General features: G+C 37.0%; 4 protein-coding genes and 1 pseudogene across 4 annotated transcripts; 2 read left to right on the top strand and 3 right to left on the bottom strand.

The window, feature by feature from the left end:
- Nucleotides 1-11,414: 11,414 nt before the first annotated feature.
- MS1 (RING/FYVE/PHD zinc finger superfamily protein) lies at nt 11,415-14,630 on the bottom strand. Its single transcript, XM_059589169.2, has 3 exons — nt 14,324-14,630; nt 12,941-13,229; nt 11,415-12,816 (listed from the first exon to the last, which is right to left on the bottom strand). Exons 1-3 carry the CDS (start codon nt 14,628-14,630, stop codon nt 11,415-11,417), a joined length of 1,998 nt encoding a protein of 665 aa, XP_059445152.2.
- A 2,252-nt stretch (nt 14,631-16,882) lies between these two features.
- Nucleotides 16,883-19,128, top strand: LOC132179502 (protein BASIC PENTACYSTEINE2). Its single transcript, XM_059592238.2, has 2 exons — nt 16,883-17,078; nt 17,913-19,128. The coding sequence occupies exon 2, from the start codon at nt 17,918-17,920 to the stop codon at nt 18,785-18,787; it is 870 nt and encodes a 289-aa protein (XP_059448221.1). The 5' UTR covers nt 16,883-17,078; nt 17,913-17,917; the 3' UTR covers nt 18,788-19,128.
- Nucleotides 19,129-28,999: 9,871 nt separating this feature from the next.
- LOC132179691 (putative clathrin assembly protein At1g25240) lies at nt 29,000-30,295 on the bottom strand. The gene has a single exon (XM_059592447.2). The coding sequence runs from the start codon at nt 30,263-30,265 to the stop codon at nt 29,096-29,098; it is 1,170 nt and encodes a 389-aa protein (XP_059448430.2). The 5' UTR covers nt 30,266-30,295; the 3' UTR covers nt 29,000-29,095.
- Nucleotides 30,296-35,246: 4,951 nt separating this feature from the next.
- LOC148586370 (uncharacterized) lies at nt 35,247-38,349 on the bottom strand (annotated as a pseudogene).
- A 5,277-nt stretch (nt 38,350-43,626) lies between these two features.
- On the top strand, nt 43,627-52,240 carry LOC132179949 (uncharacterized). Its single transcript, XM_059592770.2, has 3 exons — nt 43,627-43,696; nt 43,852-44,040; nt 51,960-52,240. Exons 1-3 carry the CDS (start codon nt 43,658-43,660, stop codon nt 52,215-52,217), a joined length of 486 nt encoding a protein of 161 aa, XP_059448753.2. The 5' UTR covers nt 43,627-43,657; the 3' UTR covers nt 52,218-52,240.
- The last annotated feature ends 19,849 nt before the right edge of the window (nt 52,241-72,089 follow it).

Below are 72,089 nucleotides of genomic sequence, written 5' to 3' on the forward strand. Positions count from 1 at the left end.
CCAGGTAAAAAAATGTACAGAAATATTTTATATATATTTCCGACTTCCATGTCCTGTTTAATCCACAAAAGATAAGAAAGCTTAGGTGCACGAGTCCCTTAATAATTTGAGGATGGGCTGAGGCGATGAGTAATGCCCCTCTGTTATTGTCTGAGAGCCAAGACCCTTTGTCTGCTTTAGATTTGTTGGTATCCAAAGAAGTGAATTCAAGTTGGCATCTATTCTCTTGAGTCACACTAAAGCAAAAAGAAATAGATATATATTACAAATGAGAAAAGCTCCGAATCCAAAATCCTATGCGGCCATATATCCATCTTTATCTCACATATCCTTTCCCTCACTTTTAAGACAAAGCCAAGATTTGTTTGTTTGTTTTTCCTTACCTTCATGGAACTTTCATTTTTGTTCTGTTGCAAATTTTATGTAGTTCCATTTTTGTTCTGTTGCAAAATTTATGTTTTCATGTGTGTGTGTGTGAGAGAGAGAGAGAGAAAAGAGAGTGTGTTTGGTGGGTAACGTCAGAGTCTGAAAAGGCAACATAACTTGTGCAGTAAAAACATTTGATAGGGGTAATAAAAAGTTATCATAAGGGAAACAAGAAAATAAATAAAATAAAATATAAGATAGAGAAAAATGATACGGACTTAACTGAATTCCAAGAAGATTAGGAAAAAAAAAAAAATGTTCCCAGAAAGTCAATAAAGAAAGTCTTGGGAGTTTGGCCCAACACAGAGACAAATATTCCTTATTATATTTACTTTATTTAAACCAATAGAAAATGTATCAGTCATTCATAATCATCTGCATGAGTTAGGGTCAATGTACCCACGGCGGGACATTTTTACCCATAGGGTAAAAAACACATCCCCTCTCTCTCTCTCTCTCCGGGGCAAAAGATATCCTTCAGTTCTTACGCGACAAAAAAACATCAACTTGACAGTTTTCCCAGAATTATATGTACATAAAAAAAATAAAAATTAAAAAAATTTTCCCAGAAAAAACGAAAAAGAAGATCCGGTAAATGGTTGTATGGGTCGGGTCCTTGATTATGAATCTCCGGGCAGTGGAAGGGCAAGTCCAACTTCTTTATATTATGAAACAGCAACGTATATTTGCTGCATCCACTCCACCTCATAAATTGGGCTTTTTTCTTGAACTTATTTTTGAAACAAGGAGTGGCCCAACTACAACCTGGCCATTTGGGGTGGTTTGACACCCTTAGGTTGGTCTGTCTAAAAATGGGATTTTTAGTTTTTTTTTTTTTTTTTTTTTGACATGTCCACACAAGGGAAGGGAGAGGGAGGATTCGAACTAGTGACCTCCGCTTCATGAGCCGCGGTTCACAGCCAATTGAGCTACCCCTTGGGGACGGATTTTTAGTTTTTTAATTGTCTTCTTAAAAGAAAAAAAATTATGGTTATTTTTGTCTTTTTATTGTTTTTTAAAAGAATATTAAAATATATTGCAATATTATGGGAATATATTAGCATTGATTATAATTGATAAAATCAAATCAGTATAAAATATACTAATTTGATTTTATCAATCATACCATTTTGTATTATCTCTCATCCCTATAAATATGAGCAATTTATATTGTAAAATTATTCATCGAATAAATACATAATGTCACCCTTAGGTCTTTATCTGTAGATGTGGGTCATAGACCGAACCACGTAAAAATATTTTGTCTCTTGTCTATTTTATTATCGGTATTTTATTATTTCGCATTTTATATTCATAGCATTATGAATTTTTTGGTATCAGAGCCTATCACATGACGAATGGAGTCCACATTACCTACCCCATGACAAGGGCTAGGAAAAATACTGGCCTACACGTGAGGAAGAGTGTTGAGAAATAATCTCACATTGCCTGTGAACAAGACCTTGGATATGTTTATAAAGAATGGACAATTCTCTCTTGTAGAACCGGTTTTATGAGATGAGTTAGGTCCATAAATTTTTTCAAAGAATATTGACAATTTTTTATAGTACTTTAAAAGAACATTATAGCAATTAAAGTTTGAGGAGATAAAAACAGTGTATTAGATGATATTTTGAGGGGGTGAATGGACTTATTCCCATTTTAGATTTTTTTTTTTTTTTTATCCTTTCTTCGAATTTATAAAGGTTCTTTTATCTTCTTAAAAGAAAAAAATTATAATTATTTTTGTCTTTTTACTGGCCTTCAAAATAACACCGACAATTTTTTATAGTACTTTGAAAGAACATTGTGCTAAAAGTTTGATGAAATAGAAACAGTGTGCATTAGATGATATTTTGAGGGGTAAATGGACTTTTACCCCATTTTATTATTGGCGGAATCAAAATCAACAATATCCACCGGGCAGTAATGAGCCGACCACGCTAACACACGTACATACTTGTAACTACAAATGGGTGATGGGTTGGCATTCTTCTGAAAAGGATTGAGTTTGAAAATTCGCACGCCAATTGTTAACCCACCCACCCCCAGGAAAGATATGAAAATTGTTTTGGGTAATTACATAATATGTAAGTTATATTTTACTACTAAAAGGCTTTCAAAGTCAATCATGCAAGAAATATAATTCTAATTTATAATGTTAGGTACTCTTATTTCCTCATTCTAGGTGAGTATTATTTTATATTAAAAAAAAAAAAACTGACTAATATTTCTCTTACCTCATTTTAAAAAGAGAAATGGTAGAAGTATTAATTCTTTTACTAACATATGAGTATTAACATGATGTGGAGCTTATTTACTGGTATTTATAGCATTTTTCTTTATTAATTGTTTTGATCATTTCTAATTAATAAACTCCACATCATGTTAATACCTATATGTTAGTAAAAGAGTTAGCAACCCTATTATTTCTCTTTTAAAAAAATAATATCGGCCTAGAAGAACACCAAACCAAAAGAGTACCTAGCATTTCCGAGTTCTAATAGAGAAACATAAGTCATTGGTGTAAGAAATTCTAATTAAGATATGACTCGTATGTCACATATATTTACTGTAATTATAAAATAAATATAATTACGGTGTTCAATGATTTATTATAAATAAAGATTATTTTGTATATTTTGAATTGATTATTTATTTGATGTTTATTCCTTGGTGTGAGGAATAAATAAGGTAACAATTCTAATTGAAGGTCCTTGACCTACCTATAAGTAAAGCATGTCTATTTTATCTATTGACACTGGTTGGTATAGGTCAAAAGATCTCTCTTTTTTTGTTGCAGGGTTTAATTTTTACTTCGCTTAAGCAAACATGACTGGAGGTAAGTCTGAATCCTTATTTCCGCTAGGTATTTTATAGCATCTAATTTTATATGCTAACATGTGGTATCAGAGCCACCTCTATGCTATTTTGTTTAGCATTAATTTATGTTGTTTTCAATGGTTATTGTGAACTTTCAATATATATGTTCATTATTCACATACTATTGCAATACATCATGAAAATTTTTACAATTGTCCTGGCGCTTTATATCTGAATAGTTGGTTTTGGCGCTTTTTGGATACACCGTATATTTTGATTGAACGAACGCGCTTTTGCCTCACTGAATCACCATTTTAGGCCGAACCTCTAGAAACCCATCAAGGTGGTGTATGGCGGACGTAACTCCGTGCATGGCTGAGTTTCTAGCCACCGGTGAGCACTAGTTTTCCCCTCACTAGCAGGGATGTTGGCCACATGAAGTGAACAGCGGCCCTATAAGGGACGCTTGTGACCCAAAGCAGCGGTAGCCATGTACGGGCCGCCTATGGGTTGGACGGAGCCACGGCTTCCTGCATGTCGGCGTCATTTGGAGCTGTTGTGCTGTGGCCTTGTATGGTTGCCGCATTGAGTAAGCGGCGGCCCATCAAAGCCGCTTGTAATGGACAACAGCGGCAGCCCTATACGGGTTACCTGTGGGCTAGACGGAACAGTAGCCCTTGCCGATCACCGCGGTCATTTGGCCGTTGAGCGGCAGTCCATCATGGCCGCTTGTGATGGAAAACAGCGGCAGCCCTATATGGGCTGCTTGTGAGCTTGACAGAATGACGGCCCTTGCTGATCACCGCGGTCATTTGGCCCTTAGTGTAACACCCCCAAAATTAGCCTTAGCTAACCTGGTAGGGTTACTACAATTACCCCAATTAAACCAACTTGTGGCCAAATGGGAAATCGCACATCTAAGCATTCCTAGAGTTAATGCATTGGAAGGTGAAGAAAACCTAAGAAAACTATCAATCATTACAGGAGCAATTATATTCCTCAATGTTAAGACATGGAGTAACTAGTTATAAAAAAACAAACCTGATAACAATTTCAAGAATCTTAAGATAAAGCTGTGGTGGCAACCGTACCACGCCGGGGTCTTAGCGACAAGCTTCCTAAAAGGGTAATAACAAAGTAAGTCTAAAGACTTAGTAAGTAAACCTTACAATTAGGCATGACATGAGCTCATTATTAAGCAGAATTAAACATGCAATTTTGATAACGATTAAAAATGAGATGTTGTTTCTGTTAATACTCCATAAAAGTATTGTTTGGTTTATAAAATAGTGGTGTACTCCTAGCGATAATCGCCTAAGTATTTTACTACAGCAACTAATGATTTATAAGTCATAACTATCATGTATGATCTACCCGAGATATTACCCATTCTCAACAGGGTTGGCGCTATCCCGAGAGACTTGTAATATAATGCCAGTGCCTCGACCATTGTACGCTACTGCCTATAACACTAGTGGCACGACTGAGTCCGACCTCGAGTGGCCCACACCACTAATGATGTACGTCCTGTAGTGACCGCCCGTTAAGGCTGCGCCGGTCACAAAACAACAATTGGATAAGGTTCATATATCACACACACATTTGACCATAGAATCAAGTTTGTATAGTAAGCTCATGGTCATTATACCGCACGTACCAGTATACCATGTCATATGATGCATCTTATTAACCAATTATTAAAAGCAGTTACTAAGTTATTACAAAAAAGTAGACATGCTAATATCATACGCGTGGTCAGTCAACTGACATATCCCACGTTTTTAAGGAAAGTGCTCGTAAGTGGTTACTTACCTTGTATGCTCACTTAATCCTTTTGACATCATGAATTTCTGCTATAAAGAAACATGACTCTTCGTTATCGGCCATTCTAGAGATTTCTGGAGGGTCCACCTAATAAAAAGAATGCTAAGACTCTTAAGGGGCAAAGGAGCACAAGAGCCGGCCTCTGGTCGAGCGCTCGTTCCTAGGACGAGCATTCGTCCAGGGGCTATGGTTGAACCAAAAATGCTCATGATGCTTCTAGGTTCCTATATAAAAATATAAGTTGTTCCTTAAGCTCTTAACAAGGCAAGTAAAACACAAGAATTTGTTTGAAGCTTTTGAAAACACTTTTTGAAGCAAGTTTTTTTAAAGAAGGAAGTGATGTAAGGACTCGCCATAATACCGAAAGGTTTAAAGCATTAAAAAGGAGTAATCACGATTTTAAGGAAATGCTTATGCTATTGTAAAAAACCAGAACTTAACAACATAACAACAAGAAGGTCTAGGGATTACCTCAACAAGTAGGTTTCTCAAGAGTGCTCGTCCTTTCTTCCAGTTCGCTCACAAAGCTTACACACACTCTCAATTGACAAAGAAGCAGAGTTTTCCCAAGGTTTCAAAGAGCAATTTGAGGTTTGGGTCGAATGGGGTGTGGGGGTATTTACAGGTGAGGGGAGCCGAGGGCAAAATGGGAATTCTGCCAGAAAGGAATGAGCGCTCATGTGGTCCCTAGAGGCGAGCGCTAGTGTACTGTTACAACAAGCCAAAAATGAATTTCAGGCGTGCGCTTCAAGTATTAACCAAAGTTCTAAAAATGGTCAACAAGCGCTTGTGTGTACTATTCATACGAGCACTTGTGTACCGTTCACTAAAAGCCAAAAGTGCTCAGAGTACGACCTTCACTCAGATGGCATGGACTACAGACGAGCGTTTGGTGTGGTCCTCAAGCGAGCGCTCGCCTAGAGAAGCTAGACTTGGCCTTTTGCTTGCTAAAGGCCCTAAAGGCTTGGGTCCACTAAGGAAGGTCTTAGGGTTTCTGTGTTGGGCCTATTTTCTAGAAATCTTTGGTTCAAAGGATTTTAACTCTTTTATAAATAGGTGATAATTTATTGGGGTATTACACTTGGGTGGTAACCCTGCGTGGCCAGCGCATGACGAAGGTGAAGGGGCGGCGGCGCATGGGGAAGGTGAAGGGGCAGCTGCACAGAGAGTTAAGGTTTTCCAGTTTAGGGTCTTAAAAATTTTGGTAGGGTTTCAACTTGTTTGGTCCACTTTTTTTTTTTTTTTTTTTGTTCACAATATATATATATATATATATATATATATATATATATATATATATATATATATATAAAATAAAAAAAAATTGGGTATTTAAGTGGGTTGACCCAATTGGGCCAACCCAATATAGAGACCGTAGCCTAATAAGGTAGTCCGACCCGATAAAGTGTGAACTGACCCAATATAGTAGCCCATCTTGATTAAAAAAAAAAAAAAAAATTTTTAAAAAAGAAAAAAAAAAAAAAGAAAAAAAAAAAAAAAAAAGAAAAGGGTTCTGGGCACATAAGGCCTAACGCCACTCTCTAAGACCATTAGGCCATGCACTTCAATATGTTTCAATTCTATGAATTTTATTTTATTTTAATATTATTCTAAATCAATAATTATCTCATGCATATTTAAATCCCATGTGATTCATTATTTTTGTTGAGCATAAATATTGTATTGAAATGTTATGGTATGGGATAGTTTGTGATTGAAGTTTTATGATGCCAATTATAAAGTAGTGAATATTAAAATGACCTAAGAGTAGCTACAGCATCCCAAGTCATGATGATAATCACATAAAGAAAATTTCACATCCTTTTGATGGTGAATATTTGCGTACTATCCAAAAATACAATGTTTGGGAAAGTTCTGTCTAAAGAAAGTTTTGGGATTTAAGAGTGTCCAATGTGACCCCTCTCACTTTCCTGTGAACTTATCTGGTTGTACTTTGGAAATATTGTTTACTCTAATTTTATATTGGTTTGTTTATTTTATTCCTGTGAGTTTTATTTTGGCATCTATATAGTTATTAAATGTCAATGAAGTCGTAATTATCATAATAATTTTTGGGAGAGCCACAACATCCCGATTTTATGATGATAATTGCATCAAGATTCTATATGTGAACTTCATAAAGAAAATTAATATCGTGTTAAATTAATTCATAAATTTAATTACTAATCCCCACATGGAGTTTTTTATTTTTATGACTTAATTAGAATAATATAATATATTTAACATTAAAAATAAAGTTTCTCTTAGGCCCACAGGTACGGACAATTTTATTCGTTAATACTTAAATTTATTAGTCTTATTAATAAAGAGTAAATTTCATGTGTGATGTAACATTTGCCTACAAGTATGTTGAAATTTACTATTAAATTAGCATTGGTTAATTTAAATAAAGTTATTTCATAGTATTAAAGTATATTATTTTTTCTTGGTCATTGGATGCATTCCTACTATTTTAATTATTGATATTTTATGTTTCAATACTTCCTAGTGATTTTTTTGACTAAAAAGAAAATGTACTTTTCACTTTGGGGTGTTTAGAGTTTGAATCGGTGCTTCGTGTGGACGATTCACCTTCTCCTGTGGAATCAAGTATGCCACATGAGATTATTAAACATGAATGATTGGAGTAATTTAATCGCTTAAGTTTCAACGTTCATGAAATATCATATCGACTAAAACATTAGAGTTTTATTCCTTAATGTTTTAGGGCCAAAGAAAGGTCGTTGAGGAACATTTAATGAGTTCCAATAAGGCTTTAGCCAGCACCCTAATAGAAAAGCTTTAAAGCAAACCTTTTATAGTTTCAAAATGTGCCTAAGCACATTATGAAAGTGAAGGACATAACAACTCATATTAAGTCCCTAAAGATTGAGTTTTTTGAGCCATTCTTGGTCTATTTTATTTTTAATTATCTCTTCTAAAAATGTGGTATTTTTTCAAATATCTTGTGGCACACATAAGGATAACTGATCAATAAAGGAACTTCTAATCATGTGTGTTCAAAGGATGAGAGACTAAGACATGAGAATCTAGAAGTTACGTATGTTAAGGGAAAGACCTTGATAGGCAATCATGCCCAATAGTTAAAGAATGAGAACAAGGTGTGAACAAAGTGTTATCACAATTAAGATACTTGTTTCTCATGCAATAAAAAAAATCACGGGCATATAAAGAATGATTACATAAAGTATCATAAATGACTTGAAATAAAGGTAATCTCACACATTTATTGTATCCTGAATCTCTTTTATTGACTCTCCTAAAATACGGTGTGGATTGAATTTGGTTTAGCGATCCACGTTGTCAACATAATGCATGGTTTTCCAAAATGAATAATACACGTTTACAATTGGAGGTTGTTGGGACCTATAGATTAATTTTAAAATTTATTTAAGTTTTTTGACCGTAATAATGTTTTATATATTCCACAATTTTTAGAAATTTAATTTCTATTTTAGTTTGTTAAAATCAAGTTTGAACATTATTGAAATTTTTTATTGAGATATGATAGGGCTCAACTGAGCCCCATTTAAGACCCAACTTTTACTTACGTGGCACAAAGCTACATAAGTAGGTGTGGGTATCAGTTCGGTTCGGTTTGGTTCGGAAAAGTCATTATCGGTCGATTAACTAAAATTGTCGGTTACATCAGTTAATTCACCGATAGCATTTCGATAAGAAAGCATTTCAGAAATTTCATTTAATTTCGGTAATCAGTTAATTTCGGTCGGTTAATTCGTTAACCGTAGGCCTTTTTAATTGGGCCAATGATATTTTTAAATGGGCCAAAAATTGGTTGTTTTGGGAACCAAAAATATATATATTGGCTAACAAGCCTAAAATAAACATGTTTTTTTGGGCTAATCTTTGGGACCCAAATAACTAATTTTCTATACGTGCTGGGAACATGGCTTTTTTCATTCCATTATTACCTGAAGACTATGTATCATCAAGAATGGGACCATCATCCCAGGGACACACTAAAATGAATTGATATTATCACTTCATTCCAAATGAAATTTGATCTGAACAAGACACAAAAATAAAAAGAAATTTTCTTATGTACAAATCGATGAAACCAAATCAAATTCCAATATTGGCTTGTTAAAAAAAGATTTCAGGTTTCATGATGCTGAGAAATAAGACAAACAGAGTTCTCATTTTAAGTGTTATAGATTAGCTAATCCGTACAATTTTTGCTATATCTTTGTACATGGTCACCACTAAGTGGGCCTCCCCTTCTAAAGACAACTAATCACAAAAAGAGTAAAGAGTAGAAAGGAAACATAAACATAGTGATCAATATGGATAAATATAAATACGGTTACATAATAATTTCAATCTAAACTAAGTAAAGTCACTTAGTAAAAGGGAAATAACCCACATAAAGTTACACATAAACATAGTGATCAATGGTTCAATATGGATAAACATAAACACAGTTAGTTAGTTACACAATAATTTCCATGAGCCACCTCCTGCTCGAACATGGATTACCTTCAATTCCATAAATTTGCTTCCTTCAATAATCAAACAAATCAAAACATAAACATAGTGATCAATATAAAAGAGTAAAAGCCACCAAATAAGTAATATCAAGTACGAAAACAATAAAAATATAAGACACAAAAAACTTACCAAATACTTCCACCAAAACATCAATCAGCAAAGTCCATCCATCAAGCCTTAATCCGTGTCAAATGTGACGGTATTAGAGTCAATTTCTACCACAATCAAAATTTTAAAGAATTAGTAAAAATAATTTAATCAAATAATTAGAACAATGAACAAATTTCAAATTAGCAACTATTACATGTCTCAAGCCTGTAGCTTTCTACATCTTCAAAAGTAAGCAAGTGTGACACATCCATATCATGCTTAGAAATGAGAAAAGATCTCAACTAATTTTGACAATATATAAGAGCTTTCGCTGTTTTCGAAGCCAAAGAACTTAATTTGTTGCAAGGTTTAATTTCTAATTCGCTTGATCAAACATGGCTGGAGGTAATTCTGAATCCATATTTCTACTACGTATTTTATAGCATCTAATTTTATATGCTGACAAATGAAGGTGCCATTACTTTATGGATTTTTTCAGAAAAATAATTTAATCAAATAATAAGAACAATAAACAAATTTGAAATTAACAACTATTACATGTCTTAAGCCTGTAGCTTTCTACATCTTCAAAAGTAAGCATGTGTGACACGTTCATATCATGCTCAGAAATGGGAAAAGATCTCAATCAATTCTGACAACATATAAGAGCTTCCACTGTTTTCAGAGCCAAAGAACTTAATTTGTTGCAGGGTTTAATTTCTAATTTGCTTGATCAAACATGGTTGGAGGTAATTCTGAATCATTATTTCCCTTATTTCCGCTGCGTAATTTTTAGTATCTAATTTTATATGCTAACAAATGAAGGTGCCATTACTTTATGGGTGTTTCGGGATTAAGATACTACTTGACATTTTTTAGTACTCAAAGAGTATTCATGTTCGACTAATTAAAAGAGAGTCCCATTATTTTAGCTAACAAGGAGTTACAGAAGGTATAAATTGCATTATTTTAAAACTATATGTTGCAAATATATTTGCAATTTAAACAAGTTTTTATTTCTTAATCAGTTGACAAATAATTGCTGAGGGTCTTGATATTTGCAATGATCTAACAATTGAGATTATATTGTTGGGAAAAACTTCACTTATCACCCTTGATCTTTTATTATTTTTGTAATCCTAACCTTAAATTGTAAAAAGTGTCAATTTAGTGTATTAATTTTTCAATTTTTTTCAATTTCAACCTGTTAAATCCTAACGGGGTGTCAAAATTTCCAAAATATCCCTTATCTTTTTAGGAAAAAAAAAATGCTAGGATTTACTTGTTGATTAGAATTTAACGGAATTTACAAAAATACCCACACATGAATCTTTGAAAAAAAAAAATTAATATATATATATTAAAAAAAAAAGGGGGTATTTTGAAAAGTTTGACAGAATTTAACAAAAATTCTTAATAGGTGGTTGAAATTGAGAAGAAAAAAAAAAATTGAAGCATTGATAAACTAAATTGACACTTTTAAGAGGTTAAAGGTATGATTGCAAAAATGATAAAAGATGAAGGGCAATAAGTGAATTAAGTTTTCCCATAATATTATTGGGATTGAAACTTGAAGGCACTTAATTTATATATGTATCGAATTAACATCCGTTCACTACTTATTCAGTTGTTGATGATGGATGCATGACTTGTACTCACATTGATCATCACCATAACATTAACAGCATACATGAAAGTGTCATGGAAGGAATTGGCAATGACTATGGTAGAGAATTAGGTAAGAGTACAATTTCTTGCTCGCATCGGTTGCATAAAAATATATGTGGAATTTCTTCATTATCTGGAATCCCAACACACCGGGTATGCTGCAAAACTTCGCATATATCGCATGATACCATTCGCTCCCCATCATCCTCTTTGGCTCCACAAGCACAATGAATATTATTATTCGAATTTGGACCAAATTCATATATTTGCCTCTTCATAATTCCATGCTCTTTGCTGCTCCCCTCAAACACAAGCTTGCGACCCACTTCAACCAGCCCGAACACCAAATCTGTCCCCCTGGCATTCAAATTCAGCACAGATTCCACAACAAGGCTTCTCAATCCCCAATACATTTCCCTGAAGTTGGCTTGGACTTCTTTCTTCAGTTCATCAATGGTTGCATTGTTTTTCAACGTGACACACTCATATGGAGGCATGGCTTTGTTTGTTGCAGCACCTTCACCAGTACCCTCTTGATCGCTGCTTCTTAGAAGAACAGTAGAGTAAAGATTTAGCTTTCCCTGGAACCCCAATTCAACTTTCAAAGGCAGCTCTCCACAGTACTCTTTGATAAGGTATTTGGAGTCGAGGATTATCCTGGCAGCCACCGGTATAGATGATAAGATATTCCCTGGCTTTTGGTGGTCTTTGAGAATACACTTGTACAAATTGAACATGTCTTTCATCAATTGTGCCCTAGTGATCTTGTACCGTGCCTTAACTTTTGGATTGGTCACGACAAAACCCTCTTGATGATGACTAGGCAACACATTGGACACGTCTTCTAGACAATACTCAAGAACTTTTGTCACAGGATTTAAGCTCCGACGAACCAAGTAATTTCCCACAATGTGATTTCCCAATGATTTTAGCACAAAATCTAGTAAACCCGTGTCACCAATGTAGGCACGGGCAGCATCCCTTACTTCCTGCCTGGAAACCCACCGGAATTCAGCCCGCTTGAGAGCTTCAATGATCACCCGAGTGGCCATTTCAACCCTCTTGGGCGACCACCTACAAGTGGTTTCCACAAGGATTCCAGGGTTATAGGTGTCCAAGCAATTTTCCTTAGGCAGACGGGCCTTGAGCTCTAGCATAAAGTTGAAGAGATCGCCGAGGTTGATCAAGGAGTGGTCTGATAAGGCTTGATATCTGGAGAAGATGATGGGGATGTCGTGGTTGGAACTAATAGTGCCGAGGTGGTGGATTAGTAGGCACAAGGGGATGCCTTGAACTGCTTCTATTGCCTTTTGGTGCATTGGTTGAGTGACACAAAAGGTTCCACGCCCGAATCTGTAACCCCACCGGCTGAACCATGACTCACCGTATGCTACTCCGTGTAGTAGCCTTAATTCCATGCCTCTCTTGTGTGAAATGTCATTCAAGCTCACTTTCCTGCCAAAGCCGCCAAAATAATAAATAAATTAAGGAACAAAATTCACATCACATCCATGTTTGTTTTAATTGTAGAGGTGTTGGGCCAAGGTAATAGGCCCAAAGGAGGGTAAGATAAGCTAACCTGGCTCGCAATCCGGTGCACAAACGATCCCAGAAATCCATAATATGGTGGCCAGCCAAGTCAGAGCCCATTTCAACCCCATTAACACGGAGCAAATGGCCGAAGCCATTAGAATGAAAGACACCATGCATTAGATGGTCCTGCGATTCCACAAAATTATTTGACTTACCACCAATATTGGCTGGACCTGCCTCATTGCCTTTGCAGCTCAAATATGCAGCCCCGGCCGTGTCCTTGGAAGGCAACACAAAGTGGTACTTCTTATTGCAAATCATATGGTGCCCCCACCCTGATGGATGATCACCCATACAAAGATCCAATTAATTAATTGCACCAATATCAGATTCAAGTAGATACTTTCTTGGATACTCAAGAGCTAACAGTTTTAGTGCCTTAATTATTCTAACCTGTAAGGTAGAATAATGCACGACAAAATAAAGAACAAAAAGATAAATTCATGTTTAACATATTCTCTTTTTGTGATGTGACTTGTTCGGAATTGGGCGCGGCCGCTAAGGTCCAGCCTGCTACTATCACTATATATATAGTTGATTAAAGCCCACTACCAATTAAGTTCCACTACTAGTATCCTAAAGCCGATCGGGTTCACGCCTCACTCTAATCATGTAAATCTCGATTGCTTAGTAATTAATATAAAAGTGCAATATTTGGGATTGTGTTTCTTAGAAGTCAAAGTAATCTCCACTTCGTATCTAAAATGCTATGATTTGCAGAGTATGAAAACCACATCGGTCCGAGTCACACTCAAATCATACATCCTATCCCACGATTCAAAGGTACAGAGATCGCCTCTCTGTTGATACGTAGCATGAGGATCAGCTTTTGATGCCACATTCAATAACCGGCCTCTATATATACCATGCATGGTAAAAGTAGGAGGACTTTTGGCCAAACTCTCTCATTCTCGACGCTTGCACTCTTGTGATTATGTCATTACTATTCACTTGAGAGTGACAAACTAACTTAGGTGTTAGAGCTATATCCCGTCGATCCGCTCTAGCAAACTCTTTTGCCTAATCTCTTTCTTTTTTTAGGTGCTTTTGCGGCACCGATCAAAAAAACACTATCACAAAATGACTCATATTTTCTTTAGGTAGTCCTCTAAGACTCTGTTTAACGTCAATTTGTCCGATGTCACATACTTTCTTGGATTATCATACTTATGTTGTTTCAATGCCAAAGAATTGGCTAGTCTTAGGAGAAGGACTAATCAAGAAACACACACACACACACAGATATATATATATATATATATATATATATATATATATATATATATATATATATATACACACATACACATCAAGTGAATGTATAAGAATGCATGAAAACAAAAGAATAAAAACAAACATTAAGCTATACCTACGTATTGGCAGTGCTTGCAGTAAGGATTGAGGGAAGCTTCAACAGGTTCTTCAATAACAAAGAGAAGGATTTGGACAGGAGGGTGGCGATGGAGTTCAAGCAGAAAAGACCAGCTTGGCATTTCCCTGCATGAGCTACTACTACTACTACTCTCCAAATGCCCAAATTCAAGAAGGGCTTTCACATTTTCTCGAAAAGGCCCTACAAACTCAATAGGGTAACCAGGCTCACCAAAGCTCTTGAATCTGAAAACCCTCTCTCCTTTCTTCCTTTTCTTGCTGCCAATCAGGTCCAGATGCGACATCATCTTGAATCTGCAGATTGATGCTCTCAAAAGGCAAGCATGATATGTGAAGGAAAGAAATATAATCTAAGGAGTAATTATATGGGAGAGGGGCATGAAGTACAAGTGTTATGACAAAAAGTGATGTTCAAATATGTTAAGGAAATAAAACATCCTTTTTACATGTAGTGCAATGCTCACACACATGGTGCCTGGGAAATAATATTGGAGGAGACCCAAAAGAGCCCCCCTCAGCTTCTACGGCTTGCTGTGTGCATGATATGTTTCAAAAATACACTGTTGCAAATCTATCGCGGCAATGAATGCCATGACTGAGTAAATTACAAGTACCATGCATTTGATGATGCAACTATCCCACCATTAGAATCCCTTTTTCCTCCGGCAATTTCTATGGTCAGCTGGGAGATGTTGGTATTATCTTTACGAGACAGAAACACAATATTTCTTGGCCAACTACCTTTGTGAAAACATTATTTCTTTTTTCGATTGGAAGAGGTAGCTAGTCCTAATTAAAAAGTGATAATTGTTTCAAAATTTTCAATGAATGATTATCTATAATTAGTTTGTTTTGCTTGGTTTGCAAGGAGTTTTCTGCATCTCCTTTTGAGATTTTTTTTTTAAGCAAAATGAGGAAAGGGCTACAATGGGGATCTTCTCCATTCTTGATCTAAATAGAAAAAAGAATGGGAGACCAATTGGGAATGCTTCCGAACATTAGGTTGAAAGCGACTCATCTAGCTAACAAATTTGGTCGAACATTAGCACTTCTAGAAACTTTACTAACTTTCTAGCTATGAAAAGATAGTAAGAAAAAGTTAATATCCGAAATAATGGAAGCAAAGTTTCAATCCTTTTGAGACTTGGTTGAGTTGTTTTGAATAAAATAGTACCTTATTCATAAAATAAAATAAAAAAATTAAATGATTAATTTGTTAACGATACCAGCCGTACGTGGAAACATCACTTGCTTTCATTGGTCAAAACATTATAGATTAATATATGACAATGGGTTAATTAAGGATCATATCGGAAAATTAATTGTCCTATAAAGTATGTAACCGCTCTGATACCAACTAAAATGCTAAAAGTTGATAACAACTCTTAACATTAAGATCCGAAATGCAGCGGAGATAAAATGCCAACACAGATTTATTGATAAAGAAGAAAACCTTGCAATCAAGGAAAAATTTCTTTGGAATAGCCAAACTCAAGACATTACAAAAAAATTGAATGACACGTAGTGATTTGATTTTCATTCGATCTCGATCGAACGAGTTTGCGTTTGTCTAGTTCGTTGCAAGTTTCTTCTAATTGACACATGGAGATGTTTTGTTCATTTGATCAAACTTATTTTGAGTCAAACAAATTCTCGTTTCTTCCCGACACGTGAAAGATTTTGTTTTTGTTCGAGACTAGTCTTGGGCTTGACTGACGGGCCTCGTCTTTGCCCTTGTCTACTTGGATAGGCTATTGGGCTCTTTGGCATGCAGAAAAAGGATTTGACATAATTTAGGCCCGAAGGGCCTTCGGATAAATGGGCCTGATGGCCCAACAAGGTTGGTACACCAAGCACAATTTATGTTATTACTTAAAAGGTGAATAAAACAAAAAATAAAATAAAAGGATGTTTATTTTTATGGCAATAAAATATTTAATCCATATTTTACTATATGAAATATTGTTTACCAACATGTACGGACATGTAAAAAAAAACAAAAAAAAAAAAAAACAAAAATTGAATGTGGTTAAGATATAGCATCCATCAATGTAGAATTATGTGATGTGCATGATAATAAAAAAAGAAACTCAATAATTATGCTCATTTGCAAACAAATAAATAGTAAAAGTTATAATAGGAAGTAGGAAAGCATATTCTTTTATGTCGAGTTTATATTAGTTTATAATCTGAGACCCATATAGTAATCTGGGGTTGATGACTTTATAAGCTAATTACGTACCGTATTTGTCCACATCCCAAAGAGAAAAAGTGGCTTGTTAATTATGTAATAATTAAATAAATAAATGAGTTGTAAACTACAATTAGGAAATAAAACATTTTAGTGTTTTTTAAGACAGGAATAAATTAAATAAAACAAAGGGGGTGGGGGTGGGGGTGGGGGTCTCCAGATCGAACAAAAAGAAGATAAGAATTAGGCTTTTGTTGTCACATGCCAAATGCCCACCTCACCCCTCTTTACCCACTTCAATATGGGATATGAGATTTGATTTTTCCTTATATTTTATAGTGACAACCATATATGCTGATAGATACACAATTTTAGCTCTCTCTCTCTCTTTCTCTCTCATATTTCCAGGGGTTTCTCTCTCCTCTCTCCCCCATCTCTTTCTCTTTCTCTTTTCATTTCTCTCTCCTCTCTCCTCTCTCTCTCTCTCTCTCTCTCTCTCCAGAAGGGGCAAAACCCTAAAGAGCCGTTTCCACCCACCCAAGTAAGTTTTCTCTCTCCTCTCTCCTATCTCTCTCTCTCTCACTCTCTCTCTCTCTCTCCAAGTTTTGAATATATGGGTCCTTGTACTATTGAACCTGTCATTTGCAACCTTATTTTTTTTTTGTTATATATATATATAGATATGTATATGCTTGAAGGCTATGTTGTGAATATGAATTTGTGATTCTTCTTATTGCAGAGATCTGGGATTTTTAAGTCTCAGATTTGATTTTCCGAATTTCTTAAAATATTTAGAAATGGAAATTAGAGATCTACAGTGTGTTTTTACATGGGTCTCGTTTGGATGCTGAGAAAATGTGGGAAATGGAATGGATTTGGATGTTAAAGTTTCAAATTTTTTTGTCGATGGGATCCTCGAATTTCCACTTTTGGGATCTGGGAAAATTGAAATGGAAGGCTCATTTCAACTGAGCCGGATTTCAGGATCTGGGTCGGTTGAGTTGAGATCTTCATTTCTTATGGATATGGTCAAAGCAAAAGAAAAAAAAAATGATGGAAACAGTTTTTCATGTTCTTTTCCTTCGTTTTCTCAGCAGCCAAACGGGGGCTTGATCGTCTTATTTAATGCGAAGATCTATTTGATGCTCCCTTTTTTGGTACTATTTTAAATGTTTATTGTGCCTGATGATCAATCAGATTTATGTAATAGAATCCAGGATGTGTTTGTATCCATTTTTTGTTCTGTTTTTTGTTGTGTTTCTATTAATGTGGTTGTCGATGGCCCCTTTAGTCTCTGTTAAAATGTTGTTAATGGGTCAGTTGCAAACGTAGCAAAGATTGAATCTTGGTTTCTGTTTTGGCTCCATCTTTGTAGTTGTCATGGATGATGACGCATTGAACATGCGCAATTGGGGTTACTATGAGCCGGCCTTCAAAGGGCATCTTGGCCTGCAGCTCATGTCAACCATGGCTGACCGTGATACCAAACATTTTCTGCCTGGTCGTGATCCGAACAGCATTATGGTTAACCCGGCGAATGGAACCTTTCATCCTCGGGATTGTGTTGTTTCGGAAGCGCCTGTCCCTATGAATTATCTGAGGGACAGTTGGCCAAACGAGAGAGATAAGTTTCTCAATATGTTGCCCCCCAATCCTAATTATGCCATTCTCCCAGAAACTTCCGGAGCTCACTCCTTACAAACTTCGGGAGCTCACTCCTTACAGATTTTACAACCACCTGAACCATTGAGGGATGAGAGGGTGGGTAGAATTGAAGAGCAGCAGCCTGTTAAAAATGAAGGCAGTCAAATGAAGAAAAGGCAGAATGGGGGTGCCCCAAAAACCCCAAAAGCAAAAAAGCCCAGGAAGCCTAGGGATAATAACAATTCTTCAGTCCAACGCGTGAAGCCAGCGAAGAAAAATATGGATGTTGTCATAAATGGGATTGATATGGACATCTCGGGTATACCTATTCCAGTTTGCTCATGTACTGGAACTCCTCAACAATGTTATCGATGGGGGTGTGGTGGTTGGCAGTCGGCTTGTTGTACCACAAATGTGTCAATGTATCCTTTGCCAATGAGTACCAAAAGGCGGGGTGCAAGGATAGCTGGGCGGAAAATGAGCCAGGGTGCATTTAAGAAGGTCTTGGAAAAACTTGCAGCCGAAGGTTATAATTTTGCTAACCCAATTGATTTGAGGACTCACTGGGCAAGACATGGTACCAACAAGTTCGTCACTATCAGGTAGAGTTACATGGTTGGTACTTGTTGGATGGGTTACACATTGCATTTGGTCTGTTTCATCTGTATATATATCTGTGGCCTTTTGCAGAGTTCAGCCGATTACTTTGTAGTCCATGAATTTTCAGTCACGATACTTGTTTTCATAATTTGGACATCTGGGTTTCTTTTCTTTTTATTTTTAACCTTTTTTCTTCGGCGTAAGTGATAAAGGCAACCAGCGACTTCTGGCCACCAGGATTTATGTCAAGAGTTGTCATTTGTTGGACAGTTATTTTTGGATAATATCCTTCCAGCTTTTAATTTAATTTTGTTGAAGATTAGGAATTAAATGCTTTTTTCTTCATTTGTCTTCACAATGACATTCTATTATACTTGTTTCCTCACTCTTTTGTGCAATTGAGTAACTGTTGTAGTTGGAATGTGTGATTTTGGTTTAACGTTGCATATCTCTTGTTATTGGTGCCTAATTGCATAAGCATGTGATTACCACTCCTAAAAATTGTACTATCATTTATTATGTCTCAAGTGGATCTTAGTTTCTTTCTTTCGATTTTTATTTTTTGTTAAGTTTTCCCAAATCCTTGGTGGGATTAGAACCATTAGATTGTATACTTCAATTCTTTGTTTTTTCTCAACTGCAAGAAAAGGAAGTTATGGTCCAGAGTGTGAAATTCATACTTTTTCCCTCCTTAATCCTAGTATTGATCATGTTGATTTTGAATAATTCCAATGGTGTAGTCTGAATACATTGACAGGAGCATTATGATGCTCTACTTGTGTAGTGTGTCAGACATGAAAGGTCCTGATGAGCTGGGTTATGTATGAGCTTTTCTGTATGTCTTGGAATTGGGTGCATGGAGACTTACGATGCTTTATGGTCAAAAGATTTAATATAATCCTTGTTGGACAACAATATATGATTCTCTCTCAAGCTATGAAGTAAAAACTGTAATTGCATCTATAGAAGCATGTATATGCGTAGATATCCTGGGATATGCCAGTAAGTGTATCTGTCATTGTTGGCATGTTGATATTGATGAACTATTCAACATGACAAGATGAAAGAAAAGTATTTTTTTTTTCAATGGAGTATTCCCTTTAGTATATTTAATCTTTTTGAGTATGCTGCAAAACTCCATTGTCTTATGTAGTAATGTGAATTGGTTCATTATTTGCATCCGTGTGACCTCTATAGCAAAGAAATAAAGAAATAACCAAAAGAAGAATGTATTTCTTTCTCCTTCAACCCCTCACAGCATCTTATCTCCCAATTTTACCACAATTATGAGTTGTGAAAAAATTTAATATTATGATGTGTGTTTTTGGTTACTAGTTTACATGGACATTAGTTTGTTGACAAATTAATTAATAAATTTGACATGGAATCTTTCTAACGTAAGTGTTTGCAAATCTTTGAAAATGACAATTAATGAGGTGAAACATGGTTTCCATTGTGGCCCATATCTGTGCTTAGAAAAAGATGTTGCTTATGGAACTTAGCTTAGAAGATGATGCTTGACATATCTTTTGATTTTTACCTCAACCCCAAATCTGGCATGGCCTGCTTCGAGTAATGGCTGCAAAAGAATGTTAGGAAAACTTATTTAACTCTTTAGGAAAACTTGTGTGATGTTTTTCAGTCATAAAGCATAATATTTAACCATGCTTTGGGTAGAGCCACATTATTAGGTGGCATAATACTTATGAGTTGGATGCATGGTGCTCTAACAGTCACTCAAGTTGTTTACTTAATGAGGTGCCTCTGTGTAGACCTTGAAGGTGATCTTAGTGTGACATTTGAGAACTTTTTGTTTGTCACAATATGGTAACTTTCCTTGATTGTTCTACTACGAACGGCTTCATAATTCAATCAATCAAAAATTCTCTCCATCAAAACAGTAAAGAAAGAAACCAGTTGAAAATCTCTTTTATGAATGGTTTGAGTGCTCATTGTGAAGGTCTGTTGGGAGAAATTTGTCTTGACCAATTGATTTCTTGATAGAGCGTTGCTGAAGCCCATATATAGGAGATCTTAATCGTTTTTCTGATGGGATTTTGATTTTTGTTTCATTCTTTTTGGTCATATTGCTTGAGGATCTATGGGTGAAGAAGCCTTTAGTTAGATGAAATGAGGGAAGTGTACCTTTTAGTAGCTTATTTGATGTCATTTGTACAATTTTGAGTTACCAACCTTGAGGAAGATGGGTCATTGGAATGTTGGAACACTACAGATTGTTCTTTCTTGTTTAATCTTTGTTCCATTATTAAGGTTCATTAAAAATGTACTGTTTGTGGATGTTGTGGAAGTACTCGGTTAATGGGTAAAGAATTGCATGGACTTATTGGTTATGCATAGACAAGCAAGAGAGACAAATGGGGTTTTCATATGTAGGATTTGAGAATAAGACTTATTGGTTATTGGTTAGTTTCTTACAAAAAATACAAAAATAGGTCATTTGAAACTTGGTCTCCTGTGTGATCTGCTCTTTTCTTCGTAGCCTTTCTTGTTACTTTTAAGCCAAGAAATGACAGAATGCAGGATAATGGGTGACAATTTCTCAGTTTGAGATAAGCAGAAAATGTTTAGGTCGTGGCCAAGTGCTGAAAGGGTAAGTGGGGTCAAGGATTTGCAAATAACCTTTTCACACCTCAATCTGCGAAAACTTTTCCTCCCCAAACTGAAATACATCCCAGTGATTGTCTCTTTAAGCTCAGCAGTTGATGTGAAAGAAGCCATCGTATGGGGAATGCTGATTCCAAACCAATTTACATTCCTTCTATGTCATAATTAAACACCTCTCTCCCAACTAAACCAAACTAAGAAAAAACAAAAACAAAATGGAGAGCAGGACTAAAGTGGTTTGTTTCACAATTAATGTACTATCGGTGGTGGTTTGATGGCCTAAGAAAATTTTTAAAGTAGTTAGGCAAATATTAGGGTATGACCTAGGGGTGTAAACGAGTCGAGCCTGAGTGAGCTTCTCTTGTTTGATCTTGGCTCTTTTAAATTTTACTTGAGCTCGAGTCGAGCTTAAGGACGAGTCAAAATTGAGTTCGAGCTCATAATAAGTTGAGTTGAGCCAGTTCGAGAGCTAGCTCTTACATTTAATGGTTTTTTTTTTTTTTTTTTTTTTTTTTTTTTTTTTTTTTAAAAAAATTTAAATTTTAAGTACTCTTAAACGGCTTAAGAAGCCAGCTTGCATATGAGCATTTGATTAGTCTAGCTAGTCGAGTATGGAGCCTGAGTCAATACAGTATGACAATTGGTTTCGAAGAGAGGATATGCATCCTTTTGTAAATAAGTAAACTTAGGGATTGGTGTTTTCTTAGCAATGTGGGACAAGTTAGTATGTTGTATTCAGATTGCATTAGGTCAACGCCCCCTACAAAAAAATATTTTTTCAACGTTTCTCTTTCGCAATCTCCCTCACCAATCATAGCGCGTATTCCACCCCAGCTCTCATTTCCTACTCTCTCTCTTGCTCACCAGATAGACAGTGATCCAAAGTGTTTGGGTCTATTTGATTCTTCAATAGTTTATGTCTTTCACAATCTCTTTTAAAAGTTTCTGCTTGATTCTTCTTCCTTTCGTTTGGGTCTGTTCTAATTGAATATGGGTCTTTTTAATGATTGCTCTCTCTCTCTCTTTGATCACGATGGGTTTGAAATTTTTCGTTTTCTAACGCTTAAACATAAATGTAATTTTAAGATTTTAATAATTGTGAGATATAATTAATTATGTGTTACTTAGTTTTGGTATATATATATACACGAGCTTGCTCACGAGCTTAACCGAGTCGAGTCGAGTCGAGCTTGCTTCGTTTAATATTTGAGTCAGGATTTGTGGTCACGAAGCGTTTCATTTAATAATCGAATCGAGCACAAGCCGATCCCCTGCGAGCGAGCGGCTTTCTCACTTAACACCCCTAGGTATGGGTTTGAATTATGCAATGAGAATTTTCATGCCTGGTTAGTGTAAACTACCTTGGTTCCCATTGATGCCCTAGTGGGGTTGAGTCAGTCTATGGTTTAATCGGACTTGAGGGAGCGCTTGTGATTCTTACTGTCTAAATCACTTAACACCCCTAGGTATGGTTTGAATTATGCAATGAGAATTTTCATGCCTGGTTAGTGTAAACTACCTTGGTTCCCATTGATGCCCTAGTGGGGTTGAGTCAGTCTATGGTTTAATCGGACTTGAGGGAGCGCTTGCGATTCTTACTGTCTAAATCACTCATGTGCGGCTCCCAGCTAGTAGGTGTTACTATAATCATGCTCGGGGTATAATAGCCGCAAATGGTCTGCCCCACTTGCCTTTTTTGAATATATATATATGCAGTGAAAATCAGCCTTTTTTTTTTTTTTTTTTTTTTACAAGTGATAATTGATTTTCATTGCTACATCATTAAGTTATATGACAATCGTATACTTGTCTACTAAATAGTATTATTCTTTATTTATATATTGGAAAGAAAAATGTTATTTAATAGATTGTTATACAATTATTATTCAACTAGATGATGATGTAATAGTGAAAATTAGACATTTTATCCACACTTGTAAAACACAAAAAAGGTTAATTTTTATTGTTATGTTATTCTAATTCTATGGTAGTTGTTAACAATCTATTAAATAGCATTACTCTAATAGAAATAAATCATGCCTATACAATTTTGAGAAATGATATATAGGGTGCGTTTGGGAGTGCGTTTTTAAAAAAATAATCTGCGATTTTAAACCAAATTGCATCTTTAGGATGTTTGGGATTGCGATTTTAAAAACGCAAATTTTAAAATCGCAAAAAAATCTGCGATTTTCATAAGCTGATTAGAGGGTGCTTATTTGAAAAAGTGCGAATTTAAAACAAAATCACGATTTCTATTAAAAAGATATTTGACGCAATAGTTACCTTTTTTAGAACGAGAATGAAAAAAATACCAAGAATACCCACCTAAAATATATTAAAACCCTTCTTTTCTCTTTTTGTTTTTTCTTCATCCTCTCTGTCTTGTTCAGCCTTATTGGTAATTTGGTCATGAAACCGCAATTATATGTTAATGTTATCCAAACACTCAATTGATAAAAAAAGTACTTTTTAGTATGTTTTATCAAACGCCTATTCGATTTTAAAAAGTAGCGATTTTAAAAACGTAATTTTTAAAAACGCAATTTTTAAAATCGCACTTATTGAAATCGCACTCCCAAACGGGCCTTCATCTCACAGATGTGGTAGTGTCTATCAGTCCTTGGAAATTTTATTTATTTATTTATTTTTTTTTTACAATGACTTATCTAAGGATTGATGAGCACTTGTTGATGTGGCATTTTTGTGTACAAAAATATTAATAATAAAAATAATCATTTGTAATAGAACGAATCCTTGTGAGATAAGGCTATATTGAGGATATCGAACCTTAAGGACTGCACATGCGTTGTTATTAAGCTTGTCATGATTGAGAGTAACTCAATTTTAAAGAAATTTGATTTGTTTTTGTTTTCTAAAAATAAGTATATAAAAGTAAAGATAAATAGTAATAATGAGAGAAAGAATAAGGGTTGATTTCACTGCTAACCGCATAACTATGGTCAGTCATAAATTAATAAGGGAAATTCATACTAGGCATGATATAGGGCTCGTCTCACTCGAGTAGTCAAGAAAATACTATAATAAAGAAATAAGTATAATTCATTTTCGGTTGACACAAACTGTCTGCCTAACCTCTAGATACAGTAGTACGGTCCATCTTCCCTACGGATGGACGCTCAAATCATTTAATTAGTTATACGCAATCAAGGGATAAGCATAATTCATCTTTATATCGTACAAATTGTATACTTAAATTATACTAAGCTAGGGTGTAGAGTAATTCGCATTCCCTAAGCATGACCTATCAAACCCTTTTGATTGTTAGTTAAAACCGTTGTATAATAATCATTAATATAATCACAGAAAAATATGAAGGATTGAGTTCAATCAAAATAAAAAGTTTTCTAAGACAAGAGAATAATTTCATAATGATTGAATATAAACTTTAAAATCAGATCTATAATTTATACAACCATCATGCATATAGAAAATTTTTAAATTAAAAATACAATTAAATCATTATTACTTGGAAATGGCTATATCAACACCTTATTACGAATTTAGCCGTTCATGGTGATGCTAGAATGGCATATTGCCATGTTCATCTTATCTTCAACTTTTCAAGCATTCAAGAAGATATTTTATGTTTAAAACTAAGCACACATTCTCCTCGAGGCTTAGAAGCCTATTTATAGGGTGTAAAACAAACCTAAAAGTCTTAGAAATCTAAATAAATAAATAATAAATAAATAAATAAATCGTGCTTCAGTCTCCTAGTCCAATTAGGAAGAAATCCTAGTACAAATCGGAATAGGATTCGTTTAGATTTTCGTCCTTATATTGCGGGACAATTTTGGCATAACAAACGTCTGAATTAGGAAAATCGTATTTCAGAATTATTTGTAGTATTTTGAGTTAGCTTTCCAATGCCCTGATTTCAACTCAATCCGATACTTGATCTGAAAGTAATGGTCAAAATACTAAGATGTGTGCAGAATCCTAAATTTTATCTAATCCGATTTTAACTCCAATTAGAGAAATTCTAATTTAACCATTTATTTGATTTGATTAAACTTAACCACATCATATAGGACATCTATTATGACTGGTTAGGCTTAACCACATCTTGTACCTTCTCAAAGTGTGCTTTAAGTACAAAATCAATGAAATTTCTTGCATCTTTATTAATAACCTGAAAACATTAAAACAACACAAAATTAAACAAATAACAATGCTAAAAAATTAACATTTGTGAGTTAAGTGGCTTGAATATGCAATATTCAGTACTTATCATATCTATCTAGTAAGATGGAGTGCAATAAAAGTGTGATACATAACAATACTCATACATTTTAGACCTAGTGAATGTAAATAATTATAAAGGATATACGGCTAAGGCTTTACTAGCGGCCTAGGAAAAAGAAACAAACTCATGGGAATATTTATCAAGCAACTTCAACTAATTAGTTTCTTAGACTCATTAACTCTATATTAGAAAAACGGTAAAAAGATCTTCAAAATAATAAAAGAGTATATTCTAACAAATCTAACATTACAAAGAGAAATTGGAAAAGTACATATACTCCTTCAAAAAAAACACCCAACTTGTAATCTACTCTCAAACTAAAGATTGCATTAATGTCCTCCTTAAAACTACTAAAAATTTGCAATGTCCCTCAAATGAGAAAACACCTTTAATAAATTATTTATTTATTTATTTTTTAAAAAAGACCAAAAAAAAAAAGGGCCTGAAGGAAGAGGAGGTGGCTCTTCGGCCGAATGGGGTACCCCAAATGGGCAGGGGTGGTTAAACCACCCCCTCAAAATTTTTAATTTTGGGCCATTTGGAAACCACCCCCATCGGCAAAACTGTTAATTGGCCAGTTGGGGGTGGTCCTACTGCATTGTTTTTTTAAACGCCAACAAACTATAATCGTTAACTGTAATCATCGCCGACAAAATTGTTACAGGCGTTTGTAAGCAATGCTGGCAAAAACCAGCAATTATTTTTTCGGCGTTCGTTTTTTTTTTTTTTTTTTTGAACAAAAGCCAATATGACTTTCAGCGTTGTCTTTTGCAAATGCTAGAAAATCCTTGTCGATGTTTTTAAAACAAACACCGACCCGCGAGGGAAGGAAGGAAAATAATAAAAAATATATCAAAATAACAGAAAATAAGATAAATTACATTGGTCAATAATGGGGTTTGAGTAATGATATAAGAATGATTAGAGTCGAAGTAACTTTTAAATTTATCATCGCATTTGAGATGATCATTATTAAATTTTAACCTAGTAGTGATTTTAAATATCATATCATATTTGGAATGATTCTACGAGGGTTCTAATCCTTCCTATATCTTTACTCGTAGGGTTTTGATAGAATCTCACCACCAAGAAGAGCATAACAATCATGATTCCATGAAAACATCTTTTTTATTATCTAATTATAAAATGTTATAGACTCTAGATTAGATGACTTTGGGCCAAACCCATTACAATAAGACTCATAAAATTAAAAGACCAACTTATTTATTTTTCCTTCATCATCAAACACCCTCAATGTTTAGTGGGCGTTAATGAACCATCATAGCAAAACGCGAGTCTTATGAAGACCTTTCCAATGCTACATCAAATTGTCGGGACAATTATCTTTCAACATCATCTATCCCAATGTTTAGAAGCATTGATAATAAAAAAAAAACGCTAGAAAATTTGTTCTAGCATTTTCTTGACATTGCTAATGCTCGACAATTTTTGGTTGTCTAAATTCTTTTTTTTATTTTTTATTTTTTTGGGTGAAGTTCACTTAACTTCTCAAATTATTATTTCAATGACAATTTATTCTCCAAACTATTAATTAAGACAATTTACCATCCAAATTATCAAAACAATGACAATGTATCCTCCAATGCTAGCAAAATGACAAAATTACCCTTATAAAATTTTCAATAAGACAAAAATACCCTTAAAATTTGAAAAAAAAAAAATAATAAATTTTAGTATTTTTGTTTTTATTTTAATAAGGGTAATTTTATCATTTTGTTAAAATTGGGGGTACATTGTCATTGTTTTGGTATTTTGGGGGGTAAATTGTCGCAATTGATAGTTTAGGGGGTAAATTGTCATTGTAGTGGTAGTTTGAGGGAATTAAGTGAACTTTACCTCTTTTTTATTTATTTTGTATTTTTTATTTATTTTAAGTTAAAAAAAAAAAAAAGAAAAAAAAAAAGAGGTGTTGAATGAACTACCCAAAAGCGATGAAGGATTGCCGAACTATCCCTCCAGATGGAGGGTCTGGTTTAGATATCCTTAAAGAAGTTGAGTGGCGGTTGATCAGCAACTACCATATTTTAATTTTATTGGTTTTATTTTTTTTTTCTTCTCTTTTATTTTTTTTTTATATAATTTTAAATAATAATTTGAATATTTCAAATAAATAAATTAGTACTAGCGTGTTACTTGTGCAAGTTTCCATTTATTTTAAGGTTAGAATCTAACAAATCGTGCGGGAGTTTGAAAAGAACAAATAACCCAAATTAAAGTTTGAAGGCATCTTTGCAAAATGTTTTTTTTTTTTTACATGACTATACAAGTGAAAGAGAAATGGGTGATTCAAACTAGTATTCTTCGCTTTATGAGGTGTAGTCCCTAGTTGATTGAACTACCCCTTAAAGACATCTTTGCAAACGGTTAGTTTGAGGGTTTATGTTTAGTTTGGTCTCTCCTACCAAAATAGGCACAACACAATAAGAGTTTTCCCGCAAAATAGAAAATAACATAACAAAGAAGCTAAAAAACCCTGATGTCTCATGAGAAAAAAGAAAGAGTAATGACAACTCATAAAACTCACACACCGAATGATACAAACTTAGATACACAACTTAAGAATTAGATTTTACTCATGTGAGATACAAGAATTGTAACATATTACCATGTTTTCGAAGCCAATATTCACAGTGGCTCACTCTATTGACACTGACTCAATAGTAGCATTTTCTCTTTTGGCAGCTCCACTCACTTATCAGTATTTTAATTCAGCCCATAGATCTCCCCTTCCGTGACTTGAACTCGTGACGTGGTGTTTTGGTTCTAATACCAAATGATACAAACTTTGGGTAGAACACACTATTAAAAATCGAATTGCAAGGAGAGAGTATTGAAAAACTTATATACACATGTAAGACACAGGAATCATAATACAGAAACCCAAGATACTTCTCATTGTCTGGGCTTCTCGTGTCAATTGTTCATGTCTTTCTAATACAAACTTTGGGTAGAACTCACTATTGAAAATTGAATTGCAATTAGAGAGTATCGAAAAACTTATATAAACATGGTTAAGATTAACACATATAAGACATAGGAATCATAATACTGAAACCCAAGATACTTCTCATTGTCTGGACTTCTCGTGTCAATTGTTCCTGTTGCTGGTGGTGGAATTTTCGTGTGAGTTGGAAAATAAAAGGCAATAAACATAACATGGCTGTAGATAAATGGCTCTAACATTATTTTAAAAGATTTTATAGCATTGCTCTAATGTCATGAAACATTAACAACTAAGATTGTCACATATAGATTAGGAAGAAAAAAAAAGAAAAAATTGTCTACATATAGGGAAACTTTTGACAAAATTATCCTCCAGGAAAATGAAAATTTTATCAAATATTTATAGAGGCTCTTAGGATTTGAAAGGGAAAGCAAATACCTCATTGTTCCAACTTCTAGAAACTAATTAAATCTGGAACAACTTGATTAGAAGCAAGAACAAGAGGAAATCCAGTTAAAGTAGTTGTATAAGGGTCTTCTCTTGCAGTAATACTTCTAATACCAGACGAATTCCCTGCCCCATTAACCTTCAAATCCTCCTCAAAAACTTCCCATTTCTCAGTAATTATTGTTTTCAAAACTCTCTTCGATTCCCTTTGTTCAACAATGGCTCCACTTTCTTTCAACACAATGGCTCTCATGTCCTCCGGCGGCATGCCATTTCCGTCCAAGCTCTTCCCCTTGAATTCCCCATTGATTATTTGCTCGAGATCTCTAAAATCTTCGTCTGGGATTTGCTCAACGTTTGGGAATTCCGACGCGTTAATGACGCCGATGTCCCTGCAAAATTCGAAAAACATTGCGAGTTCTTCACTTTGCACTCTTGCCTTTTGGAGAACTACGAGCGCCATTTCTGCCTCATCCTTCCCGCCAACCTCGTACACCTGCAACAGAGCCTGCGCGATCCCACTGCAAATTCTGCTGTATACCTCGAAAATCTCTACGACTACACAATCCATGGCTTCAAGAACAAGAGTGACGATCATGTCCTCAGTCCGCGGCTTGATTTGAAGCAGCACGTCAAGCAAAGACTGCCATTTTTGTAACCTCGTGAGCTCCTCTGTAAACGGTTCCTCTGTCAGCCAGATACGTCCTTTCTGTAGCTTCATCTCCGACCCCAACAAGGCAGATTTCTGGTCTAGAAACAGAAAATAAGCCCGAATGAAAACATCGTAGCCCCATGTCTTGCCCATTTTGGAGTGCCCATCGCTGAAATTTGATAGATCAAACGGCAGCCTGCCAATCATTTGCACGGCAGGGGGTTTACAATGGAAAACGCCATGCATGAGCATCAACCCCTTTAAAGCCACAACCCAGCTCCTGGTCTTTTCCATTCGCATCGACAGCGCCCTTATCAAAGGTTTCAAGTAAATGGCAGAGGTGCGCACCCATTGAAAGACCCTCTGAGCGTTCTTGTAATCGACGAAGGATTCATCGTGGCTGGTGGCCTTGATGACCAACGCCTCGAGATCCGGGTTCCGGTACGGAGTCCTCCGAGATATGCTGGCTAGCCATATGCTGTTCCTGTCTTTAAGAGCCCCGGCCGCCCTTTTCCATAGCCTCATTTTCCTCTTCTCTATTGGCGCCAGCAGTTCCCGACTCCAAAGCTACTTTCCCTTATTTTAGCTTTCTCTTGCGCATCTTCCTCTGTATTTTTTTTTTTTTTTGTTTACTTGTTTTTGTTTGCAACATGTTGATCGATGACAGGCTGAGATTGAACGTGCAGAAATTAGTAATAAAATCCAAAACAGAAGGGACTTGTTTGTGCCGGCCATAATAAGCGTTCAACGTGTGTTTTATTTAGGATGATCTGGTACCTGTTATTCTTGATTTTTCCGAGTTTGTTTTTCGCTACATATTAATTTCGGACATTGTCAATGATCGTTACGATGTCACGCGCGGTTGACGCGTTTTTGTTTCGGGGACATGGTGGGCGTGCGAGATTTACGCGTTACATGTTGTTCCTTTGATATTTATTACTGAGCTTTTATTATTGTTCGACGTAGATTAGTAATGATGGAGTCCTGTATATTATCATAATGTTTCCTCACGCGATTTTTTTTTTTTTTTTTTTTTTAGGATTTCCGGACATAGAAAAACAGAAAAAATAAAATAAAATGAAAAGAAAAAAAAGACAAGAGGAAGAAGGACCATGACGTTTTGTTAGGCAAATTTATGTGTTGAAGCGCTGGTGAATTTGCCTTAAGATTAGGGGTGGGCACGGGTTAGGGTGGGGCAGGTATTGGCTTTTTTTTTTTCACCTGCCCCGCATTTTGCGGGTTTGAGAAATTTCAACCCGTCACCCGCAAAAAAATACAGTACCCGTGCGGGTTTGGGTATTGCGGGGCGGGTTGAATAGGCACAAGTTTTGCGGGTTTTGCGGGGTGGGTCGGGTAAGAATCCAAGGCATCAAAATTTTCTCTTCCAAGGATTTTCTCAGCAAGCAAACAGATCGAGGGAAAGAAGGAGAAGAAGAGAAGAAAATCAGAGGGAAAGAGGGGAAGAAGAGAAGAAAATCAAATGGAAAGAAGAAAAAATTTAACTAATCAATCACAAGTCAAAATTTACCTCATGATTCTGGATTCATGAGAACCTAATAATATGAGGGAAAGAAGTCAAAGAACCATGGTCTATAATTCCAGCTTTCTCTCTCTCACCGCAAATTCTTTTCTCTCTTTCTCACTGATTCTCCCTCCATTTCACTCTTAGCCCAACTCTCTCCCAACTCCTTCTCAGTCTCCTTGTCTTTTCGTCTTCGAGGCTTCGAGCTCTCTGGATGTCGGCGGAAAGAGCATGGGTGGGAGCTAGGTGATGGAAGCTGCGTGGAGGGGGAAAGAAGGAGAAGAAGAAGAAGAAGAAAATCAGGGGGAAAGAAGGAGAAAACTCTCTTGCTGGTTTAAACTTTCCAAAATGGCCCCATATTTTTTAGGGAGAATTCCAAAAATGCTCTCAAGTAAATAAACTAAAATTAAAAAATAAAATATAATTTAGGAGTGTTCATAGCGAACCCCTTTGGCCATTTGGGAGGGGTGGTCGGCCACCCCCTTTGGCCCATTTGACTGCCACCCCCATGGCCCATGGGGTGGTTGTCCAAAAATGAATTGGGAGTGGTAGGCCATACCCATGACTCATAGGGTGTTTTGGTCACCCTTAAGGTCTACATGGGATGGTTTGGAGGTGGACGAACCACCCCATGGGCTGTGGGGTGGCGAGAGGCAGCCAGATGGGCCAAAGGGAGTGGTTGGATACCCATAAATTTTTGTTTTGTTTTTTTTTTTATTTGTTTTCTTCTTTCTTTGTTTTTCAAAAATATAGGGGGAATTAGGTCTATTAAATAATTTTTGTTTTTTTATTTGTTTTTCAATAAGGGAAGGGCCATAAAAGAAATTCGGTTGGCGTTGGCCCAAACAGCCAACACACCATTCCAATCGGCCGAAACACAAAATCACTTCAAAATTTCCACAACAAACACAAAAGCCTAAAATGAAGCAAAACCCAACCACCCAAACCAAATAACTCGTTGATTCTCTCTCATTTCTGTGACTTCTGTTTTTCTATCACACTCTCCATCTCTCGGTCTTGTTTGGTGAACAATGAGCTACAACATAAATAGGCCGGAGGGGGATGGGTTTGAAAGAAGAAAGGGAAACAGGGGAGGGGATTTCTGCTTGTGATCTAACTGAATACCCATTGCTTTCTGATATTCGGGCTAACCCACCCATAACCATAATATTTCGGCTAACCCACTCATACCTAAAAGGGCTAAAATCCATTTGGTGAAATTCCCAGCTCAAATACCCTTTGGTGAAATTTTTTTGGTTGGCTGGGTATTTGAGTTGGGAATTTGCTGAAATTTTTTAGCTTGGCTGGGTATTTGAGCTGGGTCTTTGCTGAGATTTTTTTGCTTGACTGGGTATTTGAACTGGGAATTTGTTGAAATTTTTATTGGTTGGCTGGGTATTTGAGTTGGGTATTTGCTGAAATTTTTTTGATTGGTTGGGTATTTTAGCTGGGTATTTGCTGAATTTTTTTTGCTTGGCTGGGTATTTGAGTTGGGTATTTGCTGAAATTTTTGTGCTTAACTGAGTATTTTAACTGGGTACTTTGGTTCTATATAAGTAATAGTCATGATAAATGAGTATGGTGATTTGGTTCGATGTTTTTGGTTAAATGGTCATGCTAGCTGAGTATGGGTTAAGGTTTAGTTTGTTCATGAAATTGGTTGTGATATATTTTGATTTATTTTGAAACTCTAGGAAGGATTTGGAATGAAGCATTTTTGGTTGATGCCAGATACATTATTTTTGTCCAGAAATAGTGTTGGTGGCTTATGGTACATAATAGTTGTGTGAGATCTTATTTATGTTGATCTGATTGTGTAGAATTCGGACAACCGTGGATGTGGGTTTTTCAAATGGGTAGATATGGATATTTGTCAATATGGTAAGCGAGTGGTTTCAAAACTGTTTGAGTGGCACGAGAATTTGAAGACTGAACGTGCACAGATTGGAACAACAATTGATGTGGTATTTTTGTGTCAAAAAATATCAATAATAAAAATAACCACTCGCAATAGTACGAATCGTAGGATAGGGCTATATTGAGAGTGTCGAACCTCAAGGACTGTAGGGGTTTTATTATCAAAATTCGAAAGATTAAAATTAACTTATTTAAAAAGAGAATTGATTTGATTTTCTTTAAAACTAAAGTGCATGAAAATAAAAGAGATTTAAAATAAGAGAGAGAGTGTAGGGTATTGACTTCACCTCTATCCGCACAACAATGGCTAATTATAATTAATCCCAGAAATTCATTCTATGCATGTTATAAATAAACAAGAAACTACCTTATTAAAGAATAAGCATAATCTATCTTTGGTTGGCACGGATCGTCCACCTAACCACTAGGATGCGGCATCCCTAGGTATAAATTATCAAATTCTTTAATAGGGTACATATAATCAATGAATAAGTGTAACCCATCTTCGGTTGGCACGGATTGTCTACCTAAATTACACTAAACTAGGGTGCAGTACAATCCGTCTTCCCTGGGCATGGCCTATCAAATCCTATTGATCATATGCCAATTAAACCCGTTGTATAACCATCATTCTCATAATCACAGAAAACAAGAATGATTTGAGATCAATAAAAGTAAAATACTTTCTAAGACAAGAGAAGAATTTCACAAATATTGATTTTGGAATTTAAGAACAATTGCATTTAATAATTAAGAACATAATCAAAATGTAGCAATTCTCATAGTTATACAATCAACATGTATAAATTGAAAATCTAGAAATTAAATACAATCAAACCATTGTGCTTGGATAGAGTTACATCAACACCCTACGAAAGGGTTTAGCCCCTCATGATCTTCTAAGCTCCAAAGACAAATTTCTGATTTCTAGCTCTAGGAAGCGGTGTGTCTGTTTACAATGTTTATAGCCCTATTTATAGGGAATTGGAAAACCCTAAAACCCTAGAAATCCTCAGAAAGTCGGAAGTCAGTCTCCCAGTCCAATTGGGAGACTGAAAACCAAGCCCAAGCTGGAAAAGGGGTCTTGCCGTGCACTGTACGCCCGTGTGCGCTCGATCCAAGATTTGGTGCGCTCGAGCGCCATGCGCTCAAGCCTAACTGGTGTGCTCGCGAGCGCAGGTATGCGCTCGATCCTTGGTCGCAGACGCTCGAGCGTAGGTGCGCTCGATCCTAGGTCCAGAATACTCAGCTTTTTGATCTTTTAAGCCCATTTTCCAATGGTTTGTCAAATGAGACCTGAAACGCAAAAACAAAACAAAATCAAACAAATAACAACGCTAAGGAATTAACATATTCAAATTAAGGGGCTTGAATGTGCAACATTTGGCGCTTATCAACAATCTCGAATGAAATTTTGAAATGTAAGATTGAAGTTGCTGAATATAAGGCCAAAATGGAGGTTGAATCTGTTAATTTTGAAATGCAATTACAAACGCAGAAGAACAAATTTCATGCAAAGGAGATGAAGTACTGGTTTGCCTTAACATGTTCATTTATCCTCCTTGCTGTATTGATGTTTTGTCTTGTATCTAATAGATATTCCTCAAGGTTGATGTTCCCCTGAGCATCTAATGAAATGTGTAATGGAATGTGTAATGCAAACCTTATGGTGTAATGTATTTTGTGGTGTTGTTGTCCACTTTTTTTGTGTGAGACAATTAATTTACATAGTATTGTTTTGTGCGATACAAATAATTTACCTACTGTTGTTGTGTAAGAAAAATAATTACCATCCAAAAAGCCACCACATTGGCAAACAACATGAACACCAAATATTACAACCTGTATGCATGTCACAACCTGTATGCATGTCATAAAATAATTACATAACATTTATTAACCTGTCTTCATGTCACAAAATAATTACATAACATTCATTAATAATATTAGAAAGCCACCACATTGGCTAATATGGTGAACACAAAATATTAGAATTACATCTGTCTGGCTTCATGTCACAAAATAATTACATTCATTAACTCACAAAACGATCCAATTCAGAAACATTCATGGTTGCCATATTTTTTGCTTCCCTTTCCCCTCTCCCTTGTCCATTTTTGCATTTTGTTTACCACTAGGTGGAATTGTTTCACTTGGTGCCACTTGGGATTTGAGTATGTCAAAATCAGGGGGGGCAACCCTAAAGGTAAAACCACCTGCTCGTGGAAGTGTCCAAGCACATAGTGGTCCACCTCTTGGAATTTTTGATGGTCTAGCAGGCTCACCCGTGATATCAATCACCAGCTTGCCCTTGCGGTTAGGGTCCCTAAGACTACTAGCGTCTACCCTCAAATCACCAGCAGCTCTTGATCTTGTGGCTAATTCCAACAATTTCTTCCAGGTTCTAACTGTAGGACCCGCCTGCAGATTTTAGACAAAATAATATATTAGATAATAAATTCAAAATCAGCACATAGAATAAATAATAACGCCTTTAATAAATTCAAATTAAGCACATACACTAAATAATAAGGCTTACATTGGATTGGCTATCACGAAGTTCAGTTGGGGCACAACTTTGGGATTTGTGAAGTTGAGTTGGATTAGTTGGTTGTGCACGTGGTTGGGGAGAAGTAAAAACAACATACATATTTTTGAAAAAATAATGTCACATAAATAACCTACCTAAATAAATTCAAAATCAGCACATAACAGTGTCTTTAACCAATTCAAGATCAGACACAAAAATGCCTTCAATAAATTCAAAATCAGCACATAACAATGCCTTCAATAAATTCAAAATCAGCACATAACAACAACATCTTTAATCAATTCAAGATCAGACACAACAACGCCTTCAATAAATTCAAAATCAACACATAACAAAGCCTTCAATAAATTCAAAATCAGCATATAACAACAACGTCTTTAATCAATTCAAGATTATACACAACAATGCCTTCAATAATTTCAAAATCAGCACATAACAACGACTTTAATAAATTCAAAATCAGCACATAACAACAACGTCTTTAATCAATTCAAGATCAGACACAACAACGCCTTCAATAAATTCAAAATTAGCACATAACAACAACGTCTTTAATCAATTGAAGATCAGACACAACAACGCCTTCAATAAATTCAAAATTAGCACATAACAATGCCTTCAATAAATTCAAAGTTAGCACATAACAACAACGTCTTTAATCAATTCAAGATCAGACACAACAACGCCTTCAATAAATTCAAAATCAGCACATAACAACGCCTTCAATAAATTCAAAATCAGCATATAACAACAATGTCTTTAATCAATTCAAGATCAGACACAACAACGCCTTCAATAAATTCAAAATCAGAACATACACTAAATAATAAGGCCTTACATTGGATTGGCTATTACGAAGTTCAGTTGGGGTACGTCTTTGAGATGCATGAAGTTGAGTTGGAGCAGTTGGTTGTGCACTTGGTTGGTGAGTAGTATGAACAATCTACATATTTTTGAAAAAAAAAAATGTCATATTTTGTTATTACTATCAATTTAAAATCAGAACCTACAATAAATAAACAGGACTTACATCAAATTGACAAGTAGGAATTTCAGTTGGGACAGTTGGTTGTACACTTGGTTGGGGAGCAAAAGGTTGTGCAATTCGGCTCACACTGCCTGATTCGGTTCTATCATGGCTAGTACCAACATTGGTTGCTTGACCTCCTCTTTGCCTTTTTGTTCTAGTATTGGTTGATTGACCTCCCCTTTGTCTTTTTCTTCCACTTCCTGATGCGGCATTAGATGACTCATCCAACTACAAAAATAACATAATAAATGATTACCAATGAATGACTAAAATTAACAAATAGCATTAGTAAGACAATTTCACAAAGACCATAACAGGAGAGTATGCAATAAAAAATTACCATATCAAGATTCTAATCAATTCCTGCAGTGGATCTGTAGTACTCTCGTACTTGTTCTCTTCTATCATCCTGCCTCAACTTTGTAGTGCATGTTTTCTTGTTGTGACCCCATTTTTTACAGTGCCCACACTGGTTTTTGGTTTTCCCCCTCCTGATGGCGTTTGGATTTTTGAGCTCCTCAGCCTCTCTCACTCCTACCTTCCTAGGTCTCCTAGGAGCTATTGTTGCCTTTGGTGGTTCGATAATCGGTTGATTGCTCCTAGGCCATTGCTCTTCACTAGGCATGGGATAGATGATGGGTTGATATATCTTCAGATACTTGTCTTTACTATAGTAGTCACTGAGATAGTCTATTGGATTGCCACCATGGTATAAGATGGCTGATATGGCATGACTGCATGGTATCCCAGTGACGTCCCATTTCCTACACCTACTTGTTCTGTCCTCCACACTGACTGCAAATCGTTTGCCCTCACATTTGACCTAAAAAATGCCATCGCCGGCATATGTGCACCAACAATGGCTGGCACCATCCTCTTCCTTCTCCAACTTGGCCATTATTTTTGGCCCTAAACTACCTTCCTCCATTGCAGCAATCAAATCCCTTTTCCTAGCATACCTCCTCATTAATTTATTCTTAATTCCTTCCAACATTGACAGTATTGTCAATTGACGGCACTTCAAGATTCATGAGTTGAAACACTCAGCACAGTTGTTATGTACCAAGTCAGACTTGGCCATGGTGTTGAACCATCCCCTACACCAAGTACTGGGATCAATCTTTGCCAAGTAATCATAAGCAGGCTCACTTACTTTCTTCATCTCTTCCATCGCATAATGAAAATCTGTCTGGGTATAAGATGATGCAGCAGTCCAAAGCATGTCCTTTAGCAATATCCCCTTGTGACCGGTACTTTTAAAATTGGCATACATGTGTCTCACACATGTACGGTGCTCAACTGTGGGACAGACCTGTTCGAGGCTTGGTATTGGGCCCTGCACATATGGTAAAATAAAATATGTCAGACATTATTCATACAAGTAAGTTAAATGTGTTAGACATTATTCATACAAGCATGTTTACCTCTTGTCGATCAGATATAAAAGTCCACCCTTGTGCTGGTGCTGGGCCAAGATTAGATATAAGTGCTTCCAAGAACCAAGTCCAACTGTCCTTTGTCTCTGCTTCTACAACCACAATGGACAGTCGATACATACTATTGTTGGCATCCCTCCGAACAGCAGCCATTAACTGGCCCTTGTACCTACCCTTCAGGAAGCATGCATCTACACCTATCATAGGTCTATACCCTTGTAAGAAACCTGTCTTCATTGCTGCGAATGATACATATAACCTCTGAAACCTGCAAGGGACCTCGGGCATTGGTCTCTCAACCATAAGAATTAAACAGCTACCCACATTGGTCTTCCTAACCATTGCTCAGTAGTCCCATAACCGATGGTATTGCTCATCCAACTTCCCATAAATTTTTGTTGCACCTACTTCCTTGCCCTATACAATGAGCTAACATGGGCATCTACATTCCACTTAGCTTTGACCTGTTTCTGCAAAACGTCTATAGGTAGGTTTGGCTGGTTTCTGAATGAGTCCATGCACCATTCAACTATCCAAGCTAAATTAATCATGTGATTCTTGTATCTTCTAGTGCATGAGTGTCTTGGATACATTGACACTAAGAGAAATGTGGACTCACCCTTTAACTTCTTCCCATAAACCCTGTACTTACATTTCTTGTCTTTGCAATGAGCTATAACCTTTTTTTGTTTCATTTCTTGGGAACTCTAAATCCTTACCCTTCAAAATATTTGCTTGCTTTACCGCTTTTCTAAACTGCACCGCATCACCAAACATATGACCTATTTGCAGCACTAGATTTTGTATCTCTTCTTTGGTAAATGGAATTCTTTTGGTGACATCACGAGGACTTGATGTTTCTTCATTGTCACTATCACTGGGAATGGGCAATCTAAGTATGTCACTAGGACAAAGATCTTCACTATCATCTTCATCATCTTCCCCCCTTATTTCTTCCACATGTCCACCCCCATCTACCTTATCCCTAAACCCTGCTTTATCATCAACAACACTCGAACCCCCCACCCTTTTTGACTCTACATGCTCCTCCCCATCTGAGTCATTAGCATTAGTATCTACACTAAGAACCTCATCCCAAAAAGCATCCTTCTTATATACAACAGTCCTCTCATATTCTTCATCCTCTTTTGCATTGTCATCTACCGTATCTACATCAACAGCATCAAACGAAACCAAATACAACTCAGCTAGCCCATGCCCTAAATGGTGTGAAACCATTTCATTTACATCATGATCAAATGATATCTGCCTTAATCCTTCATCTAAAGACCTATCAGGTATCTTGTAGTGAATGAGGTCACCATACCTATACCCATAATCCTTACATATTTCCTCGTTCCAAGAAAGACATCTTATGTACATCATGGACCGAATGATTATGAACAAACTCACCCACATACGTACACCTCTTTTCCCTATTGAAATAACCATTGTAATGCACCTCAAATAGCAATATGTCACCAGCCATTATGCGGCCTGCCCCATTGAGACAGGATGCAAAAAGCATTAAACAAAATGCAACATGTAGTGACTCTACATGCAGTGACTTTTGGCTAAAGCATGCAGAATATTCTAACAAAGCATTAAACAAACAAACCCTAAACCCTAAACAACAATCAAACAGTGAGAAATAAACCATTAAGTATGCACTTAATTATTGCTAAACCCTAAGCATGCAGTGACTTTTGGCTAAAGCATGCAAAATATTCCAGCAAAGCATTAAACAAACAAACCCTAAACCCTAAACAACAATTAAACAGTGAGAAATAAATCATTAAGTATGCACTTACTTATTGCTAAACCCTAAGTATGCAGTGACTTTTGGCTAAAGCATGCAGAATATTCCAACAAAGCATTAAACAAACAAACCCTAAACCCTAAATAGAAATCAAACAGTGAGAAATAAACCATTAAGTATGCACTTATTATTGCTAAACCCTAAATATGCAGTGACTTTTTGCAGTGAACAACAACAATTAAACAGTGAGAAATAAACTTTAAGTACGCACTTAATTATTGCTAAACCCTAAATATGCAGTGACCTTTTGCAGTGACTTTTTGCTAAAGCAAACCCTAACAGACAGTCAAGTTTCTTCAACCGACAGTAGCCAATTAAAAAATGGAAAAATTTCCAACATTTTGCTAGTATCAATTTGACCAAAGAAGGTGGACCCTGTCGTTTTTCATTTGATAGACTTTTGACAATAAAATTATATGACCCACAAATAGACAACATTCGACAATAAAGAGGACCACAATGTTAAACTCGGCATACGGACAAAGGGGACCACAATGGTCGACGACTCGGCATACCTGTAAATAAAACAACCAAAATCATTTGACAAAAGGGACTATACCTGAAAAAGATGGCAGTGACGAAGAAGACGGCTCACGGCCAAATCTTCCAACTCAACTACATGAGACAGTCACTGGGTGGAATCGCGATTTAGGGTTGGAGTTAGTTTATTTGGGTGGAATTGCGATTTAAATCTAGGTGGAATCGCGATTTACACTTACTGGATTGATTGAGGAAGATTAGTGGTCGACAGCCCACAATGTGTTCTTCACAAAGACGGCTATCCAAATCCTTTTTCAATTTTGGAGTTTTGGTGATTTTCAAAAATAAAAACCCTAAGGATGTTTGTACACGTGGTGGTTTCAGGGGTAAAACGGGGCTTTCAATAATTTTTCCCACATGCCCGGCACGTGCGACCCCTTCCGTTAGGATTTCACAGAAAATCCTAACGGAAGGGCCAAAGTAAATGAAGCTAAAACTTTGATACATGAAAGTGAGAGTTTTTGAACAATGGGAGGTGTTTGCAAAAAGCGCAAAAGTATTGGGGGGGGGGGGGGGGGGGGTTAAGTGAAGTTTCCCCAAAAAAAAAAAAAAAAAAAAAAAGGGCACCACACAATGAAGAGTAGTTGCACAACGAGAGAGAAACAAATAAGATTTTGAACTATACACATACAGTTTGCTGGTGTGAGTTGCAATCACTTTTCTTTTCTCATGTATTGGGTGTATTGGGTTTAAGCGGTTTTCTCTTCAGAATTTTGAATTCCGTCTTTGATAATGAATTGATTATGACCGCCTTCGCATGTGGACATATCTCACATTGAGGGAACAATGTCAATCTTGAAGTTATTTTTTGTGATTATGTTGTCTTATTTACTGCAATTGTGGTCTTTTGCACAACAAGTGATATCTAAACCAGGTTTGGTATTTACATTTTCGATTATGGTAAATATGTCGACCACCAAGTAAGAATTGAAGAAGTTCTATGGGAAGAATAATTTTTCACTTTGGCAAAGGAGGATGAATGATCTTTTGATTCAACGATGAATCTACAACGCGTTATTGGGAAAGGTAAAGAAACCTCAAAAGATGGAAGATGGAAGAGATGGATTTTAAGGCTGTCAGTGCTATCTGTCTTAATTTGTCAGATGAAGTCATTCACAATGTGATTGATGAGAAAAATCAGAGTCAATTTGGCAGAAATTAGAAAGTTTGTATATGGCAAAGAATTTGACAAATAAATTGTACGTGAGGAAGCAACTACATGGTTTATAGATGGAGGAAAATACAGATATGTTGGAACACCTCAATAAATTCAACATGTTAAATACACAGTTGTTGAACTTTAGAATAAAGATTGAAGAACAAGAAAATAAAGAGATATTTCTATTAGCATTGCTATCCCCTTGTTATGATCATCTTGTTACCACATTGTTATATGAAAAAGAGACTTTGGCATTTGAAGATGTGACTGAATCTCTCTTGCCAAATGAAACAAAGAGAAAATCTCTCAATGTTTAGGCGGATGGGCTTGTGGTAAGGTTTGAGCCAAAGAGCGGACGGAATAAGTCAAAGGGGAAGAATGGTAGATGTAAGTAGTCTCAGTCTACATCATGATTGACACATGATGAAGACTCTTAGTTAGATGAAAAAGATATAGTGTGCTATTATTGTAACAATAAATGGCTCTATAGAAGATTGTGCAAAGTGTTGACACAAGATTTGGAAGATAAAAAAAAATTAGAAGGGTTTCATAGATATTGTCAGTGAGGCCAATGACGAGTCGAAGGATAGTAAGGTTAGCATAAATCTTCTTTCAATTTCCTCGGGTACATATTCTCTCATAGATTCTTAGTTTTGGATTTTGCTTGCTCATGATATCATATGTGTCTGGATAGGCAGTGGTTTGAGACATTCAAATCCTATAATTTTGGTATTGTTTTGACAACTAATGATGCTAGGTGTAAGGCCATTGAAATAAGTACCATAAAAGTTAGGATGTTTGATAAGATTGTGAGGACACTCACTAATGTTAGATATATTATAGACCTTAAGAAAATCTGATATCCTTAACATTATATTTCTTGGGCTATTGTTATTCAGCAAAAGTTAGAATTACGAAAATAATTGAAGGTGCTTTGGTGATAATGCAATGTGAAAAAATTGGCAATTTGCATAAGTTACTCGAGAACACAGTTACATGTGGAGCATCAACATCCATTTCAGCAGAACTAGATATTGACTGGTGGGCTTGCCCTTCGAACTTTCCTTTTCCCATCTTTGAAGTTGAGGATGAAGATTTCAACTACGAAATCCCAATGATGAAGATTTCCTCTTCCCATTTTTTGATAATTACCTTTGCATGTGCACATACCTCACATTGAGGGAACCAAGTAAATCTTATGTTATTGTTGTGTGTATCTATCTTGTCTTATATATCGTAATTGTGGTCTTTTGTACAAGAAAAATAAACGGTGGAAACTTGAAGATGAGATGTATCCTAAGTAGTCGAGTGAGAAAGCATAGAGGCAGCATATTGGCTTGTGTCTTTGAAAGAGGTGTTGCATATAGTGACATAAACACCCCATCAACATACATATATTTAGCTAACTTTACACCGATTACATCGAAATGAACAAACGGCTACCAAAAGTGTCTTGAGACGGCAAGCCTCTATCTTGTGCTTGCCGTTCTCTCTGTCTCTCTCCACAATGAGGGTATCCTGGGCCCTGGCAAAGCAAAGCATACAACTCATCTATGTTTTGCTCTCTTTCATTTTCCATATTCTGCAAAACCAAGAAAAGCAGAAAGTGGGAGATTGTTAGATTTTCAACCAAAACTGCTACTGTTTTTAAAGCAACAAAGTGAAAGGGAAAAAAAAAGCTCTCTTATTCGCAGGGTAAGAGAGAATTGGGAAAGAGAGATAGGGACCCAATAAAGAAAGGAAAAGTTTAAGAATAAAGTACTTGAACAAAATCACAAAAAGAGGAAAATGGTGGGAATCTTCCACTGTGCAAACGATCCCACAGCGACAGCTCTCACCAACCATTCTACTCCTTTCCATGCTCTTTATCTTTTCGTTTTGCCTCTCTCTCTCAAACACACATACGGACAAAGTTGTATTTGTTCTGCTCCTGGCGTGTGCTAATGAACATTTCTATGGGGTTTGCATGCGGAGATGATTTTGTAAGTCTCTCTCTCTCTCTCTCTCTCTCTCTATGGCTTTCATAGCTAAGGGTATTAGACTCTGGAGTTTTATTATGACATTAGCTATTTTAATTTAAATGTGTTTGTCAAGAAGGAATTTGGGTTTCTTTTCTTTTCATTTTCTTCATTTACAGGATACGAAGGAAAGCAAAGCTCCATTGACAGATGAGCAAAGTACAGAGGCAAGACAGAGGATTGGTATGGATTGGCACCATCTTGGAGTTGAAGGCGACAAGGAATTCTGGCCAGTAGAACACCCACTGAAGCCACCAGATGAAGATGGCCCCGTCAAATGCCCCATACCTGACTCCACTGTTATCAATGTAAGAATTAATGCTTTGTTTCTTTAACGGCTGGTTTTGATAACACAATGATATAGGCCATGGAGTATACAATATAAAGATTGCGATATTATGACATTATCAGAATTTTTTTATTTTATTTTATTTTATTTTATTTTTTATCCTTTGTTAAGTTACATATTATTAGATTTTGATATCATAAAGAAAAAATATCTCTTGCATTTCAACACATTCTATATATTTGAACATGTTATTGACTATTAAGAAGTGGCAATTTTTTTTAGGGAAAAGTCCACATAACCCCCCTCAAACTACCACCCAATTGATAATATCCCTCTAAACTTTCAATTGTGATAATGTTCATTCCCATACTACCAAAAATTGTCAATGTTTCTAAAAAAAAAAAATTTTTGTCAATGTTCCCTCAAATGAAAAAATTACCCTTAGCAAAATAAAAACAAAATTACAAAAATTTATAGAAAAAACCTAAAGCTAACAAACAAAAAAAATCCAAGTGGTGGCCAAATTAAAAAAAAATAAAAAATAAAAAATTATGATTTTTTTTTTTTATTTTATAAAAATTGAATTTTTTTTCGTTTTTAAAATTTTTGTTTTGAAATTTTTTTTTTAAAAAAATTTCCGTTTTTTTTTTTTAAAAAAATTCGTTTCTTAAAAAAAAAAAAAAAATAATAATAATTTTTAAATAAAAATTTTTGCTTTAAAAAAAATAAAATTTTTCGGTTTTTTTTTTTAAATATTATTTTTTAATTTATGGGGGTATTTTTGTCTTATTGAAAATCTATAGGGCTTATCTTATTGCTAGTCTTGGGGGGATATTGACAATGTTTTACTAGTTTGGGAGGACATTGTCACAATTAAAAGTTTGGAAAAACATTATCAATTGGGTGGTAGTTTAAGAGGGGGTATGTGGACTTTACCATTTTTTTAATTTTCCACTTTATTGTATTCCGAGTTTGTGCAATATATGTTGTTATATTATACTAGTTGAAAAAGAGAATATAGCTAAAACACAAAGCAAAATGCAAAACCAGAGAGAGAGACTTTAGTTATATTGTATATTCTCTCTCTCTTGCTTATGCTCCTTCTTTCTTAATTTTAATAAAAATTTCTAAATAGTGGAACATAAGCAGCCCAATCTATGAGCAAATGTAATGGACATGTTTAAGAAGTTTAACTCGCTTGGAAAATGAAAGTTTAAGAAGCCTTATCTCACAATCGTGCAATTGGTCCATTTGAAGTATTTGGAAAAGCAATTGGTTTTTCTTTTTCAGAAAATCACTTCAGGATTGATATATCTAGCAGATAAAACCACTTTTGTGTGACCAAAGCGATAGAAAGTGGGGAAAAAGAAGTTATGAAGGGAGAAACAAGTTGAACTGAGGGTTATGAGGAGCTCGAAGATGCAAGGAAGTCCTAAAGGAATGGATTGTGTATTAGGGGAAGGGAAGTATGGAGATTTTAATGTGAACGAGGATGAGGGGATCAGATATTGGGAGAACAGAATAAGGAGGTAGAGTTAGTGGTAGATTTTCCCAAGGAGCTGGGAGGAGAGAAAATGGAAATGGAAGTAGAGGATGGAGGGATTAAGGGGGATGAAAATAAGGACAACATCCAAGATGGGAGATGTCTTTTTAATAATGAGAAATTGATGGGTAATCTGCAGTATTTTGAGCCATTGAACATGTTGTAAGATAGTGGTAAAACCTCCTGAAAAAGCTATGGAGAAGGGTATAGCAAGATGGAAACGAAGTCTTGTAGGGCAGTTTTTGGATAAACCTTTACCCTTTTTCCTGTTGAAAAAGATTGTTGATGGTATGTGGAGTACTCAGTGCGGTAGAGTTGAGCTTTTTTCAAAGGAGAATGGTCTCTCTAGTTTCAGATTTGTTGATGAGAAAACAAGAGATAAGGTCTTGGAGCCTAAATTCTGGCATATTTGCAAATAAACCATTCATATTAAGGAAATGATAACCAGGTATGCAACTTTTGAAACTGACTTTGTGTAAAATTCTTTTATGGATCAAATTGGTACATCTACCCATGGAGTTTTGGAGCCCTATTTGTCTTAGCCATGTGTCAACTAGAGTAGGAAATCCTATATGTATGCTGATTCCAGTATCAAGAACAATTGGGACTGGGATATTTGTTGGTTGAAATGAATGCTAATTTTGAATTTCTTAAGGAAATTGAACTGGATGTATGTTTGGGAATATATCTCAAAGATGCAACCGATAAAAAAAAAAAAAAAAAAAAAAGAAAGAGGAAAAAAAAAAAGCATCATGAAAGCATAGAATAATATCATGCAAAACAAAAATTGCAAAGGCTAGAATACTAACTTGCACAAAGTCAGCCAGCTTGGTGTAGGGGCTGATTTGATTCCTCCTGCTCTTTCTTCAATCTACATGTGTAGGCTAGGTTTTGAGACCTCCAAACCTTGTCCTCAATTCTAATTATGAGAACAAGTGTATGGGCTCTAATGCCTACACAAGACCCCTTTAAATAGGTGACGTCGGGCATAACTAAGATTGTTTTGATAACGTATGATAGCAATCAAAACTAAGAATTGAATATTAAAAAAGGAATTCAAGAAAAGATAAAATAACAAATATGGAAGAGAAATACCCTAATTGCCTCAAATAAACAAACAAAGAAAACAATGAAAAACTGAAATTTAATTTATACTTAAAAAGTGCATTGTTCCATGGAGTGTGTATCCCTTATCTATACTAAAAAAATACTCCTAATTTGACAAGGAATAGGAAAACAAATCCTAGTTGGAAAAGGAAAACATAATCCTAATGAAAAAGGAAAAACCTAATCCTTATTGAAAAATGAAAACTAAAACACACATGTATAAATAATAAATCTACATTAATGTTCTTCTCCTGCATCAGTTTCCCCAAGTTGGAAAGAACTCATCCTCGAGTTCAAGTAGTCTTTGTCAGCATTAACAAAACATGGAGTCAAGTGCTTCACGTGGAACATATAGGAGGTCTTTAAATAAATTGGAAGACGTAGCTGATATACATTGTCATTTATCTTCAATAGAATCTTACAAGGCTCAATCTTCCTCCCCCATAACTTGTTATACTCATCGACATAGAAAATATCATGTGTGAATACAGCCCAAACCAAATCACCACCTCAAAAGTTACCTTGCATTTGTGGTTGTCAGATTGTGCTTTGTACATGATTGCTCTTCTATAGCTTTCTTGACCTGGTTATGAACTCCTTGGAGATAATCTACCATCTCATCATCCTTAATACTGATCAATCGACTAATACAAGGAATGGGTGCTAAGTCAAGCATTCCTGATGGGTTCTGCCCATACACAATAAAAAAAAAGCTCAACTGAGTCATTTTATTCTTGGACTGATTGTAAGCAAACTCTGCCTATGATAAAGCTGGGTCCTATTGCTTTGGCTTATTTCCAGCAAAACTCAAAAGATTTGCCAAGCTTCGATTCACCACCCCAGTCTAATCATCTGTTTGGGGGTTGTAGGCACTATTGAAATTAAGCTTGGTCCCATCTCTTCCCACAAGCTCTTCTAAAAATGGCTCATGAAATTTGTAGCCCTGTTCGATGTAATAGATCTTGGAACCTCGTGCACGCTAACAATCTCCCGAAAATACAAAGCAATTTGGGTGGCATCCATCGTCTTCTAGCAAGCTACAAAATGGGCCATCTTGGAAAATCAATCCACCACCATGAGAATAGAATCCATGTTCCTTTGAGTGTGAGGTAACCTAAAAAAAAAAATCTATGTTGACGTTGGGACATAGGCCATCGGGGACTAGTAATAGAGTGTATAGACTAGCATTTATGAGGGCTCCTTTGGACCTCTGGCAAATAAAACATTATTCCATGTAACGTGCCACATCACTAGTTAGATTGAGCCAATAATAGTCTAATGAGACCAAGGCCAAAGTTTTGTCTCACCCAAAGTGACCTTCTCCATGCAAGTCTCATACTATTTGCTCCCTCAATTAACTATCTAGAACCCATACCTGGAAACCACTGAATTGTTAGGATTGTGCCTTGAATCCCAATGATTTTATATTTGTTGACATTCAAATGTTTGTAATGAATATATGGTATATTCATTGATTAAATAATTTGAGTATATAGCATATAAAATGTCTTTTAGATGCTTATTACCAAAGTTCATCATATTTGTTATGAATGAGAAAGGTCCTAGGATTACATTAAATATGGCTATAGGTGTGAGTAACGTAGTTATCACACAAGGTCTTAGTCCATAATTTTTGTATCCTTAAAGTATAAAGTCGTAGTCGGTAAATGAAACTAGGCATTCTATTTTGAGTAAGACTGTTACACATCGAATCTTGGTGATCTGCCTTGATCAAGCGAAGCAGTGACTTCGGGATTGATGTGTAGTGTGCTGAGATTCTAAGACACTGAACGAACTAAGGAGTTATCTTTTCATAAAGATACTATTTATTACGGAAAGACAATAACTCCTTAAAAACTACTTACACTTTGATTCTAAATCATGATGATTACTTAGATATATCTAAGAGTGAAACCTGTCATCGGTCAACAGTACTCAATACGTTGGGCAATCACATCTAACATTGTGGGAACACCAACTTCAAGTAAGAATCTAAATCTTTTGTCAGAGAACAAAGAGATAAGAAATTTCCCTTTGTTTTAGATTTTATGGAAATTATTCTCAGAGTCTTTTGGCCGAAGCATTTTGTTTGGCATACCAAAATATATACATGTGTTTTTCACATGTATGAGAATAACGTAAAATCGGTGACTCAAGGATAAAGAGGTAGAGAATTAAGTTGCAATATCCTTAGCCTTAATTCGGCTACGAAATATTTCATGGAGTATTCATAAGTTAACATTAAGTAAAGTCAAAGGGATTAATTAATTGTTTAATCAAAAATATTTATCGGAGTGCAGTCACAATTATTTAGTGGAATTAATTATGATTAAAATATTGTTGCATAATAATGTCAAGGAGACATTGTTACGAACATATTTAAGCCAATAATATTTTTTTTTCTTTAGGTCCCTCACCAAGTTGATGTTATTTAACCATAATAAGGCTTTCTTATTTATTGGCTAAGTAAACGTTTTATTTAGTTAAAACATGAGCTAGACAGATATGGTGCAATTGGGCTTGGGATAAAACCTAGAGGCCTAATGAGGATAAGTGGAAAATATAAGGGTAGGAAAAATTCACTGGGCTTATGTGTTAAAGACAAGGAGAAAGGGCTGGGGTAAAACTCAGGCTCAGGAGAGAACACATGGACGAGGGAGATTTCTCCTTGGCCCATGCGGCCAAGGCCATGGCACACGGCCATGGAGTCTAGGATTTAATCCTAGTCGTCCATGGTCCTCTCCTAACTACCTTTAGATTTGTTTTTAAAATCCTTGTCCAACATTGCTTAAATCAAATTCTCTGCTTCCCTGCTAAGCCTATAAAGAAGAGCCTAGGCTCTCAAATCACTCAATTCATTCTATTAAGTTCTCTTGATAGTTATGTCTTAGAAACTCTCTGAGAATTAATAGTTCTTTGTGTTAACTCACGAAGAACAAAAGTTTAAGATTTGAAGAGCCAAGTAAGCGTTCACTCTCTTGGTTATTATTAGTCATTGATGAGAAGATATAAAGGTCTCTACATCCCTTAGATATGTCGAGTTCTTGAAGAAAGAATAATTTGTTCTTCATGTTCTTGAAAAAAGAAGAAATTGTTATTCGTGTTATTGAACAAGAAATAACATGCTCTTAGAGAAGTAAAAAGATTTTTCCCAAAGCCAAGAGTGGCCATTGATATCCAAGTAAGTGTTTTCGTTTTTGAAATTTAATTTCAAATAGCAACTGGTCTTCACCTGTTCATCGTAAAGGATCTTGACATGGGAATTCGATTCCCTCTGCTGTTCAAATATTTAATTTGCAATCCTATTCCCAACATGAACAAATAACCATTAAAAATAACATAATCATTGCCCTTATCTACAGACACCTCAAAAATATCTTGCTAAATGAAGGATCTTTAGTATACAACTATCGGAAAGTGTCAAAGCCCACAACTTTGGTATACATAGTAGTAAGAAGTGCAACCGGCTTACTATGGGCATTAGCAACTTGATTCAAGCTCCCCGATTGGTGCCATAAGAAAAAAGTAAACTATTGAAGGTAGTCAACTCATTTGGCATGTTTGTAGCTGAGCTTCTATTAGCCATTGATATACTTAAGGGCCTCATAATTAGTGTAAAGATGAACTCATTATGCACCAAGTAATGATGCCAATGTTTCAAAGACTGTAAAATGGCATAAAAATCTAAGTCATAGGTGGAATAGTTCTTCTTGGATCCCAACAACTTCTCACTAAAAAAGGCGATTAGACACCCCTCTTTGCTTAGGACACGGCCAATGCCAACACCAGATACATCCAAGTTGACTTCAAAAATATTCTTAAAAGTCTAGAAGAGCAAGAATAGGTGCTTCTATCATTTTCTACTTCACCAATTGAAAGCTTGCACTGGCTTTTTGAGTAAATTGGAAAGTCTGACCGTTTAAGCATTATGTGATTGGTGCAATCAAAGTATTGAAATTTCAGATGAACCGTCAGTAGAATGATGCCAATCCGTGGAAACTTTAGACATCATGTAGACTCTTGGGTGTTGGGTACTCTAGAATTGCTTTCACCTTAGACTGATATGCATGAACACCATCAGTAGACACAACAAAACCAAGGAAAGTAACACTAATAGTAAGAAAGAAGCACTTCTTTTGATTGATATATAAACACTCATTTCATAGTGCTTCAAAAACCTCCTGAGGTGCTTTAAGTGTGTCTCTTGCAAGGGGCAATAGATGAGGATATCATCAAAGTACACAACAATAAACTTGCTGAGAATAGCACAATCCCCAACAGAACTTCCTCATGTAAGGTCGTAACACTTGATGCATGAACCTTATGAATGTGTTGGGCACGTTGGATAGTCCAAAAGGCATGACCATCCACTCATACAACCCATGAACCTCATGAATTTACATGGTTATATCATTCGCTTAATGATACAATAGTTAAAGTTGCAAAGGAAAAGAAAATTAAAGAGAATATAGCTCATGATTTGGGTTTCATATAGAATTATGCTAGTCATTATTTTGGAAGAATTTAGGATTTTTTTGTAAATAGAAGTTTGTTAGATTTGGTTGCATGTAGGAGTTTGTACTTGATTGTATAGGTTTGGTTGTATGTAAAAGGGTGTAGTTGGGTTTGTAAATTGTTGCTGTGTTTTTGTAGCTTTGGTCGTATGTACTTGGTTGTAGTTGTTTTTGTAAGTAGCTGATGTATTTGTTAAGTAGTTGTGTTCCATAATTCATCTCGAGTGTTTGGACTGTAGTTTGCTCGTTTCTTTAGTAAAAGTTGATTATTCATCTAAAAAAAAAGTGAACATGAATACGCTAAAACTTAATTAGTGTCAAAATATTTTAATGCACAGCAATACCTAAGTCATTCTTATTTTGGTTTAGGCTCTAGACAATGTTAGAATATCTAACATTTAAAAAAAAAAACTTCAAATACCCGCATTTATTTAGTTTTCCTACATGTTCAAAGATACATTTTTCTTGAACCCAATAAATCATGTTTACTTTATTTTGCTATTTGTTTATACTATTATATGTTTGTGATGTCATAAGATTAAATTTAAGACTTATATGCTTTTATTTTATATAAATATGCACCAACAGATCACATACACTAAGATTATATGTATGGATGTGCTTTTGTATTTATGTAAGTCTGTCTTCCTAGTGTATAATAATAATAAAAAAAATTCGTCCCCCCACTCCATAAATCCTAGTTCCGCCTCTGGATATTGAACATTTACCTCTCTAACAATTATATTGATTCTTTCTCATGAAATTCATTTACAGGATGGAGGAATGAATGAGAAAAGATTTTCTGAAAACATGTGGAAGATAACAGAACAACCAATAGTTGTAGAAGGACAAAGAATCGTTGTCACGGATGCAGAGCCTCCTATTCGAGCAGTGCGTAAAAGGCATCACACTCTTACCCATGGAGACCATATTATAACTCCTTTAATGAGAATGCCACCTCTACCTCCCCTCCCAACCCATAACATTTCAATCTTTCAAATGCTCCAGCAGTTGGACAAGATTGAGTCTTGAAAAAGTATAACCAATGATCTGGTCCCCCCCCCCCCCCCCCCCCCCCCCCCCCCCCATCTTTTTTCATTTAAGTTATTATCAACCCATTAGGAAGCGATGAGAAAAAAACATCTTTATTATATAACTAGTGGTGTAGCTGCTTTAGAACAAGAGGAATCCTAGATGTAGCAATGACTTTGTAACTCTACAGCTATCTTCGAATTGTATTTTGTATATTATCAGCAAATCTTGTTGCAACTTATATCATAATATGCCAGAAGTTTTTATAGTTAAATTGTCAATATATGAATGTTAAGCGTGACAGCACCAATGAAGAAACTTATAATAAAATAGAAAATAAAGAAACTAGAGAAAGAAATAGATAATAGAGCCGAGAATTTTAGGGTGGTTTGGTGTTAGACACCTACGTCTGCCACTAGGGAAGAGGCCAATAGGGATGCATTTTCGCTCTTACGACTTGATGATATTTACGTTACAAATTACTCCTATTTATAGGAGAATTGGGGTAGGTGAAGAAAAGATAACTATGTTAATCATATTAGATTAATTTGGTGACGATTAAACATTATAAAGGATTTTTATCCTTATCATATATTCTAATGCATAGTTTGATAGATTAATTTATGTACTAATGATGGGACTTAAAGGGCCATGAGTTCACCTTCTTTTCAATACATCAATAACACTAACTTTTTTTTAAAGAATTTACTCGAATGGAAGGTACATTGGATTTATTACCAGCAGTGGATTTACTATTTCGATTAAGTTTTTTTTTTTTTTTTTTTTTTTTTTTTTTTTTTTTGGGAATCATCACATATACTCAAATATCAAACTGTGGAAGCAACTAAGAACACTTACATGCAATATTTTACTTGCCCCCTTAAAATTTATCATCAAATAGTTTGAAGATTAGGAACTTAAAGATATCCTTCCCAATGACGGGAAATTTTTGTACATGTGTCACTAATATGCTTGTAAGGTACCCAGTGGTTTAAACATCTGGAGTAGCAAGTGTCTTATCATTTCCTTTTAGTACATATTGCATGTATTTTTAAGAATGTGAGGCTTCTTCAATTTAAGGAAATAGTTCAATCATAACGTAGTTTACACAAAGGTTTTTAAGAGTATGTAAAATTGCTTCAAATTGAACAACCAATTTAGGGAATACTAATTTTGACTACACGTAGTTGCAAATGGTTTAATTGTGAAGAAATAATTGCAGCCTTTTTCCTCGAAATGTGGTTGAGGTCTTGCTTGGACAGTTCTCTAGCACATTTCCAATAAGATGCCTCTCTTTGTACTCCTCTTGATTAGCCTTTATTGCTTGTGTTGTTGGTTTGTGTATTTCCCTCACCCAAAACAAAAGTGCTTATGGACTAGGTCATCATAAAGCTTGACTACGAGCATCGAATTCTAATGGAGTTTGAAACGAATCCACGCAATTAGTACATGAAAATTCATGCCAAGATTACAAATATTAATAATATGAACCAAATTGACAAGTGCTCTTTCAACAATGTAAAGTTGACATTTGAGAGTAATAGACTGAAAGTATCCCACAAAAATAAAGAGCAAAGACAAAAGCGTATGCAATTATGACTCGGGAGCGATTGACCATGCACACAATGCTAATATGAATGCCATGGACATAAATGGGCAATCCCAAATGTAAGTTTTAACATTTGCCTTTTATAAAAAGCTAATAACAAAAGCAAACCTATTTCATAGGTTTGCATATATATAGAACTCTACTAGAACGTATGTTAAGCCTTTAGAAAAGTAACACCCAAGAGATAATAACAGCTGGTCGCTAATCCGAACTCAGGAAAATTTATTTGCACTTAAGAACACACTGCCGTTCGAATTAGGGAATAGCTAGCTTGAACGAAACTCGATATTTTTGCCTAAAAATAGCAAGTTTCATATTCATAATTTTTACAATCAAAATGTCGTCCTCTACACTAATATGAGAGTCTGAGAGTGGGGATATAGTGGGAAAATACTTGGAGAATAAGGAGGCTTTAGATCTCAAAGATTTGGATCATTTTAAAGAGAGATTGCTTTATATAAGTTCTAACTCTAGTTTTATTTTATTAATCATTTAAAGTTTAAATATGTTATAATGCTCAAATAGCTCGGGAAAGTATGGTTGAATATTCTACGTAAAATTATGGGGTAATTACCTTTTGTCCCCATAAACTACAGCGCTTTGGCATTTTCTCCCCATGAACTACCAACTATGACACCTGACCCCATCAAACTATCATCTTATGACAAAAAGCCACCTTCTGTTAGTCAAAAGGGTTAAAATTGACAGTCAACGGTCATGTGCAAGTCATGTGCCATTTTAATTTTTTTTCTTTCACTTTTGCCCTCACTTTTTCATGTGTTGGATTAGGGTTTAGGAGGATATAAGCGTCATTTTCTCGGTCTGAAGTGAGGGCAAAAGTGAAAAGAAAAAAAAAATTTAAATGGCACATAACTTGTACATAACCGTTGACCATCAATTTTAACACCTTTGACTGATGGAAGGGATTTTTTTGTCATAAGATGGTAGTTTGATAGGGTCAGGTGTTATAGTTGGTAGTTCATGGGAGAAAAGTGCCAATGCACTGTTGTTCATGGGGGCAAAAGGTAATTACCCTTAAAATTATTCATGTTACAATACCGTCGTTGTACTTCTTAAATACAATTAGGTATTTTAGAATTGCATCGTTGTAATGCCAAAGCGATGTTAATGATATTTAGAAAGATATTATACTAATACCATAGTACTGCCAGTATGAAAATACGTGGTAATGCTACCTAACCGTTATAATGCCCAAGTGTTATTATGACATTGTAAACAAGTCATTATAATGTCCAAGTGGTATTATAATTTTGTAAACCTACCGTTATATTATCCGAGTTTAGGTAAAGTTTGAAGAAGATAATCATTGGTCTAAGTATTAGATTTTAAATATAAATTTAGACTAATATACAATTCTACTCTAACATGATAAATTGCAGTGAGCACGTGAGTTAGAAATCCATCTAAGCAGTCTAGACTTGATACTACATAGACTTTCTTAGACTTGATACTTATTTTGAAAAGCATCATTTCTTTGTTTCACATGCGCCTAATTATTTTATGAATATGGCTATTAGTTGTGAAAAAGCGATGTACTCCTTTAAAAATAAGACATGATATTACATGATGTCATATTATAATTACTAGCTCATAACTCGCACCATGATGGCCGAATTGCAAGGCAAGGAAAAACACAATGACTCTGCAGAGGTTGCACGACTTCAACTGCAGTGTTGACGCATTTTTTTGGTCTAACAGTCTCCAATTGGTGTAATCTTCACGTTCTTCAAGGCGTCTGTGATCATCAATCTTTGAGCTCCTACAAAATAATAATAGCATCAAAGAGGTCTCCGAGGAAGGCCCCGTAAACCCTCTGATACTTAAGTTAGCAGTTGTATATGGGGTCTAAATGTAGCCAGAGCTAGCTATGTATTGAGAAAATAAATGATCAATCCATGTTACCCATGCCTGGTGTTCCCTTTTATAGGGTTTTAAATATGTAATTGCTTCCTCGATCTTCTCCCTTCAGATCATTGAGGGATCATTTGAAATAGTGGAGAGATAATGTGAGGTAGTTAAGATAATGTAGGATCTTGTGAGATAATTGAGGGTTGTTGAGAGATAGTGGGACCCATAGTGAATTTTATCCCCAACAATCATGGCTGACGTGTCTAGCTAGTCGAACATCGGGAATCTTATGCGTATTTGCAACCGAAGCCCTAGAGCTCCCGAAGCTGTCCCTTCTGTTTTGTAATTCTACACTTGGAATCCTTAAATAATAGGACTTTTTGGTTGATCAAACTGTTAGTCATTTCATTTCCTTGCAATGAGATTATTAATATAACATGCTCTGAACTTGCAATTTCAGAAAATAACATAAGTTTAACATTTAAGATCTTGACAATAAATGCAATGGGATTATTTATGCATCACTCCTAGCAATCTTGACAATAATTTATGAATTACCTGTGATTGCTCGGTAGAGTGCTTTTGGCTAAGAGTCAGGCCTCAGGAAATGTTTAACCTTTTTCGAACACACATTCTTTGAAGGATTTACGTTCTTGATAGGTTATTTTTTTGAGGCTGTTTAACCTTTTTCGAACACACCTTCTTTGAAGGATTTACGTTCTTGACAAATTATTTTTTATGAAGCTGTTTAACCTTTTTCGAACACCTTCTTTGAAGGATTTACGTTCTTGATAGGTTAGCTGTTTAACCTTTTACGAACACACATTCTTTGAAGGATTTAAGTTCTTGACAGGTTAGCTGTTTAACCTTTTTCAAACATACCTTCTTTGAAGGATTTACGTTCTTGACAGGTTAAACTTGGAAAAGTGCCTTAGTTATGTTTCCCGAGTTTGATCTCGGGGAAGCTCTTTGGCTTTTTCCCAAAGCGACTGGAAAAGTGCCTTAGTTATGTTTCCCGAGTTTGATCTCGAGAAAGCTCTTTGGCTTGTTTTCGAAGCAACAAGATCTTCTAGCTAAAGTGTCGAGCCGCTATCTCTCGGTGTGCTGCCATGGTTACTTGGGGCTGGTCCTGCTTCTCCTTCAGCAAGTGAAGGTGTAGTTTGAGGCCTTCATCGTTGCACTTGTGCCAAAAGGTCTTTATGCAAAAGCTTCTCGATCCAATCCTGGCTAAGATGACTGCCTCCCTTGCGCTTCAAAATTTTGAAGATGATTTTCAAATCAGATACCCCCCATTCTTGGATATGTGACTCTCGGGATCCTTTAGTCCAGATTCCTAAGGAAATATCAGGATCATGTGAACTTTCGATGAGGTCCGGCAATAGTGAGTGAGGGTGAGGCAATCATGGACTTAGAGGGGTGAAGCTCGACCATGCAGAGTAGGAGCAAGGCTCGACCGTAGTGAGCCGGAGGGAGGCTTGACCATGGTGAGGCGGAGTGAGGCTTGGCCGTGCTGAGGCGGAGCGATGCTCGCCGTGTTGAGGCGAAGTGATCTCACCGTGCTGAGGCGGAGTGAGGCTCGGCCTTGCTGAGGCGGAGCAATGAACGTCGTGGTGAGGCGGAGTGAAGCTCAGCCGTGCTGAGACGAGGCAAGGCTCACCATGCTGAGGCGGCATGAGGCTCTCCTTGCTGAGACGGAGCGAGGCTCGGCCGTGCCGAGGTAGAGCAATGCTTACCGTCCTGAGGCAGAATGATGCTCAGCCCTGCTGAGGCGGAGCAATGCTTGTTGTGCTGAGGGGGAGCGATGCTTGTCGTGCTGAGGCGGAGTGAGGCTCGGCCGAGCGATGCTCGCCTTGCTGAGGCAAAGTGATGCTGGGCCCTGCTAAGGCGGAGCAAGGCTCTCTGTGCTGAGACAAAACGAGGCTCGGCCGGGCCGAGATGGAGCGATGCTCGCAGTGCTAAGGTGGAGTGATGCTCGGCCCTGTTGAGGCAAAGCAATGCTCACTGTACTGAGAGGGAGCAATGCTCGCCGAGCTGAGGCGAAGTGAGGCTTGGCGGTGCTAAGGCAGAGCGATGCTCACCGTGCTGAGGTGGAGTGATGCTTGGCCTTGCTGAGGCAGAGCAAAGCTTTCCATGCTGAGATGGAGTGAGGCTCGACCGTGTCGAGACGGAGCGATGCTCGTCGTGCTGAGGCGGAGTGATGCTCGGCCCTGTTGAGGCGAAGCAATGCTTGTCGTACTGAGGGGGAGCGATGGTCGCCGAGCTGAGGTGGAGTGAGGCTTGGCCGTGCTTGGTGGAACGATGCTCGTCGTGCTGAGTCGGAGTGATGCTCGGCCCTACTGAGGCGAAGCAATGCTCGCCGTGCTGAGGAGGAGTAATGCTCGCCGTGCTGAGGTGGAGTGAGGCTCGGCTGTGCTAAGGCAGAATGATGCTCGGCCCTGCTGAGGTGGAGCAACGCTTGCCGTGCTAGGGTAGAGTAAGACTCGGCCATGTTGAGGAGGAGCAATGCTCGCCGTGTTGTGGGGGAGCGATGCTCGCCGTGCTGGGGCAGAATGATGCTTGGCCCTGTTGAGGTGGATCATCTTGTTGGCAACCATTTAATGGCAACTTAGGAACAAACTCCTCATACATTGAGCTTTTTCTGCATGTATTTGGTTATGAGATGCATATAATATAAAAACAGAATATGTACCTCCCATTTCTATGTGGCAAGAGTGGTGTCAGTCGTGAGATACTCAAATTGTGAAATGAGTTAATTGGAGAGGAGTTGCTTTGGCCGATGCTTCCTCGCTGATATTGACTTTGGCCCTTAGATGTTGTTTCTCGGCTTTTGTCAAGTTATTGCCGACAGGCATGCTGAATCAACATTTCCTTCTAGGTGAACCATGAGCTTGCATTTTCATGATGACATTCGTATCTGAGGTGGGTTGCCATGCCATGGCAAGGGCATGTGTTAGAGCAATCTTATGCCATGGCAGGGTTAGACTTGGCCTTGAGCTGGAGTGGGTCGCTGTACCATGACAAGGGTATGCTTTCAAGCTGATGCCATAGCAGGGTAGGACCTACTCTGGGCTGCTAGGTGCTCCGTGGATGCGGGAGCATCTTTGTCTTAATGAGAGACCCCCCGTGGAGGGCCTACTTGTCTAACTGAAGTTGGGCTTCAATGAAAGCATCTAGTTGTGTGGACAAATGGTTGAAGTTGTTGACTTTCTCAACTTTGGGTAACACGCCACTAGTCGCGTAAGATGAGAGGTATACCCCCCAGAATTTGGCGATTTTCACTAGTAGCTCGAAGGTCCGGTGATCGCTGACGTGATAATGCCAACCCTTTTCCTCTACTGTTTAGAGCCTGGGGTTGGTGGCCCCATACGAGCTTGATGCGAGGTCCGATAGACCTCAATCTGGCGAGACTTGAAGTCCAGCAAATCTTGAGGTTCTATCGGCCATGGCGAGGTGGAGTGAGGCTTGGGCCTTGGCCATGGTGAGGTGGAGCGAGACTCAGGACTCGGCCATGGTAAGGTGGAGCGAGACTCGGGACTTGGCCATGGTGAAGCTGAGCGAGACTAGAGACTCGACCATGGTGAGGCTGAGCGAAACTCAGGACTCGGCCATGGTGAGGCAGAAGGAAACTCGAGCCTCGGCCATGTTGAGGCAGAGCGAGACTCGAGACTAGGCCATGGTGAGGTGGAGTGAGACTCGGGACTCGGCCATGGTGAGGCGGAGTGAGAGTCAGTCCTCGGTCTTGATAAGTCTACCATCAAGAGTAAGTTTCGCTTATTTGAAATGAGCTCCTTTTGTCCACCATTGTACCCTGTAAATTGTGAAATGACTTCGTAGGAGCTCTATATTTATAGCAATTGGGAAGTTCAGTTCCTTCGCCTTGACCATTGAGATGACAAAACTGTTTTCATGAGAGGAGTAAGCCTCTGCATATCTTCGTTCTTTTTCTGCAAAGGCATCATATGGAAAGGAAAAATGTATTGCGTTTGACAACATTTATATGGGTGTATTTTATACATATAATTGTTAAGTGCACTTTGTCCTTTACCAAAATCAAACCACAATTTACAATTTTGAACACATATGCTCATTTATAAGCATTGATGCGAGAAAAGATACCCTTTCTCAGATTTTTGACAAGCAACATGTTGGCTTTATCTCTTTGAAAAGTCAAATTTTGACACTTCAATAAATTCTCAAATGCTATTACGTTCTCAAATTAAATGAAAAGGCGTAAGTGAGACGTATTTTGTAAATCTTGATGGGTTTATGACCCAGAAACATCTCTAAGGAGTGTGAATCTTGTTTTCTTAGCCAATTTGATTCAATAACAGCTTTGCAGTATCGACAAGAGTTTGAAGAGCCCTATTGTTGACAATAGGCTTCCGGGTATCAACTTGTTTGTGGAATGTCTTGGTGCAAGTTGGCAGTATGGTTCTCGGGATTTTTTCCTCGAAATTGTTCATTTGGAGTTATAATTCTCCGGATTTTTCCTTGGAACTGTTCCCTTTAGAGTTATGACTCTTGGGATTGTTCCTCGGATTTTGTCCCTTTGGAATTTTGACTCACATAAATTTTCCTTGGAATTCTCCATCCTCGGACTCTCGAACTCGGACTTTATCCTTGGGATTTCGGTCTCAGGCTCGGACTTGCTCCTCGGATTTTTGCGGGATGACCCATCCTCGGAATTATTCCCTTGGAGTTGCGACTCTCGGAATGTTTTCCTAAGTGTTTCAAAATTTTTCATTCCTCGGGCTCTTGGACTTTTTCTTCGGATTCCTCGGAATTTTTATAGACAAAATGAGAAAGAAACCAAACAAGTGCATGTATTCGAGCAATAAAAGTAACCTGAATTAAGCATTAATAAACCTAGAGTTGCGATTTTGGTTCCTTGAAGCTTAGGACTTGGTGCTCTCAAAGTATTTGGCTATTGGGATTTTTCCTCGAAATTTTTCCTTGAGTTGTGACTCTCGCGATTCTTCTTCAGAATTTTTCCCTTAAGAGTTGTCTCTTGAGATTTTTCCTCGGAATTTATCCCTAAGAGTTCTCTCGGGATTTTTTATTCCTCAGACTCCTCGGAAATTCATTTTGAGTTTGGGTTGGCGACCCAAGGTTGTTTTGCTGATGGACATACTTGGCAAGACTTGGCATCCGGCGAACCTGAAGTGGTGGTCTGCGCAGACTGAGGAGGGGTCTGCAAGCCCATGGCTAGAAGAGGTCTGACGCTTGCCTTGAATGTAGCTGGGCAAACCGGGGAACTGCAGACTAGCATGGGGGATTGATGGAGAGGCTCAGCCATAGCAGTCCGAATGAGTCTCGGACATGGTGAGTCCAAATGTGTCTCGGACAAAGCGAGTTTGAGTGAGGCTCGGCAATTGACGGCGATGAGGCAAGGTCGGAGAGCTTGGCAGACTCGGCAAACTTGAGCTGAGATTGTCGATCCTCTGTAATAATGGGCTTGACCTCCAAGTCACTGAATGTAGGTAGGCGTCAGTGCTAAGGAGATGTCAACGCCGGTTGCTTTGAGGTCTCGTTCATGGGAGCCCGTACCTGAGGCTAGGTCGGCGATTCGACGATGGGACTTGGTGACCCACTGTCTGAGGCAGGCTCGGCGATGTTGGTTCGAGGCAACTTGGGTTGCAGAGAGAGTAGAGGTAGTCTGGCAAAGGTTCGGCAACCTTGAGTTGTGGATTGGTGGTTGCCGGCGATGCTACGGACTGATGGTCGCAGAGAATGAGCCATATCGCAAACGGCTATCATTGAAGCAGGGGATCTCTTTCGGAAAGGGACCTCTAAATCAGTCCAGCAACTTGGATGTTGATGACTATGAAGGCTTGAGGATGAGCTCGTTGGCCAAGGTGCAACTCTACAGAGGCAAGGCCGCGTCCGTTGGGGCGCTGGTTCGCCAGCGAGCATGCTGGGCTCGCTGTGCTCGCCGAAGGACCTCGAAGTCGGGTTTGCTTGGCTAGCTGGCGGTGTACCGGTCGTCATCCAGCCAGCCACCTTTCTTCACTCCATTGTTCTGCAGAAGAAAGGAAAAGACACGGCCACTGCAGGCCTCTTTCTTCGTCGAATGCATTTTAACTCAATGAGCTTTTCTTCTACAAATGCATAGTTATGAAAGGCACATATAATAAGTTGTTAATCAAAATAGAATATCTCATATCTCTTTGTGTTGAATTCAGTCAAACATAAATAGATGGAATAGAATTTAGGCTTCCTTTTTTTTTTAATTAACCAAGGTGCCACCTTCTTTTTCTTTGAAAGGTCCAAAGGTTTGATATGTGTGGTCTTCTATCTTCTTGGTGGGAGGGACAACGTCACTTTCCCTTGAAAGAAGGAAATTGTGGAACAATAGACACCTTTCTAATTTCTAGTGAGAGTCCCACATGATATGGTCTTTTTCTCAGTGAGAGTCCAACACATAGACACGCTTCTCACAGATATTTTTATAATTTCTGAATTTGCAAAAGGTTAACAATTATAAAAAAAATTAAAGCAGCCAAGACTTGCTCAATTGTGCGTCATGCAATTGTTCATGATGCAATAACAGCAGAAGCGTCATAGTATGTATTTTTTTTTTAATACGTTATTAGCAAAACAAAAAAAATATATATATATTGAGGCTAAAAGTATAGGAATTGTCTCCTAAGATTCCCAACTTTCATGAGTTTAGCAGGAATGGACAAAAAAGAAACGTGAACTTATTGATGTACAAATTTAATTGTACTCGCAAGTGCACGAGTCGTGTGCAATATAGCGTGTGTGCAAGTGCGAGGTCGATCCACAGGGATTTGTGTTGTGTAAACCAATTTCTATTTAAACCAACTCTATTTTAACCTAGTTCCGAATTTTGTGATTTTGAAAATAAACTAACATAAACTAAATAAAATAAAAATAATCAAAAGATAAACGACTAAGGTTTTAGAATTCACCTCACCAAATCAAAGTATACATTCTTATGTTTTCATTCATGCATCCGACAAACAATTAAACCCTATATATATGTTCTATTGTTTTTTTATAAACCAATTGAATCATTCGATGAATCCATCTCTATTACAAATCACAACGAATATCCAATTGAGATCAAATCATCCATTGTATCCGTAAATCACAATGGATATAAGTCTCAATCAAATCATTCGATGTATCCGTTGGATGAAACACAACGAATATCCAACATTTTCACGATTTATAAACAACAATCAATCACAATTTTGTCACACAATTGAACTGAAACGAACATACATTACATTAAACGACGGATTTGTACGAACGAAACATAAAAATATAAAACTAATCAATAGTGAGGCTTCATCTTCAACCTTAGTTGAAGAATTAGCCTCTCATGACAAAAGAAATCATAAAGAAACTAAATTACTTCATTAAAATTAAAAACTTACAAAAGAATTCGAGTTCCAAGCTACAAAAACTCAGAAAACACGAAAAGCGACCAAGAACGGCGCCCCTGGCGCGTCTTCGTCTGATCCCCCCAATTGTGAGGTTTAGAGGTCTATTTATAGGGCTTAGGAGAGTCCTAGAAGCCCTAGTAATCCTGGGAATTTCGGAGATTTAAGTCCAAGCCCAATTAGGTTAAAGAAAACCTAAGCCCAAATCGGAATAGGATTCGCCCAAAATTGCGGTCCTATCTTGCGGCGTGATTTTGGCCTTGCGGCGCTCCGAATTGGGAAAATGATATTTCACAATGAATTGTACAAGTTTGAGTTATCTTTCCAATGCCGCTTGAATCACCTCAATCGGATATCTGAGCTGAAAGTTATGGCTAAAATACTGAGACGTATTCAGAATCCAATTTTGCATCCAATCCGATTTGACTTCAAATTCAGAAATTCCGAATTAATCCTTTCCTTAATTTGATTAAACTTTAACCATGATTGGTTAAGCTTAACCATATCTTCTAGATCTTCCCAATTTGCCCTTTAAGCTTGGAATTTTTCCAGAAACGCTTTATTTTCTTCCAAAAGCCTATAAAACAAGAAAATACAAAAAGGAAGTAAAATGGCCTAATTAACTAAAACTAAAGGATTAAAACATGCAAGTTAAGGGCTGAAAATATGAATATTCTAGCACTTATCACTTATCAAGGTATACGCCAATTTCAAGGGGTGTCCCACTGTGGACGCTAATTACATTTGTTTCAATTGAGCGCAGATTTGAGATGTGTGTGAGCGGATCCTTGCTGATCTGACAAAAGCAGACACCGATTTGGTGTACGCAAATCGCAATAGGGTGGATCTAGGATCCATGATTGTAGATTTGTGCATACCGTCGGATAGGTGTAGATCTGGCGAAAGCAAACACCGATGTGGTGTATGCAACAGAGTGGATCTGGGATCTACGACTATAGATCTATGCAGATCTGACTTCGGCTGGTTGATGTGTCACCCCAACGCTTGATCACCACCGTAACAGATTTTTATTTTGTAAGAACGTAGTCGTTCCCACAAACGGCGCCAAACTGTTGATGCATTTTTTTGGTCTAACAGTCTTCGATTGGTGTGATCTTTATGTTCTTCGAGGCGTCTGTGATCATCAATCTTTGGGCTCCTACAAAATAATAAGAGTGTCAAAGGGGTCTCCGGGGAAGGCCCCATAGACCCTTCGATGCTTAAGTTGGCAATCGTATATGGGGTATAAATGTAGCCAGAGCTAGCTATGTATTGAGAAAATAAATGATCGATCCTTGTTACCCATGCCTGGTGTTCCCTTTTATAGGATTTTATATATGTAACTGCTTCCTCGATCTTCTCCCTTCAGATCATTGGGGGATCATTTAAAATAGTGGAGAGATAATGCAAGGTAGTTGAGATAATGTAGGATCTTATGAGATAATTGAGGGTTGTTGAGAGATAGTGGGACCCATAGTGGATTTTATCCCCAACAAGCAGGTTCATAACTTGTTGGAAAATGAGGAGATGCAATGGAAACAAAGAGCCAAGGTTGATTGGCTTAGAGAGGGAGATAAGAACACCAAGTTTTTTCATGCCTGCACAAATCAGAGAAGGAAAAAAAATCAGATTCACAGGATTGTTGATGGAGAGGGAAACAGGTGGGAATCTCCAGAGGAAGTGGGTAATGCTTTTGTTACCTATTTCACGAGGTTATTCTCTACTGAAAACCCTTCCCATATGGACACATGTCTAGAGGCTATTGATTGGAGGGTAACGAAGGACATGAATGAAAGGTTACTGCAACCTTTCATTGAAACGGAAGTGTGTGCTGCCCTCCATCAAATGGCTTCCCTAAAAGCTCCTGGTCCGGATGGATTTAATGTGTGTTTCTTCTAAAAAAAATTGGGTGACTGTGGGAAGTGAGTTTCGCAAAGCGGTTCTTTCTACTATGAATTCTGGAGTTATGAATAAAAATCTAAATCTCATGTATATTGCTTTTATTCCTTAGAAGAAAAATCCCCTGTGTGTTACTAATAAAAATCCAAATTTCATGTATATTGCTTTTATTCCTAAGAAGAAAAATCCCCTGTGTGTTACCAATTTCCGCCCTATTAGCCTTTGCAATGTCCTTTACAAAATTATTTCAAAGATACTTGCAAATAGGCTAAAGAATGTCCTAACACAAATTATATCCCCCTACCAAAGTGCTTTTATCCCGGGATGCCTGATTACGGATAACGTATTGGTAGCCTATGAGACTCTTCATACCATGCATTCTCGAATGTATGGTAAGTCGGGTTTTATGGTTGTAAAGATCGATATGAGTAAGGTGTATGATAGGGTGGAATTGAGTTTTTTGGAGGCGGTAATGAAGTGTATGGGGTTTTGATGTGGTATTTTTGTGACCAGAAATACCAATTATAAAAATAACCACTCTCAATTGATGTGGTATTTTTGTGACCAAAAATATCAATTATAAAAATAACCACTCGCAATAGGATGAATCTTTGTAGGATACGGCTATAGAGAGGGTGTCGAACCTCAAGGACTGCAGGGGTTTAATTATCAAAATTAAAAGATCAAAGTTAACTTAATTAAAAGGAGTTTTGATTTGATTTGCTTAAAAACTAAAGTGCATGAAAATAAAAGAGATTTAAAATAAGAGTGAGAGTGTAGGGTATTGACTTCACCTCTATCCGCACAACAATGGTTAATCATAATTAATCCCATAAATTCATTCTATGCATGTTATAAATAAACAAGAAACTACTTTATTACAAAATAAGCATAATCTATCTTCGATTGGCACGGATCGTCCACCTAACCACTAAGATGCGGTACGACCCGTCTTGCCTAGGTATAAATTATCAAATTCTTTAACAGGATACATATAATCAATGAATAAGTGTAACCTATCTTCGGTTGGCACGAATTGTCTACCTAAATTACACTAAACTAGGGTGTAGTACAATCCGTCTTCCCTAGGCATGGCCTATCAAATCCTATTGATCATATGTCAATTAAACTCATTGTATAACCCTCATTCTCATAATCACAGAAAACAAGAATGATTTGAGATCAATAAAAGTAAAATACTTTCTAAGACAAGAGAAGAATTTCACAAATATTAATTTTGAAATTTAAGAACAATTGCATTTAATTTTTAAGAATAGAATCAAAAGGTAGCAATTCTCATAGTTATACAATCAACAAGCATAAATTGAAATTCTAGAAATTAAATACAATCAAACCATTGTGCTTGGATAGGGTTACATCAACACCCCACGAAGGGGTTTAGCCACTCATAATCTTCTAAGCTCCAAAGACAATTTTATGATTTCTAGCTCTAGGAAGCGGTGTCCTTTTTCTCAATGCTTAGAGGCCTATTTATAGGGCTTAGGAGAGTCCTAGAAGCCCTAGAAATCCCAGAAAAATCGTAATTCAGTCTTCTAGTCGGATTGGGAGACCTAGGAAAACTTTCCTTATCAATTTTGGACTCTTTTTACTCTCTGCCGTGCGTGTGCGCTCGAGCGCACTGTAGCTGCGCTCGAGCGTACTGTAGCTACAGTACGTGCTACAGTAATTTTGCTATAGTAACTCTGCTACAGTAAAATTGCTACAGTACTGCTACAGTAAAATACTACAGTGAATCCGCTACAGTAAAACTGCATTTTGAGCCTAAAATCAATGATTTTCTTGTATCTTTATTAAACACCTGAAAACACAAAAACAAAACAAAATCGAACAAATAACAACGCTAAGGAATTAACATATGCAAATTAAGGGGCTTGAATGTGCAACATTCGGCGCTTATCACACCCCCAAACTTACATATTGCTAGTCCCTTAGCAATACAAAATAGAAAATAAACTGAAAAACAAAAAGATAAGTCCATCTTTCGTGGGATGTACGATTGCATTTAGCGTATGCAACAAGTCTTTTAAACCCCTCGGCATTCCCTAGAGTACGAGTGAAGTCTCGTGAGGGTTTTCCAGGAATGATACCCACAAACATTGTCATCATTATGTAATTCAAAAGGATAAAGCATCACAAAAATAATGGTTCTCGTTCATTAGCAAGCTTAAAATTATAAACCCCATCTTCAAAATTCCAAAGAATTTACAAGTCAAATCACTTACAAATGGCAGATTGAGATACACAAATTTCAATTAGTGCAAAGTGAACCAACACATAGTCATGAGACTTCAAAATAATTCCAATATGAATGAATCACCATCTCAGAATTCATTGGACTTCATATCAAATGAAACAACCAAGGCATACAAATTTTTTTTTTTTTTTTTTTTTTGAGGCTTTGTAATGCTTAGCTCCCTTAAGCTTTCTAGTTAACCCATGTATCGAGTGTTAAGCCAATATCTCCCAAACCAAATGGCTTTAGGGCACTAAGTATAAAAACACCCCTAAGGACTTATTAACTCGAGTCAAAAAGGCTACGAAGCTAAGCTAGCCATTTTATTAATCAACCCAAAAATTTCACTTTTTGACGCGACCACTCACTGCTTAATGAGGCAAGAGGTCCGGTTACTTAGAGAAAAATTCAAACTTGATTTATTATTATTTTTTTAAAATTTTTTTTTTATATATATACATATATAGCATGCCAAAGTTATTCATTCAATATGTCAGCCAACAGAATTCAAGACATTGAAAACAAACATAATTGGTCTCAAAATTCATACCTCACAGACATGTGCTAGTGTGCTCAAGATAGATTTAAATTGAAACAAGAAGCATCTCATGTTGCCAAAAGTAAGTAGTAAGACTCAAAATCCCTAAGTCATATGATCATGTGTTCACAACTTTAAGCCTACCAATGAAATTTAAACCAAAATCAAAGCTCAACCATATGCTTAAGAATGACATAACAACATAAATGGACCGTGTTTTATTTTCCATACCCCCAAACTTGAATCATACATTGTCCCCAATGTATGGATAGAACTAAAGAATAAAATCAAGAGTATAGGAATACCTGAATGAGCAGATGGGGGCATATCATACCCCCAAACTTGAATGCAAAAACACATGTCCTGAAAAACAAAGTGATACTCCAACCAAATACCAATCAAGTGCACACATTGTTGTAAAAATATAAACAAGGAATGAAACAACAATGGATAAAGTAAACCTGGATGGAGATCACATACCCTGGTGGAGTGAGGAGTCAAGCGCATAGGACCTGCGCTTGATCCTATAAGGCATTTCTCAATGTAAGTCCGAGTCCCGAAGGATCTTACCTCGATCCTTTAGAAGTCCAATCAAGCTCTTCCATCCCTTCTTCTTTATGATCATGTAGCACTCCACAAGGAAGATGATTCTTCTTAACATCCCGAAACTTCTTCTCCCAGCTAATAGGTCTTGATGCTCCCCATGACGATGTTCAGGGTGTTTGTCCTGAACTGGTTTCATGATCAATCTCTTGTCTCTATGGGAGTTCTCAAAAACTGGGGTAGCAAGGGAATTTGCCAAAAAAAATTTCACCCCAATGACATCCACTTCAGCAACCTCTGGATGAAATATGTCCCCTATGGGGTTGTCATCAGGTGGTGGAGTACTTGAAGTGAGAGGCATAAGCTCCGGTGGGTTTCTCCATGATGGGGCTCCAGATGGAGGATCAGGAGGTGGGTCTTCAACAGTTTCTCCAATGTCATCCAAGAAGAAACATGCATTCTGATCAGGCGCATTCTGGAAGGCATTGAAGATGTTCAATCTGATCTTCATATTCCCAAAAGAGATCTTCATTACTCCGGTCTGGCAATTGATGCAAGCATTGGCTGTGGCGAGGAAAGGACGCCCAAGGATGACAGGAATTTGCTACTCTGGATTTGGGACCGGTTTTGTGTCCAGAACTATAAAGTCAATTGGATAGTAGAACTTGTCAACCTTGATAATGACATTTTCCACAATCCCGCGGGGTTTCTTGATCGAGCGGTCAGCCAATTGCAAGATAGTACTTGTCAGTTTCAATTCCCCTAGGCCCAGTTTCTGATATACCGAGTATGGAAGCAAATTAACACCAGCTCCTAAGTCGAGGAGAGCTCTCTCAATCTTAGTGTTTCCTATAACGCATGAAATTGTAGGCGCTCCAGGGTCTTTGAACTTTGGAGGAGTGTTATGTTGAATCAGAGAGCTTACTTGCTCGGTGAGAATGACCTTCTTGGGAATGTGCTTCTGATTCTTCCTCTTTTAAGTGCACAGGTCCTTGAGAAATTTTGCATAGGCTGGAATTTGCTTGATGGCCTCAAGGAGTGGGATGTTGATTTGAACCTGTTTGAAGGTTTCCATCATGTCTTGTATCTTCTCTCCTTGTTTCCCGAAGTGGGAGGGTGCCTTAAGCCGCTCTGGGAATGGGACCTTAGGCTCATATGGTACCTCAGGAGTGGGGGCAGATGATGAAGATGACTCGATGCTTACTTGTTTACCCTTGTCCTGATGCAGATTCGGTGGGGTCTCATTTTGCTCATCCTTCTTCTCCTCCATTATGTGGGGTCTCATTTTGCTCATCCTTCTTCTCCTCCACATGATTGTCAACTATTCTTCCGCTTCGCAATGTGGTGATCGCTTGAACTTGCTGATAGTATGACGTGCCCTCATCTACCATGTAGTGCCCCTTAGGATTTATCGCTGGCTGACTTGTATGCTTTCCTTCGTCCCTTTTGTTGAGGGTGTTGGCAAGTTGTTCAACTTGAGCTTCCAGCTTGGCAATGGATTGGGTATGTGAGTTTACTATCTCCTCTTGAGCCTTGACTGACTGCTTTATCTCGCTGGTCAGCTCACTCATTGCTTTTAACATCCGATCCTCAAAATTAGACTCTGTGGGAGACTGGTAGTGCTGCTGTGGAGGCCGGTAAGGGGAATGAGGTTGGTAGGGCTACCCGTTGGATTGAGCTTGATTGTGTGGCCCTGGGGTTGAGTTGCGCGAATTCGAATTCTTCCACGAGAAATTTGGATGATTTCTCCACCCGGGGTTGTAAGTATTGGAATATGGATCATTACCCGGTCTGGAGAAAGCTGCATTAACCTGCTCATTAGAAATGTTAGTATAATTTCCAGTAACAGGGCAGTTATTTACATGATGCATAGGACTGGAACAGAATGAGCATGCTTCAGTGTGTGTGTGTGAGCAACATTAGGAGCAAAACCAGCAGTCAACAGAACTTGATCTAACTTCTTGGTGATAGCCTCAACTACTTGGTTGGCCATGTTTGAGGAATGGCTGGCATCATACAAACTCTCCGTCTTGGGTGCTTTAGGTGCTGGGGCCCTTCGTCTGGCGGAAACCTGCTGAAGAGAATTGTTACTCAAGTTTTCAAATATAGACCATGCTTCATCTTCGCTTTTCAACATGAATGTCCCCCCACATGATGCATCTACCATTTTTCTATTGGACTCGGTTAGGCCATCATAAAAACACTGCACTAGCTGCCATTTCAGGACAGCGTGGTGTGGACATGATCTAAGCAAGCTCTACAACCTATCCCAAGTCTCATGGAAATCCTCTCCCTCATACTGGGAGAAGGTAGTAATGGCTAGTATCATTGGTCATGCCTATGGGAAAGTACTTCTTAAGAAATTCTTGTTGCAATTGAGCCCAATAAGTGATAGAATTGGGTGTTAAGGACTGGAACCAATGTTTGGCTTTTTCCTTGAGGGAGAAAGGAAAAAGATGCATCCTTAGGGCATCCTTAGTGAATCCATTCATTTTAGTGCTCTCACAGATTGCTTCGAAATCACTGAGGAATTCATAAGGATTTTCAGTGCTAAGCCCTAAGAAGGAAAGTAAACTTCGTATAGTGCTAGGCTTAATTTCATAATGGGTTGCCGTAATTTCCGACAACCGGAGACATGTGGGAGTAGTGTAAATGGTAGGAAGATAGTGATCTTGCAATGCTACATGGTTACCGTCCCCCATGGTCTCAGTGGAACGCTCTTCTAGCAAATTAGAGTTCTTTTGGGATCGAATTTGTCGAAGGGTGCGTTCAATTTCAAGGTCGCAAGAAATTAATGGAAAAGACAAAGAACGACGACCTCTCATAAACTAAACAGAAATTTAAAAAGAACAGAAAAGAAATAAGCTAAAAAACAAAAAACAAACAAAGCTCACAAACGGCCTTAGAGTGCACTTAGGGTTCTGGATGCAGGCTGCCGCAAGTGTGCTCGATCGCACGACAAGGTGTGCTCGAGCGTACTGCTGCAGATGGGTGCGAGCGCAGGAGTAGGGGGCTTGAGCGCTGCTGGCTTGGATCCTGCTAGAGTGCGTCTGTGCGCTCGATCGCAGTCACAGAGAAGGCTGCTTATGGACTTGTTTGCAATAAAAATCAAACACAAAACAGAATTAAAATTAGTAACTTAAAACATAAAAATAAATTATTAAGCTAAAATTAATCTCTAAAATTTGACAATAAAACCGTTAAGCAGTCTCCGGCAACGACGCCAAATATTGATGTGGTATTTTTGTGACCAAAAATATCAATTATAAAAATAACCACTCGCAATAGGACGAATCTTTGTAGGATACGGCTATAGAGAGGGTGTCGAACCTCAAGGACTGCAGGGGTTTAATTATCAAAATTAAAAGATCAAAGTTAACTTAATTAAAAGGGGTTTTGATTTGATTTGCTTAAAAACTAAAGTGCATGAAAATAAAAGAGATTTAAAATAAGAGTGAGAGTGTAGGGTATTGACTTCACCTCTATCCGCACAACAATGGTTAATCATAATTAATCCCATAAATTCATTCTATGCATGTTATAAATAAACAAGAAACTACCTTATTACAGAATAAGCATAATCTATCTTCGGTTGGCACGGATCGTCCACCTAACCACTAAGATGCGGTACGACCCGTCTTGCCTAGGTATAAATTATCAAATTCTTTAACAGGATACATATAATCAATGAATAAGTGTAGCCCATCTTCGGTTGGCACGAATTGTCTACCTAAATTACACTAAACTAGGG

The sequence above is a fragment of the Corylus avellana genome, chromosome 4 (genome assembly GCF_965113065.1).
Source record: "Corylus avellana chromosome 4, dhCorAvel1.hap1.2, whole genome shotgun sequence".
NCBI lineage: Eukaryota > Viridiplantae > Streptophyta > Magnoliopsida > Fagales > Betulaceae > Corylus > Corylus avellana.

Bases quoted from the DNA above. Each gene is read 5' to 3' on its own strand.
- MS1 (XM_059589169.2), bottom strand. From the start codon at position 14,630: ATGTCGCATCTGGACCTGATTGGCAGCAAGAAAAGGAAGAAAGGAGAG. The intron at 13,230-14,323 runs GTATAGCTTAAT...ATCATCCATCAG, and splicing joins CAAGCACTGCCAATACGTAG to GGTGGGGGCACCATATGATT. The intron at 12,817-12,940 runs GTTAGCTTATCT...CGGCTTTGGCAG, and splicing joins TGCACCGGATTGCGAGCCAG to GAAAGTGAGCTTGAATGACA.
- LOC132179691 (XM_059592447.2), bottom strand. From the start codon at position 30,265: ATGAGGCTATGGAAAAGGGCGGCCGGGGCTCTTAAAGACAGGAACAGC.
- LOC132179949 (XM_059592770.2), top strand. From the start codon at position 43,658: ATGAACATTTCTATGGGGTTTGCATGCGGAGATGATTTT. The intron at 43,697-43,851 runs GTAAGTCTCTCT...CTTCATTTACAG, and splicing joins TTGCATGCGGAGATGATTTT to GATACGAAGGAAAGCAAAGC. The intron at 44,041-51,959 runs GTAAGAATTAAT...ATTCATTTACAG, and splicing joins CTGACTCCACTGTTATCAAT to GATGGAGGAATGAATGAGAA.
- LOC132179502 (XM_059592238.2), top strand. From the start codon at position 17,918: ATGGATGATGACGCATTGAACATGCGCAATTGGGGTTACTATGAGCCG.